The following is a 65,179-nucleotide window of genomic DNA, read 5'->3' on the forward strand; positions in this document are numbered from 1 at the left end:
TAGCGGATACTAAACTTTCCCCAGCGATCTGTCATGTCTATGACGTCACAGTTTTACAACCACCTCGGCTTGCTCAAAAGGCGCGTTATGAACGGACCTTCCAAAGCAGGCAGCAAACACAGGTCAACGGACCTTGCGTTGATAGTATGTCAAGACGAATCCAAGCACTGATAAAGGCCAAAGGCAGCTCAACCAAATATTAAAATTGACTTCCAATCATATGTATTGTATAGCTAATATTCAAGAAACACAGAAAGACATTGTATTTGTAATTATTAATGTATCAAGTAATTGTTGTTTCTTGTTAAGGTTCACATGCAATCAATGTAATATTTCATGTAATAAAATAAACAACAAAAAAATTTAGACGAGATAACAACATATCCTTAAAATTTTGCCTAAAACTTGGAGGGGCTGTAGTATCATGGACATTAATAAGGACTCGAGGTAACACTATATAGATTTTTCTTTTAACATGGAATCTCAAAGTTACAAAATAAGTAAGGTCGTAACATGCTCTAAAGTTTCTTCACATGGAATTTGGAACAGTTATGATGATTTATTTCAATAATTCTGTGTTTATAATAAACAGGGTGGCTACTCTAGGACCATGATAAAAAAAGTATAATTCCCGGTTTTCAAGGTGAACTTTCCAAAAATTCAAGCAGACGTTTTCTCCATATCAACCTTACGTATTACCGCCTCTCAACATCCACATACAAATATCTAATCTATATAATATAAAGGGTCTATGTGATCCCAACATCCAAAAATTATAATTCAATTAAACTGTATATGTAATATAATTAAAATATTTAATTTAAGGTGCTGAATTTCTATTTACAATCAGAGGCGCAACCATGAATTTTTGTCTGAGCGGGCGGGGAGAAAGTGACAGGATAAACGTACTAATACTACTACTACTAATAAGTGTTAATAATATTATTATTATTATTGATTTGTTTTATTTTCTTCGCTTCTTGTGGCACGTTTGGCTAATTTGCAAAGATGGGGAAGAGTGATATAATGAAATTGATGAATGGACAGTCACAAACATCCATGCCCAAGCCAAAATTTGAACCTGCCGGGACCAACATTGTTGTTATTATTATTGTTAGTAGTAGTAGTAGTAGTATCAAAGATGTTGTTATCCTCGTAAATTATGCAAAAAGTTGGTGCTAAGCATTTGTGTTCGAACAAACTATTTCAATTATTTTTTCTCCACACGACACAGTAGTTCGGATCCCACTTCAAACTGTAGGTCCAGTCCCGATTAGCCTTTCTGTGTATAAAGTGGACTTAAAACCACAAATGAATCAATCAATTTTAAAACATTTTTCATTTAGATAGTTCGGTGCCCAGGGCCGACTCCCGCAGCATTCTAACTATGGTTATAAACTTGATAAGACTAAGAAAAGCAGGAAATGCAAGCAAGAAAATTTTACGAAAATAATTTTTATTTATGGCCACGGTGGCTCAGTCGGTAATGCATCTGACTACCATGCTAAAGGTCCCGGGTTCGATCCCCAGCAGGTTCAAATCCAGGAACTTTTCTAACATTGGAAGCGGCCCCGGCGCCCACCTAGCGTCGAATGACATGGGTACCTGGGGGAAACCCTGGGGGTAAAGGCAGTCAGGGGCGTGGTGCTGATCACATCACCCCCACTCACGACCGGATCAAGAAAGTGTGGGGCGTTACCCCCACACCCCCTATATGCCTTCATGGCATGGTGCTAAGCACAGGGGAACAGTTTACCTTTTTAATCTTTATTTGGATAAAATGTGAATAGGATTTGGATTAGAGAAAGTTGTAATTCCTCACGTCTACGAAGAAAAATTCAAGTAGAATTCACGCATAATTCCCGGAGCCAATAATTCACGCACAATTCCCAGAATTCAAGGAATTCCCGATGAGTAGCCACCCTGATAAAGCAAATATTCATTCATCTTCGAGATCATGTTAACACTTACCTATATAGTTTCTGCTAGTAGTGTCTGCTTGGCTCAGCTAGTTTCAAGAGAAGCCGAAAAGCTCCGAAAAGCAGAGCTTTTATTAGTGGTTTGGGGACCGTGCCTTCACCAGCCAGCATCTACCCTTCGCCATATGATACTTGAGAAGCGTTGGTTTCCCGCACAGTGGCTGCAAGCAGAGAGTTTGGTGCTTGCCAACGGGCTGCTGAGTGAGTTTGCAGCCGTAAAATTTCACTTAAATCAAGTGCGATAGAAACTAAATAAGACACTAACATTAAGTACATTAAATACTATTTTAATAGTGCAAGCAGTGCTTGCATTGCTTGTACTATATCTTCGCCACTGGCCTGTTCTCAGAGATCCTCAAGCATGGATGAACTTTCAATGGGTGCAATGTGCTTCCATTCAAAAACTCAACTGTGCATGTATTCAATGCCACACAGAAAGAAAAAGGATGCATTAGTTTTTGAGATGGGTGATGTGTGGTCAGTGCATCAAGTCCCATTGTTGCTGTTTTCTAGCTTTCAAGACTGGAGTCTGCAATCGCGCAGCTCTTGAAGTGTCCTCAAGATGCTGGGTCAACACCGATATTCTTGAGGCTCCTACTGGGAATCAAACTTGTGCGTCAAATGGGAGTGTGCTAACCATTTTGCTATGCAGGAACCTTTATACCAAATTTAGTAATGGAAAAGTTTAAATCTTCAATAACAAAAGAACTGGAAAAGTGAGTAATAATCCTAGAGACGTGTTTTAATAACATGCTGCTTATCTATAAACAAGCAATAAAATCAAGGCAGCTTTAAAATTGTAGAACAGTACCACACCCAAAATAAAACTTACTGTGGAGAAGAAGGAAATAATTAAAGTAAGCCCCGCGACAGGTAAAGTTTCCAGCAGGTTTTATGTATTAATCCACGCAAGAGCGGCACTCAGCATCTCCTGTGCAAGTCTTGCCTCAACCACCGAGCTGTTCAAATCATAGACAGTGAGAAAATCGGCAGTATTGCAGAGGAACTAAATTCTGCGTGCACGTTTGGCTCTATATATATATATATATATGAGAAAAGTTGCTGCAAACTTAACCTCTCGCGGGGCTTAAATATGTGATTTTCAAATATTAATATCAGGTGCTGCTGTAATATTGAAATTGTTCATGTAATCGAAACCCGAACAGTTTCACACACCCATTTCATTTGAGAATGGGATGCAAGGCCAACAGCAGAATTTTAATGCTCTTCTGCAACCACATAACCATCCTATTTTTCCATATTGGTCTGGATTAAAATGATCGACAAATTGTTTTGTTTGAGTTTTTACACCCAGTAAATCAGGCTTTGATCTGCCACCAGAAATAATATTTTTCTTCTCTTCAAAACTTCTTGAGGTCAAGCTCTGGACGAAGAGAGTTTCCAGCAGGCACCTACATTCTCCTCCGGTCCCTTCCCTCGCACCACTAGCTGCTCGCTCACTTAAGGCCACCGGAATGAGTTCCTCCCTTCGGGTCAAATGAACTGCGGTATTTTGGTCAACTGTTAAGTATGGTGTCTAAACATATCTGTTTGATAAAAATTCCAGAGGTAACACAAATGAAACTCATTGGAATAATTCACAACACAAAATTAATTTTAAATTAGAGAAAATATTACAATGTAAATATTTTTTAGGCACATTTGGCTTGAAAGAAACCATGGGCCGGAATGAATAGCGTATATGCCCTTTGCCAAAAATCACTAAGCTCACCGAGGGGCCCTTTTCATGAAATGTCTCGAAATTTGCCGAATGTTAGCAACATACTGAAGCCGTCTGCTGACTAGTAGGACCTGCAGACAACTCTCCTGGCTTTTACAACAGCACAATGTATTCACCCAGAGACAAGCGACTGTATAATATAGTTTGTGATAAAAATGTAAAAATAAATTGACCACATAAACATAGTTCTTAAGTTAGTGTGTGTTTTATTTTATAAGGGAACGACTCATTCCCTTCATTCCACGGAATAATGGCCCATGGTTGAGGGGTTACACGCATTGGATTTCTCTGGCACGATGATCAGCTCCAGTCGCTACATGGGCCACATACAAGTGGCACAATGCTCAAATGAAAACACAGTATTGTGCTTGAACATGTGGAAATCAACAGAGAGAGAGCAATCAAAAAGAATTAAATGATCCAGAGCATATCTGGGACATCAGGAAAGAATGAACACAGACAGACTGGATTTTCTCAACATTAGAAAAGCATGGAATGTCTGACTTACAATTTTACAAAAAAAAAAAGTAAGGAAATGTAAGAGTTAAATACACGTATTACAGGATCCTTTAATTTTTTTTTTCAAAATCTAACTGAAAACTTGCTGCTTCACAGAATAATTGTATTATACAGCACAAGTACTTCTGAATAAAACTTATCTACAGTTCTTATACTTAATGGTTAACACAGTACCACATTAACGAAACAATAAAATACAGGTCATCTTCAAATATTTGCCAATTAAATATATTTTCTTCTTTTACAATTGCAGTTTTGTTGTATACATGCATGTTCATATTTAACAAATAATTCCTCGTTGAAAACCTTTCAAACCTATACTTGCAGTTTTTCTTCTGCTCTAGTTCATGTTTGTTAAGGTATGGTTGGACATTTGTCTTGTGTTAGGAAAAGAAGCAATATCTTCAAAAATATACTTCATTATCAATAACTACACCAGTTTCAAAATTAGAAATATTTTATTATAAAACTCTTTACAAGTGTCTTTGTTACTGAATCATGCACCTGTGGTAGGCAACACCATCCTCTCCAGCTTCTATCATCCTTTTTTTTTTACTTCCCATGACTAGATCCTCGTTTGTAGGATAAAAATTCAGTTTTTATCTGATTGTTGATTGCCACTAGTATGTCTTTTATTCTGCTTTATTAATTATTTTTTTTCAAAAATGCTCTTAACACATTTAGGAGAGTTTAAATGGCTGCCTGAATATTTATAATAGAAAACAGGTTTAAGGATGAAGTAAGTACTATTTCGAGTTGAACTAGCTGTATGGAGTAGCCCATGGTAGAAAGATGATAGTAGTGTGAAAATTGTCTCAGATTTGCACACTTAAAATGAAGGGAAAGATGTTGAAAAAATCATTATACAGAGTGGTCACAAAGTGGGAGCACTTCCAAATTTTTCAACACACCAATGGTTATGGTTGAATTCTTGATATGGACACATACCTGATACTTTAATAGTCCGGAACATCGGTACTGAGACAGTAATTTTCACAGCACAACCAAAAATATGTCATTACCTAAATAAGACCTTTCCTGGGCAAAGGTTCTCAAGAAGCCACTTCCCTTACCCCAACTTCCATGAAGTCCCGATCACTTTTCTGGGGGTTTATCAATGACGGAGTCTAAAATAATCAGTATCACACAACACAAGAGTTATGAGCGAGCAGCTGTGAAACATGCCTTCACGTTATGTGACCTCATATTAATCTCCGCAAAATATCTGCCAGATCATGGTGCAGAAAACGGCTGTACTACAAAAATGATGGTCTCCATACCAATGTTCTGGACTCTTGAACCATCAGGTATGTGTCCACATCAAGCATTCAACCAAAACCATCGTAGTATTGAAAATAAAGGGGAACAAGCCCACTACTTGACCACTCTGTAGACAAAACTTTGAAACAATGAAGGAAAAAAATTGGGCGAGTGGTTCTGTGATGTAGGCAGCACCTGAAGTGGAAAACATTGGCTAGGGGGACGCTCCTAAGGTTTTAACATTGTGACAATGACGCAGCTGGGAGGATGCTTTGTAAGAACTGGGGGATACCATCCCCCCTCACTTCGAATACTGGATGCAAGTTTAACTAAATGGAATTCCCATGCAGTAGACACATTCTTTAAGCATATTCTGTTTATTTCCTAAACACGACCAGCCATGAACAAAAATAACCACTGATTCAAGGCATCAACAACGTATTATATTTAATTACTTGCTGGAACTCACATATTTGAGCATAACTGCATGTATTACTTTCTTGTTCTCTGAACTCGCTTTGCACATGGAGGAAATAAAGTCACAAAGGAGTATGAAACATGTAAAAACCTCTTTGGTACACCTCTTCATCCAGTCTAACGGCTCGACATTTCACTCTCTCAAACACATCTTCCCACGAAGTCACACCAGCACTTGAAATATCTATACTGGCACTCTATAAACTGAACTTTATCATAACTTGAAGGGAATATTGGGCCACAGCACAGGTTTATTCGCATCACAGTTCCTGTCGAAACCCAGTTGCATTGCAGTCTCCATTCCTAGAATCATGGGAGCTGCCTTCCCATACAGCAACTTCATTTCTTGAGTTCTCTGTAGTCCGACTTGCTCCCGTGGGGGTAACGTCGGGTCCATATAATCTGCAGGCAAAATATGCATGTCCAGAGGTTAATTTATGTGTTTATCAAATTCATGCAAATTCTTAATTCTTCTTGTCATGCATGACCAAGAAATGAAAAACCAACTGGAGAAATTTCAGACAGAAGCCACAAAATTTGATTAAAGATGTTCTGTTCATGCACTTAAGATTAAATTATGAAGGAGACTTGAATTTTTATTAGATTTTGGCTTTCAGACAACTTAATTTGCATCTGATTCTGATAAATTACAACAGACTTTTCAACCGATCCCTTCAGATAGAATTTTTCTTCGATCTAGACCAGCAGTTTGCAAAGCTACAATAGACCTTTCACCTGCATCATTGATGTAATTTTTGAAAAATCACCTTACTTCTAGTAAGTGCTATGATATTACAAAATCTGAAAAAAATACATCTGTTCAGAATTCCTTCTAGGATGTTTACTTCACGTAACTTATCTTTCTTAAACTTGACTTTAAGACAAATGAATTAATTCTCTTCTGATCTTGATTTCTACTGCTTAATATTCACTTGATCTTGATTTCAGATGGCAAAATTTCTAACTTCTCTTGATTTTCAAGTAATGGGTCATTCCACGTGAAACCAACCAATGAAGAGGCACTTTTCAACCTCAACACATTTTAATTCATTTGATTTCCATCATCATCTTGTTAACATTAAATTGCAACATTTTGGCAATCAGGGCACCTATGATAGTGATTCAGATGCCGTTGGAAAGGCCCTGAAGAACTCTTTCACACAAGATATTACATGCTCACGTGCGAGAAAAAATTTAGAAGGTAGCTTAAGCGGCAGCAATTTTCTCAAAAAAAACCCGGCCATTTAATTGTTTAAAAAAATGTATCACTTTTCAAAAAAAGTATATGACATATGTACACTATTACTCCCCAGGGCACATCTCAGCTGCTGGATAGGGGAATGGTGTGCAGATATGCAGACATTGGGGGGGGGGGGTGATGATAAGACCAGAGCTCCCCCGAACAGAGTCAGCTAGGTCATCAGAGCATGGGAGTGTGGTTCGCTGCAGGACTACACTCATTAAATACCACAATGCTTGATAATATTACAATAAAATATTCTCTAATATCACATATATGCGAGTATCTAAAATAGAAGAAATGTTGGGGGAACATCAGTGTGCATTTCATTCAAATAGATCTAGATCTACGCACAAATTATGGAAAAGTTCTAAGCATAATATAGATCTGCACCTTCTATTTATAGACTACCACTGGGCATTTGATAGCTTGCACAGAGCAGGGATTACTACGGTATTAAAGAAAGTAAGATTCTCAGATAAATTGATAAGACTGTCAGACTGATTAAAGTAACTTGAGAAAATACAACATCTGGAGTCATAGTACAGGGTGAGGGTGAAGTCTCGCCAACTATTAAAATAGAAACGGAGGTGAGATAAGGGGGTCGGACTCTCTGCCCACTTTAATTGTTATTGTTGTGTTACATGATATTATCAATGCAAAAATGGGGAAATATATTCACAGACCCTAGCAGATAGAAAACAAATCTACAGAAACCAGACTATTAATTATTAACAAAACTAAAACGAGATACATGAGAATGTCCAGATTGCCAACCAGACGAAAACTCATGTTTTTAATGTAGGCACATATTGTTTTGAAGGCGTTTCCACTTTCACCCACCTTGGAGCCCTGCTACATAAAACTCTAGGAGACAGTTAACCACAGAATCCAGGCTGGAGACAGACAATAATGTCCACAAATAGAAGACAAATGTTTTTCCAGGAACAAAAAGTTAAGATTGTACAGGACACTTATTAGACTGCTTATGATGCAGGATCCTGGAAACTTACATCAAAAGCAAAAGCAAGGTAATATGTTTTGAATGAAAGATTTTATGAAATATTTCTGACCGCATAAAGAATGAAGGTGGATCTTATGGAATTATGTATCGTATTTACGCGTGTATAAAGCGCACCCTGGTTTTTGATAGGGAAAAGTGACAAACAATTAATTATGTTTTTGATAGGGAAAAGTGACAAACAATTAATTATATCTCATATATAATGCACAGTACAATGCAGGTTTAAAAAATGGCTATCTTAGTTGAAGGTCGTAAAGCTGTTGCTATGCCGATCAACAATGAATGACATCATTCCTATTCAATGTGTCACCTGTTGCTACATGGACCAAGCGGAGAACATTACATTACAAAGTGAAAAATTGTGGCACATGACCTTTAAACTTTTATAAGTGGTTTTGCTCATTTCCTCTTTAAAACTTCAAAATATGTATTTTTTCTATGACTAACGAAACATTTATAGGACTCTCAAACTAGCAGTTAGAAGCACAAGATTTCTTCCATTAAGGCATTTACACACTCTGTATATGTCATATTATTTGGCCAGTAACACATTTTAATTATTTTCTTTTCCCTTATCTTTTTATTTTTATACAAAGTACCATAAAAATCAGAACGTTCCTTCATTCTGTAATGAGCTTATTTCAACCGAATTGCAAATACATGTCGCCATCTTGAATGCAATACTGTTACCATATTCAGAAACTGCAGAATTCACGGTTTACAATGATATATAACATGATAGGGTTCCATAAACATTAAAAAATTTATTCCATGCATAATATGCAACACACTTTTTCGGGGCAAAAACTTTGGAAAAAAAAAGTGCACATTATACAAGAGTAAATATGGTATAATACAGAGTTAGAAGAGTTGATCCAAAATGAACACATGGTGAGATACATGAAATCATGTTTAAGATGGGCAGGACATCTGTTGAGAATGGAGGAGGACAGGTTTCCATGCTTGGTATTAAACAGGCGCGTCGTGTGATAATGTTCGCATGAGCACGTGAACACTCATGTATATGTTTTAAATTACGTACATATTAAATGCACACACACACATACATATATTTAATTGAAAAAATACTTTTTTGATGTTCGAATATACACACACAATTTACTCGGAGTTGACGTCTTTCACGTCTGATAACTTTTTTAGATAGTTGGTAACACTGACTCCTGTGTTGCACGGTTGCGATGAACACAATTGCTGTGTTGTGTGTTGTGAACTGGCAGCTAACGGGCTGTTGGCCACTATACCGCAAAAATGTTCACTGGGCTCTGCGAACATATGGTGCTGGGAGCCCCGATTCAAGCGGCAATACTTCTTGCATTCGGCACCAGAGTGCAGCATATACAAGGCATGTCTAGGGGTACTCGATACGTTCTGCACTACATAGCTGCAAACTTTAGTGAGAAGTCGCTAAACCTGGCAGATTATAAATTCCAGTGGGTGCTAAAGTTCACGGAATAGTGACGAGCGACTTTTCTTTAGAAACTAGTCTGCAGGAGTTACATATCTTTCAAGGTTTATATGATTTGCACATATTCTCTACGTTATTGGAATATGCTTATTGTGAAGAACAAAATTAAGGCAGACTTGTGGGAAGAACTCGCGGACTTCTTTACGTTCAAGACCCATCCCCCGAGTTTTACAGCCAGGGCATTGAACAGCTCGAGGCACGTTGTCAAAAGGTGCTGGATGTCGATGGGGATTACTTTCACGACTAATGGTACGTGACATTTGCTGTATACCTTTTATGTTTCTGATGATCAAAAACGGCAAGAACTTTTTTGGTTACCTTGTATATTACATCACCACTAACAAATCGCATACAATATTTTTTTTTTAGTAACAAGCGTTCAATCAATATGACTTGCAGAAAGAAACTGGATTGCGAGGAAAAAAATTAAGAACCAATTCTTTGCAGACTGACATACTAATTTAATAGGGCACTGCACAGTTTACTCTTTTCTAACCTTTTCTCTCCTGTGACTACTAACCCCTCCCCTCCCTAGCTATGACTCTGGTAGGACATTGCTATGTGGTCACGTTACCACCCCAAGTAAAGAGTTTGATTCACATAATTACCTGGATCTTCTTCTTTTGCCAACTGCTGTTCGGCTTCTCTCTGCTTCCCTGTAATGTAAAAACATTATTTCAGCTCAATCTATGCATGGCACAGTTCATACAGTATGCCCATAGTTTCAGTAAAAGCACAATAGTTTTTGAGCATTTTCTTACATAGTTATAAGTGGCCAGGAGTAATACACGGATAATTGCTACCTGGAAGCAGTTATACTTCCTCAACTGAGGTAACTGCAAAAACAACGTTGCTACAAAGTAGTTACACAACTAACAAACTCTCTAGCCTTCTTAAACCTGAAGGTTCATGGCTGCAGCAACACAGGCCTTCCATCTACCCCATCCTGAGCAAGATCTGTATACTCTTTTCCATCCTTACCGCTTTCCTTTAGGTCCATCTCAACGTTGTCCCTCCATCTTCGTCTTGGCCTTCCTACAGATCTCTTACCATCAGGTTTCCCAACAAGAATCCTGTGAACTCCTCTTTCCTCTCCCATTCGTGCCACATGGCCTGCCCACCTAAGTCTTCTTCATTTAATCATTCTAATAATATCTGGACATGAATACAAATTATGCACTTCTAAATTATGTAACCTTCTCCACTCACCTGTCTCCTCATCCCTTTTAGGTCCAAATATTTTCCTAAAGATCTTATTTTCAAACAATATCAATTTATGTTCCTCTTTCAATGTAAGGGACCATGTTTCGCATCCATATAATAGTACAGGCAATATTACTGTTTTGTATATTTTAACTTTTAGTTTCTTAGATATTAAACGAGAAGACAAAGTTTATGAAGAGAGAAGTAACATGCATTTCCTGCTGTTACACAAGCAGATAAAATTACAAAGTAAACACCTTTTTTCTTTATGCACAGTAAGATGTAAAGTAATTTGTGTGATTCTGAGTAGATGGTTTGTTAGTGTCAAAATTTGGCTGGATTGTCACATGTTGGATTAATGAAATAAACCTTGCACACTGAATCTACACCTACACATTCACCTGGGGTGGTGGCACTGCATCCGCAGGTGGCACTCAACCTGACACAGTGCAATCTTGAATTTTTTGTAGCAATTTGTAGCTGAGTATATCTACAACCAGTGCACGAATTTTAACAGTTTTTGTTTTGAAGTGAAGCTGAAAGAGCAGATTTGTATAAAACTATTATATTAATAAAATATAAAGATTTATTCGATAATTGGGCTGTTTATCGGAAAAATGTGTTCAATAACTTTTTAAAGACATGCAAAATAATCTAAGACAGTTATTTTTAGTGGTTTATATTGATTTTATCTGCAATGTTTCGTTCTGGTTTTCCAGAACTTTCTCAAGCTGCACTAAGATATACATACAAAAACACAACCTCACATGGCTAGGTTACAGGATGGAGGGGAGTGGGAGAAAGACAGTGACGTGCACTGAGGAGTAGCTAGTCTAGCAGAGATAGATCAATCAATCTCACATCTCGAATTATATTCAAATCACAATATTTATTGTCTTGTTAAAGCCACCACAGCTCATACACAACACTTTCTTCTCCACGCGCTTCTCGTCCATCAGTGTTCTCCGCGGGCAAAGCTGGCTGGATACCCTAGCTCGCTCTTCTTCCGCCAGACCAGTTTCCAGGTAGAAACGGCCGGCCCAAGGAAAAGGAAGATTTCTCTCTACCTCCCTTGTCCCCTCGCCCCCCGCTGCAATGGTTGAAAGCCCAGGCTTTCAGGTCCCCCAGTCTATCTCCTATAGGGCAGATAGGGGATTGGTTTCTCATATTTTTTCTTGTAAATCCTCTAAAGAACACAGGGTAAAATTTTCTGCAGTACTTATGTTCTCTGTATTTACACAACCTTTTACACGTTGTACAATATGTGTGTGTATGGGAACGTGTTATGTGCAGACAATAATGTTATGCTTTCTTTCTTTTTTTCTTTTTCAAATATGGAATATATAATGATTAAATTACAAATATGTGCTCAGGCTCTATCTGACTCTCGTTTTAGTAGTGTTTTATTTAAATATACTACTCTTGGTCTCTAACAGTCATAAATACGGATGTATTTATTTGGGCAAGAGAACACGTGTTCATATTGTTGTTGGTTTGGTTTATTTTACTTCGTTTTTCTGCAACATTTGGTTATCGCGAAAATGAGGATTGAGTGATGATATGATGAAATTGGTGAAGGGACCTCATATGAACAATCCAGGCCAGGATTCGAACCCGTGATGAGTGCGCATTCTTGTCCTATGTGTTGCAGTGAATAATGAAATAATTTGGAATGAAAAATGTATCTCAGTACTCAAAAAGTCAAATGAATATCATTGAAGAAACTACAAAAAACTGTGTTGTGTTTTGTTACCTGTCACCAAATCAACCAAGCGTGGGGGAGTGGTTATCACAGCGCGCTACGACACCAGGAGTTCCGGGTTCGAACCCGGGCATGGGCGTTCCCTGTGCTCGTCCCTTCATCAATTTCATCGTATCGTCTTCGCAATTAACCAAATGTGACATAAAAGCGACGCTAAGTAACAAAAATGAAATCAAATCATTGATTGATTGCTCAATTTAGTTTCTTTTACTTCCCTTTTCCACCACCTTTGGTACGACAAAATTGATGAAGTAACACACACAAAGAACACAAATGGCCAATCCGAGATTCGAACCCAGGATCTCTGGCTTAGAGTCAAATCAAATAGTTTTTTATTTTCGAATGTGGGTGGGGGTTACGTGTACTTTTTTCTAGTAATCATTCATAATTTTGCAATCTTTTCCTGTTATTGACATTCTTCTTTTTTGTAGGAATACTGGCCCTAAAGGGAGGAGGGGTGTGACCCACACCAACCCCCCCCCCCCTGCTTGAGCACGCCACTGACTGCTACCCCAAGTGTCGACGTCACCGCACGTCACTGGAGAAAGAGCCAGATGTAAAGAACACCTGCAAGCAAAAACCAGTTTACCTAGGATGAAATAAGGACACACATTCTTTCCTTAGAAGTGTAGAGTGACTAGCCATGGGAGGTTGTGTTTTTGTATGTAGCTTGAGTGTAGCTTGAGAAAGTTCTGGGAAACCAGAATGAAATGTCGCAGATAAAATCAATAAAACCACTAAAAATAACTGTCTTAGATTATTTTGCATGTACAAGAAGTGGTTATGTGAACCTTCAAGAATAACTTTTTAAAGAGTATAAAAACATGATACTTAGAAATGAACAGAGTATACATGTGTATAATTAATGATATGTGCAGTACATATGATACAATCAACGTGTTGTATTATTATACTATTAATAATAACTTAATAATAATCAGTGGTGAACGATGAGGCTCGGTGAAGTACACAGACTCCTCTCAGATACAGGGATAGTGTTAGGTAAAGACAATATTCACAGCACAGAAGAATAAAACCACATTGCTGCAGTAGATAAACTAAAAGGTTTTATTCTTTATTTATGCCAATTATAATGCGAATATACTTGAGACGAAGGCGAGGATTTCGCTTTGTTGTTGAATTGACTCAACTAAAAAGGCATAAACGCAATGCGTGGCTATCGGCATGCCTATGATCACATAGACCTAGCTTGCGCCCCGAACTACCACACCAAGAGATATGCAATAATAACTGAGCCAATATTTGCTCTTTAGCCTTTTATTTCCAAATTAATCCTTAGGCTAGCTTTATTATTTAACGTAGAATGGTTGCAGTATTGTAGCATCAATGCATGGGTATCGGCGTACCTATGATCACATACGCCTAGCTTGCACCCCGAACTACCATACCAGGAATTATGCACAACAGCGAGGAGTTCTTTTTAAGTTTAAAAGCTTCGTCGATCCGTGGCGAAAGTGTGTTATTTCTTACGCAATATCCTCACTTTTATACTATTTTCGAGAACACAGATTCAAGTACAGATGAATCACTCACTATCTACAAAAGGATACTATCAACAAAACTGACATCTACACATGTTTAAAAATACAAATTCACATAGTGCACTCTCGCAAACATGAAGATACATTAAACTACTCATAATAGAGCATAAAATACAATAAACATTAAACAAAAAATATACATTACAAACAAGGTGCAATAATACATATCATAACACAACATTTATGTGTCCTTTCATAAAAGTATAATATATCAGTGACATATTTTAAAGTTGTGACGTCACATAAAAATATGGATCATATCACATATATCATGTATCATAGTATACTAAAGTAAGTATACTTTATGTATTGAATTGATGCATAAGTTCGTAGCATTTTTTTCACTGTGGCAAAAGACTTTTACTTCATAATCATTTGAGATGAACAAAAGACAAAAATTTATCAGTATTGTATTTTCCTTCAATGTCTGTTACTGTCTACCAGCGCTGGGACAATTTTTCGATTCCACGTGTGAGAAAATCAACTGATTTGGGGTTAAATGCATCGTCAAGACAAGTTTGAAGAGCATTTACATTACCAAATGAGTTTCCTTGAAGACTGGTGGATTGAGAGCTCAAAAGGTGGAAATCTGAGGATGCAAGATCAGGGAAGTAAGAAGGATGTGGAATAACCTCCCAAACAAAGCTCTTTGATAGCAGCTTTTGTCATGTTAGCAAAGTGTGGGCATGTATTATTGTGTTGGAGCAGCACTTGATGCAGCATTCCTGGCGTACTTGCCAGTTTGTATTGTTTTTCTTTAAAGCTTGCCATATCCTGAACCTTACCCATGGAATGCAAATGTCGCACGATGGTTGAATGGTCACATTTGCTAATTCTCAACTCAACTGACATGGATCATCGTTGATTAAAGTGTTTAAACGGCTTTAATTAAAGCCCGATGGTCTTCCTGAACGTGGAGAATCACTCAAGTCAAAATTGCTTCCTCTCTCTTTGAAATGACAAAACCATTTTCTCTCCCTGCTTCAAGATTTACTGTTGGCATTCTCCCCGTACAAAGTACAAATGTTTTCAGCTGCATTTCCTCCTCTGTTAAACCCAGACAGAAGAATATGTTGGAAGTGTTCGCTTTCTTCCACTTGACACTTATCGTTCTTTAGTTCACAAATAACAATGTCTTCCTTCAAACCTTCAAAATTCAATGCATATTCACAAGCATAACAATGCCACTCCAATTGATGAATGTATAAACGATAAACAAACTAACACCGCAGTGTTACCATACCAAACACAAAAGCTATGAACTTATGCATCAACCCAATACATAACAGTGGAATTCAGTAAAAGACCAGATTTAAAGCTTGATACTTTGTGTCAACTTGACACAAACACTTCATCAAAGCACAAAGAGGAACTACACAATATGTCTGTTAGTCATTTTAAAATATGGCAGCAAATAATATGCTGTGAGATAAATAATCCAACATAGTAGGACTGCTATCTGTTGCACGAATGAAGCAAGCACAGAATTTTAAATATATTACTTCTACTTGTTGTTGATAATTATTGTAGATTATAGGGTACATTTTCCTCTAATCCCTTTTGTTCAGTTAAAATGTGTTATGTAATCTATTTTGTCACTGGTGTGCTTAGGGGGGGGGGGGTTGGTGGGGGTCATCAACCCCCTTAGGACCAGTATTCCTTCAAAAAAAAGTTAAAGACAAGAAAATATGACAAAATGGGGGCAGATTCCTCATTACCCCCCTCCCCTGAAAATCCTGGGCATGCTATTGCATTTTGTGCACGTATTTCCCAATGTATATTTTGTACAAAGTGACTTGAGTTATAACTATTTATGCAATCTACTGGACTGAAACTCATGTACACATCACTTGTGTTTTGGTTATGATTTATTTTTCAATATCAATATATCTTGTTAATCTTGAAAAAGTATAGATGGAATATGTCCAGTAATAGAAAATCGCCACAGATTGTCAAATCACAACACAGCAGCGAGAAGGAAGCTCCAGGGAACTCAGTTATTGATAGATGCTTCTTAGTGTGGAGTTGGGGTCTATGTAACCATACATTTGTCCATAACCACTTTCCAAATTTATGTGCAATAGTCAGGTCAGTGGATAACTAACTAACTAACTCTCTAGCCTTCTTAAACCCGAAGGTTCATGGCTGCAGCAACACAGGCCTTCCATCTGCCCCTATCTTGAGCAAGATCTATATACTCTTTTCCATCCCTACCGATTTCCCTTAGGTCCATTTCCACGTTGTCCCTCCATCTTCGTCTTGGCCTTCCTACTGGTCTCTTACCATCAGGTTTCCCAACAAGAATCCTGTAAACTCCTCTTTCCTCTCCCATTCGTGCCACATGGCCTGCCCACCTAAGTCTTCTTGATTTAATTATTCTAATAATATCTGGACATGAATACAAATTATGTAGTTCTAAATTATGTAACCTTCTCCACTCACCTGTCTCCTCATCCCTTTTAGGTCCAAATATTTTCCTAAGGATCTTATTTTCAAATACTCTCAATTTATGTTCCTCTTTCAATGTAAGGGACCAAGTTTCACACCCATATAATACTACAGGCAAAATTACTGTTTTGTATATTTTAACTTTTAGTTTCTTAGATATTAAACGAGAAGACAAAAATTTATGAAGAGAGAAGTAACATGCATTTCCTGAATTAAGCCTACTTTTTATTTCCTCTTTAATATAATTTTCATTTGTTAATATTACCCCTAAGTATTTGAATTTGGAAACTGTTTCAAAAGAGTTGTTATCAATAATTAGATTTTGATTATTACCTAACACTTGGTTTCGGCCTGTAAGCATATATTTAGTTTTCTCTTTGTTAACTTGCAAACCTATCTCTTTAGCAGTTTTGAAAAATATTTTAGCATTATTCTTAATTGTATTCACATCATCCCCCAGTAAGTCTACATCATCTGCATATGCTAACAACTGAGTCACACCATTTAATTTTAGTCCTTCTTTAGTTTCGTTTACATTCCTAACAGCATATTCTAAGGCGAAATTAAAGAGCAATGGAGATAATGCATCTCCTTGTTTTAACCCATCATGAATTGTAAATTTGTCAGACATATTAATACCCACACGAATTTTACTTTCTGTTTCACTGGAGCATATTTTTATCATACTAACAAGCTTCTTAGGTATTCCAAACTCTACTAATATATTATATAATTTATCTCTTTTGACCGAATCATATGCTTTTTTGACATCAATGAATAGCTGATGGACATTTTGATTATATTCCCACTTTTTTTTCAAGTGTCTGTCTGATGTGAAAAATTTGATCTGTAGTTGATCTGTTGCGTTTAAATCCACATTGATAATCACCTATAATTTCATTAGCATATGGGGTTAGTCTTGTTAAAAGAATGTTAGATAATATTTTATATGTTGTTGAGAGTAGAGAAATTCCACGGTAATTATTGCAGTTCATTTTATCACCTTTTTTAAACACAGGAACAATTATGGATTCTTTCCACTGTTGAGGGATTTCTTCTTTATTCCATATTAAACAAATTAATTTATGAATTTGACATATTAATGAATTTCCACCATATTTAATTAACTCAGCTGGTATTAAATCAATGCCAGGTGCTTTGTTATTCTTTAGCCTTTTAATAGCATCTTTAAATCAGTCAAATTAGGTTCTGGAACTAAAGGTTCTGCTGTGTGGACTTCATTCACTTCTGATTTATCTCCTACATGGACATTTAAAAGGTCATTAAAGTAGTTCTTCCATCTATTTAGAATATCGCTTGGGTCAGCTAGAAAATCACCGTCTTTATCTTTTATCAAGTTTACTTTAGGTTGCCACCCCTTTCTAAACTCATTTACACCTTTATATAAATCTCTGATATTCTTATTTTTACTGTTTGTTTCAATTTCGTTAATTTTGCTTTTCAAGTAATCTCTTTTTTTACTTCTAAACGTGCGGTTAACTTCTCGCTTTATTCTATTATAATTGTTTAGATTTGTATCATCAGAGTTATTTAACCACCTAAGTCTAGCCTGATTTCTTATTTCTATTAGATTATGACACTTTCAAAATTTATGTGCAATAATCAGGTCACTTACAATTGAACTGCAGACATATTCAATTGCTAGGGGCATGCATATTTCGTTTTTGACGAAAAAACGAAATATGAAAAAACACATTGTAGTGTTAATTTTTCATGTTTTTGAAAGGTGTGAGATGCATTTTGTGACCATGTTTTGTCATGAAATAATGCGAAATGAACTGCAAAAAGCGAAATTAACTCTTAAACACGAAATTTAGGGTTTATTCACCGATGCGACACCTTCTGAGGTCTGAATTATCCTGAGTGTTATGCAATTCCCAGAAAATTGATTAATTCTGCTGTTAATATTGGAGAAGCAAAAATGGACTCTGTTACACAGAAATAAACTTAATACTCTGATAACTACATAAATGTGCTATTAGAAGTGAAATGTTAATTCACTAGAATAAGTGTAGTTTTTAAGTCAAATTTAGGATTATATTCACAATTTTAAAACCAAAATGTCTTTTTATATACCACTTTTCATCCAATTTTTCACCGCTATAACACCGATATTTTATTTTATTTACCGCTTTTGAACCTGAAATTGACTCCATTTTTGTACCGAAATTTTGCTTTTTTATTTACCAAAAATATGTGCCTCTATCAATTCCTGTTACATACCAGTACTTCTTCGTATGGAGTTGGGACCAAGCTTGGATGTTACGTGCGAATCGTAGCAATACTCTAAAGGCAAATCTGAAAGAGATCGCTTGCTGTTAGATGCTCAGAGGTTTTGTGTTGAAATAAGGGTTTGTATCTACAAGGGTCCTTCAAGGTTAACCAAGACTTTCGTGCGTAAAATATTAATGAATCAATGTAGCGCTGATTACTTCGGCAGGACAGACGATTCCTTGCAAGTAACCATGATCCTTTGCGGTGCATTTGGCGCATGCACAGTAGTGTAAACAAAGATGGCAGCAAGTAGTGTATCTGTTGCTGTGGAACAGAGGTGTATAATGAAATTTCTCGTGAAGGAGAAGGTGAAACCTGCTAAAATTTGGCGTAGACTGCAAGTACAGTATGGTGAACAAACACTGTCACCGGCAAGAGTGTATGAATGGTGTCAACAGTTCAGTGAAGGGTGGGAGTCTGCCGGTAAGATTTTGGGAACTGTCTTTTGGGACATGAAAGGTGTTATCCATGTGGATGTTTTGGAGAAGGGTGCCACAATTAATGCCCAGTAATACTCAACACTGTTTCACGGTGCTGTACGTGGGGCCATTCGGAAGAAAAGAACTGGAATGTTGTTGAAACATGTAATTCTTCTCCATGACAATGCCAGGCCACACACAGCCCATTTGACTCAAACAACACTGGCCAACTTGCACTGGGAGGTTTTACCACACAGTCCAGATTTAGCCCCCAGTGATTTCCACTTGTTTGGGGCTCCTAAAGAGAATTTGGGCGAGATGCACTTCCAGACAAATGAGGAACTCAAGAACGCCGTCCTGCAGTGGTTACGACACCAACCTACTTCTTTATACGCCAAAGGCATCAAGGAACTTCCACAACGATGGCAATGTTGTCTGGATATTCAGAGGGAATACCTTGAAAACTGACATAGTTTGGTGCTTCTATGTATGTATATTTCCTGTCTAGAAATAAAAGTCTTGCTCAACCTTGAACGACCATTGTAATTGCATCTAAGGGTATTAATTTGCCACTGGCTACACAAAGAAAGCTTATTATTTCAAATTATGTGGAGAGAAAGGAACCTGAGCCGACCTCCATAGTGAAGTGGTTAGCATGCTACGATGCAAGGGGTCCCAGGCTTGATCCCAGCCTGGCCATGAGTGTTCTTTGCGAGTGTCCCTTCATCAATTTCATCATGTCATCACTCATCCTCATCTTAAAGATTAGCCAAAAATGGTAGAAAAGCAATGTAAAATAAACAAAATCAATCAGAAAGGTATCTGTGCTTACACAACAAGGTCCTTTGACTTCTCATGTGTTTTTAGCTTATCTAATCCTTGTATAGAGGTAACCCAGGGTCCTGAGTCTGGTTATATTTTAATGTATAGCTATCTGGTGGCCACACAAGGTCATATTATACTAAACCTTAGCTACATGCACTTCTTATCTGTGGGAAGAAGTTACTGCATACAATCACTGAAGGCTATGCAGTAAACTTCGTTCCGCTGTGAAAATCCATCGCATGTACAAGCTGCCCTTTTGAAAGGGCTTTGTGTATTTATTGTACTGTAATAAACATCCGTAACACTACTGAGCTTTTATTTCTCTGTGTGCAAAAATGAAATCAAACTATCGAAAAACAAAAATCAATTACTCCATGTTTCTTCTTCTTCTTCATAAGGCACTACAACTTCATACACTGAAAGTTTTGGCATTCTCAACCATTTCTCTCCATTTTTTTCTGTCCTGGATACACTTCCACCATTTGTTGAACTTCATATCTTTCAGATCCTTAATAACATCATCTATCCATCTGTTTTTTGATCTGACTCTTGCTCTTGTTCCTACTGGGTTCCATCTGTATATCCCTTTAACAAACCTTTCCTCTGGCATTCTATGAACATGTCCAAGCCATCTTATTCTTTGAGATTTGATAAAGATTATTATGGTGTTATTTTGAATCATTCTGTTTATTTCATTATTATTTCGGATTCTCCAAGTATCATCATCTTCTTTAATTGGGCCATAGATTTTTCTTATTACTGTTCTTTCAAATACTGATATTTTTTGTTTGAAGGCGTCTTTGCGTGTCCACGTTTCACATTCATATGTAACTATAGGTCTTATTATGGTATAATAAAGCCTCAGTTTGGCACTCTTTGATATTTGTTTACTTTTGAATAGCTCCAAATTTGCATAAAAAGCTTTGTTTCCAGATACAATCTCTCCTAGGTATTTTAAGGATCTTGTCTGCTCTATATGATCATCATCTATGGTCATGATGTCAATATATAATCAGAAATATGTTGTAACAAATACTTATTACAAGCACCAAAAGAACTACAGTACTATGTTTCAACATAGTCCCCCCTAGTTCTATGCACCTACGCCAGCACTTCATAAGGGCACTGATTCCAGAGGGAAAAAAATATTTTCGACGCGTGCATAACCACTCATGCACCGCTGACTGGACTTCGTTGTCATTCTGGAACCTCGATCCACTTAGTGCATCTTTCAGTGGGTCAAAAGTGTGGAAATCGGAAGGTGCGAGATTGGCCGAATATGGAGGTTGGGGTAAGCACTCAAACTTTAGGTCCTCAATGGTAGACAATGGGACACTGGCAGTGTGTGGTCTCGCATTGTCATGGAGCAGAAACACACCAGTGGACGGACACCAGACCACATAGTCCCTGCAGAATGGCTGGTTTACATTTTTCGCACAAAAGGTAGGAGTAGGTGGTACTGTTTACATTATGACCTCTGGGCATGTAATGTTCAAGAATTGGCCCCTGGTGGTCCCAAAACAAAGTTAACATGACATTTCCGGTACTCTGTTGAGCACGTACTTTCATCGGTCTGGGAGATGAAGGACGTCGCCATTCCACTGTTGTCCTCTTACACCATGAAGAAATACCTCACCATCAGCTTCGTAATGGCACTAAAGCTCACTGCACACATCAACACGTCTCTCCTTTATTTGCAGTGTCATACGTTTCAGAACTCACCTCGCACACACATTCCCGAACCTCAGTATGTCATGATTGATATCGTGGGCTGATCTTACACTTATTTTCATCTGGGAAGCAATTTCACTGACAGTAATACGCCAGTTCTCCCGTATCAAGTCCTCCAATTAAGCAATGTTGCTTTCCGTAACTCATGACACTTCGCTGCTCTAGCGTGGAGCACTCCTGTAAGGGTGCCGCCATCTTGTGTAACTGTTTCCCAGCGTCCCGTGTGCAAGGTAGACATGCCAGGCCCAGTTATGAATAGCTTACAGATGCCTTCACAAAATAACGAACATATAACAATCACGGTCGTATTTTAGATTTTTTATACTACTTTTCCGGGTATTTATTGAATGGACCTTGTACATTCGAATCAGTACTGCTTGCCTAAGCCAGCATACAAACTATTCCTTGTATTTCACAGAGAATTTCATTGAATTAATCATGCATTTTTCTCTATATGGTGATTTTTTACTTTCTTTATCATAGAATACATAAGTTTTATTTTGTTAAAATGAGTTCCTGGGTTGTAATTCAAGCTTGAAATAAGTTTTTCCAATATCCAAGGTCATAGGTATAATAGTTTGGTATGTTAGATAGTCATTCTATGTTTTCAATAGGATCTAATTTAATTATTACTGTAATAAATATTTGTTATCTTAGGAAGCAAGGAACTTAAGGTAACACCAAGCAAATATTACCCCAGTCTCCCTAGGGAGGGGCGAGCCTCAACAACTGGGCAGGTCACAGGAAAGTGAAAGGTCATCAGATATCATGGTTAGCTGTGAATAAGGCAGTGCCAAATAAGCAGTCCTGGACCAATGTGGCAGTGTCAGTCGGGTCTGGAGAGGGTGGTTAAAACTCCAGGAAAGCCCAATGACGACACTGTGACATATCGAGAAAGTGCCGCCATTAAAAAGCACTGCCACTACTGCCTTGCAGAAAGGGTTGGTTGATTGATTTGGTGTTTAATTGAGTTGGTGTTTCTTAAGTCTACTTTATGCACAGTATGGCTAATCGGGACTGGGCCTACAGTTTAAAGTGGGTTCCGAACCACTATGTGCTTCCACCAGGTATCAAACCCAGGACCCCTTGATTACAAGGTGACGCTACCGCTGTGCCATCTGGGAGGACCCTTGCAGAAAGGGAAGGGAAGTAAACCCCTATATGAATCCTGGTCCTCCAGGTTAGGGGTTGGGTATAGGGTTAGCTTCTCTACTCCATAAAAAGAAAAAGGTTGTGGATACTTTGATTGTCTCAGACGAAATCAGATAACTTGGAGATGCCCTGGTGAGAAAAAAAGCTAATGAGACAGCAAATGGATATTGTTTTAGCAACTTAGACTTGAAAGTTGAAAGACCAAGAAAGTTGAAAGAAATAAGGGAAGACATGGATAAGTACGGAGTGAAAATAGCAGCACTGCAAGAAACACGATGGAAGGGAAAAGGAATGATAATGTCTGAGAATCATATCCTGATGCACAGTGGAGAAAATGCATGCAATAATGGTGCTGGATTCCTACTCCAAAAGTCTACGAAGTCAAATGTAATTAACTTCACACCAATGAATGACAGCATGTGCTCCATGAGACTTAGAGAAAATTCTTCAATATCACAGTGTTTTGTGTGTACGCACTCTATGCATGCTCTGAATTACCCACCAAAAGCCAAACTCATCTTGATTTTTGAGTTTTGTTATTGGTAACAATATAATTAACTCTGTTGGTAGAAACAGTAAATTTTAACAAATTAACATGCTTATCTTTGGCAAATCCTTTTATTTCGCCTGATCACAATGGAGTGACAAAACTAGATCACCTACTAAACATGATAAATAATGCCACGTATAGCAAAAAGATTCCTTTTCAAACTGTACTTTTCGACACATGGCATGCTACGGAGGTGGCAGATGAAGAGGAGAAAGATGCTTTTTATGCAAAACTGAAAGAGGAAATAACCAAGTCCAAAGGCATGATGTCAAAATAATTCTCGGGAATCTAAATGCAAAAATAGGAAGAGAAGGTGTGTATATCGGCATAATAGGGAAAGAAAGCTCACATGAAATTAGCAATTATAATGGAATAAGGCTGATAGACTTTGTGAGTAACAAGGAGATGGTAATTAAAAGTAGCTGGTTCCCAAGGAAAAATATAAAAAAAGAGACCTATGTGTCACCAGATGGTGTTACAGAGAACCAAAATGATCATGTAATAGTAGACGACATACATCACACAACATGGAGTACAGAAAGAAAATAGATTTGGCAACAACTAAAAAGGAAAGATTTGGCAACAACTAAAAAGGAAAGATGAAACACAATGTCGAGGGCCTAAGCATTAAGAAAGGAATTTTAGAAGAAATTTACAGAGATATGGGTATGGGAGAAAGGAGGTGTTGAAAACAGTCATCTACGACGTGGCAGAAGAAAAAGCACGGGACCTAGGATTGGAAGTGAATACAAGTAAAAGCAAATAACACATGAAGATGGGAGATGCAGTGGGAGCCAGAAGAGAAGTGTATCATTTGAATATCTAGGCTCGAGAATAACAGCAGACAATATGACATCAGTAGAAATACAGGAAAGAATAACAAGACGGGAACCGATGCTATTATGCCTTGCAAAATAGGTTTAAATCCAGGAATATCAGCAGGAACACAAAAATAAAAATATATACAACAATACTGAGACCTATGTCATGTATGACTCAGAAGATTGAACTACAGAGCGACCACAAGGAAAATACCCTTCGGCGAAAAGTCTCCGTGAAACTTCCCTTTCTCCCATTCAACTCAGGTCCATAAGGAAGCATGCTCCACTCTACACTATCCAGCTGGATAGTGTAGTGAAAATTAAGCAGGGGAGAATAAGATGGGTTGGTCATATTCAGAGAAAGGCGAAAACTCAGACATCATCAAGGAAATATACATGGGAAAACTAGATGGGAGAAGAAGAGGCAGACCCAGGACAAGATGGTTGGATGATGACGATGTGGAAAAAGATGTTACAGGTGGGAGTCAAATGGTGGGGAAGGAAAGCTGAGGACCGAAATGAATGGAGGAAGGTGATCAAGGAGGCCAAGGACCTACATGAACTGTAGCGCCGACCAGTAAGTAACATTACAGTAATAAGGCCAAACTTCCATTGAAGTTACCAGGAAACCACCCTGAGGAAGGGAACTTCGTTTGAAATGCACCAGGTTGTTAGTTGAATAATTATTGAAAATATAAAATATCAGACAGATGATAAATTTCATGAAGACAACATAAACCTGACATAAAAACACAAAAAAAATATAATATTGTCTGTGGTGATACTTTGCACAAATCTCCACGGAATTTCTTTTAGATATCCACACAGTATCCCTTAGATTTCTAAAATCTGTGCAATTTTTGGATGTCTAGTGCAGTGTGTGCTGCGGCACCCTTTGGTGTTGTGGCTGCTTACAGGGGCACCATGAAATGTTCCAATATTTTCACTGAAATAAGATTGCTAATCCAAATATGTGCTTATTTTGAACTTTTTACACATAAAATGTTTTTGAATTTGAAATATGTGTTTATTTTTTTACTTAAGGCAAGCAACTTAACCACACTAACTGGGCACTGCAAGTGTTAGATAGGCCTATATTCTGACTTGGGCACTGCGGAAATATCATCTTGATGCACTAAGAGTGCCGTGAAACAAAAAAGTTTGGGAACTCCTGGTCTAGTGTATGTTTATATTATATTAAAAAAAAAGACACTAATGTTTTGACTAAAATGTTCAGAAATTTAATATCATCCCCCCATACAGTGTACAAAAGTCCAAGGAATATCCAATCTTCGATATCCAGAACTTCGGCACGGATATCCAAGGGTGGACACTATGTGCTGTATGGGGTCTTGGTTTCAAATTTCAGATATCAACCATCCTTAGCTAAAAATCCAACAAGAAATGGTCGCAATGATACTCACTCAATTCTATCTTATGCCTCAGGGACTGCTCAAAGAAATCCAACATATCGTCTGTGATGAGGAACTCGAAATTTGGGTCATCTTCATCATCCGTTATTTCCACAGAGTTATCCATCTGCTTGGCTTCTTGGGCTAACTTCCTCTTCTTTGCGTTCCTCTTCCTCTTCCGTTTTCTGGATTTCCTTGAACGTCTCTTCTTCACAACAACGCCGGCAGATCTGTGAGAATACTGCTGCCATGGAGGTGCTCCTGGTGGCTGCAAGCATACAGAACCTTCAATCAAGAGCATTCCTTTATGTATCTTTCTACTTTATTTTTGTATTGTTTCAAGTCCAACCCCAATATTTAAACAATGATGACAATTTTTCTTAGTCATGCACATTGATTGTTGCACTTATACTTCACGCAATGAAATCAGATAAATTACTTAAAAATATACTTCAAGCAATGAAATCAGATCAATTACATTAAAAAATTAACCATGGTGGTCTAGTTGGTACGTGTCTGCAGTAGCACCAACTTATATGAGCCTATGGGGCCAAAGCAGCCAATAATGTGTCATGTTATTACTATTATAGTTATATTTGTTATCGTTAGAGGCATGCATATTTCGTTTTTGACGAAAACACGAAATGTGAAATAACACATTGTAATGTTAATTTTTCATGTTTCTGAAAGGTGCAAGGTGCATTTTCCTACCCTGTTTTGTCACGAAATAATGCGAAATAGACTCTTAAACACGACAGATCTTCCACAACGGATGCTGTAAGAGATTGGATTGCCGGGCAAGCTAGTGCCTTGGTGTCCAGTTTACAGGTAAAAAGGTAGTTTGTACTGGATGTTATTTTGAAGTAATTATGGTGTGACGGGCAGCCTAGTGCCTTGTCACCATGGAGGTTGAGAAATGTACACATCGGGCAACCTCATGCCTGTTAAGACGTTTCTTGGAGTAACGCGAGTCTACCGTGTGACAAGCGTACTTACCGATGTAATTCAGGAAATGTAAAGCATCCAGTTACAAACAATAGAGATTCCAACATCAAAATTAGAGTTTTGGCCCGATAATTAAAGAAATGAACATTCGGATACGACTTGTATATACTTCAAATTTTACGATAATTAAACTTTAGAAAATATCCAAAATTTCAGTTTTTAATTTCACAAATGCTGGACAAGGTAATTTATCCCAACAGCAATAAGGTTTCGCAAAGGTTATCCATTGTCTCTTGTAGTTAATTACATAATTATGTTGACTTGTAGAAACCCACGTGCATTGTCATACAAAGACAGATACCCCTAGACAAATCAGAGCCGAGTACGAAGTCCACCAAACCTCGAGTGTGGCGGTAAAGTAGGGGGAACCAGACTAATAACAGGTTGGTTGGAGGATAGTGATGATCATGTCAGCTCCAAAATGGCCAAGATCATGAATGTATTATCTAATGATTTGGATTACTTTACTTCATTTTCCTGCCACTTTTGGCTAATCATGATGAGTGACGATGTAATGAAAACTGACGAGAGGACAGTCACAAAGAACCCCACACCCAGGCTGGGATTCGAACTCGGGACCCCTGGTATCGTAGCATAATGTGATAACTGCTCCACCATGGAGGTGAGCAAGATCATGAATGTCTCCACACACCCCTGTGCACCCTCGTGGTGCAGTGCAATGAGCATGGGAACTTTATCTTTTTAACTTGCATAAACACTTCCAACATTACATTTGATGTTCAAAACGGGGCCTTGGCATTTATGTATTTGGTTCCTAATGCATCAAACCCTAGTCGCCAAAGTTGAAAACTTAGTTGCCGAGGCACGGCGTGCACGAAACATTTAAGAAGTTGTTTAAATAAAAGAAGAATGGTATTAAATACGTTAACTAACAGAATTATCATCAAGCACACATTTTTTTTCTGCAGGCAAGAGTAGTAGTAAAGAGTAGCATTTCCATTACCTTGAATAGGTAACCCGAGAAAAGGGTGTTACACGCAATGGAAGGGAAGATCAGGGAAGACTTTGGGGCAAAGAGTGCTTTGGCTATGGGGTTGTTATTCATGTGCTTATTAAGGAGCCAAGTTGCCACTCAGATCTGGCTAAGAAAAGAGCTAAATCATGCCTAAAATGGGGCAAATATTTCTCTGAAGGAACTAGATTTATGAAGGTTTTATAGAATTTGTGCTAGAGTCATAGCATGGTCACAAAAAGGGATCCTGAGTTCCATTATCACTTACAGGTGTCCACTCATATGGAGAAAGAGCTAACTATAATACGAGGTTTTGTATTCACACTGAATGCGAGTGGTTACCGAATGGCTCCTTTGCTTTTCTTCCATCCTGGAAGTGATCATAGATTGACATGCTATGAAGATAGGTGTCCTAGGTTCGAATCCTGGTTATGGTTGTTGCTATTTCAATGTTTCTTGCTTCTTTTAATTCATCAATTCTCCGTACATCCTCAGAATCATCATTAACTTAAAAGGTTAGGAAAGAGATGTAAAATATAAATTGTTTACTTGCGCAAGCACATGCGTCAGAAATTCATTTATCTGCAGAAGCCAAGGCTGAATTTCATGACACCTGACAGCAGTTAAGTAATACACGAGTTGGTGCAATTCATGATTTAGGCAAACCGTTGGGAACAGTAGTACAGCTGGACTTCCTTTCCACTTGAGCATTCTGCCATGAGATTGGAAAACATGGGTGTTGTCGACAAACGGACGGTCACTAGCAATGTCAAATTCTGTTATTTGCTTGATTTTCGCACTAACCACCTTATTAGTTGGGAGTTTTTTTCAGTGGTGTGTGCAGATAAATCACTGAGTTGTAAAAAGAAAACGAACGAAAATAAAGATCAAAGCCATTTGGGAAGTGGAGATAACATCTTATAGCCCTCCTAGTTACATTCATGGTCAGTTAACACTTTTGAAAAACTCATGCCATGCCACTGCTTAGGTGTGACAAATTATATCTCAGTTAAGGGGAAAAGTGACAATTACGCACCGGCTGTGCATTTATTTCATTATCGTCAAAATGGGCACTACTACCAAAAGAACAAGAGAAAAAGAATTTCTCTCCTTGTTGCACATGGAAGTGTTTTTTTTAAGGCAATTATTAAGCTAGACACAATGTTTGAAAAATATGATCAAGAAGTATTTACAGAATCCTATGTATTCCTTCTGAAAAATCAACTTCAACTTCAAGTTACGGCTAATCAAATGAGAGTTTCGACTGTTCCTACAACTAAGACATAGTTCAACGTGTCTTTTTCCATCCATGTATTATTCTACATCATTGGATGTTTGATATATATCGAGAGAATGAATAAAATAAGGATTCCATAAGTGTAATGCATTTCTTCTTGCCTCCTACGACAGTGTTGTCAAACCTGATGTGCATAAAAGAGCTAAATTCACATTAAATAAAGCTAAAGTTGACTTTCAAGGAGCTACATTAACGAAGGCTGCATAAAGTGCCTCCTAGGGTAATTTTAGGTGACAGAGGGGTGGGGGCACTGCTATTACCTTTAACTTTAAATTGATGACAATTTATTCTAAGTTTTCACTGTCTAGATCTGGCGGCATCACTCATCTGAATAAACCACCGACGGTCGTATGAAATCGAAAATAAAGGATTCCCGGATAACAATATTATCAACTTCACCTCAGCTACATAAAAGTAGGTGGGGAGGTACTAGGGGTGGGGTGACGTAACCAATATAACAATATCACATCACAAAATATATACTCATGGCAAAAGTTGGTCTTCGTGGGCCGAAGCCAGTGATGGCATTATAGTGGGGCACGGGGGTGGGTTCCACAGTTCACAGCCAAACGAGTGCACGAAATGAGCCAGATCTGGCTCCAAAAGAGCAAAGCTGGCAACAGTGCTCAGCAGCTGGCTGCAGAGAGAAGGACCTAGGGGTAATTGTCTCTCCACCCTTAACAAAGAGAAAATATATCTGCACGAAAGACAAACATATATTTCACTTTGGTTGCGATAAAAAATTACGAAAAATTTAATTACTGGTATTTGCAGTTTATTAACCCTTTCCAGACAAGGGACAGACACCCGTCATTCACTATAAAATTCTACTGTGAATGAACGATGAGACTAGAATTGCATTTCGCCTCTTATGCAAGTCTGTCTTTCAAATTACAACCACTATATATATATCACATTTTATTCATTGCTGAATTTTACTTGAACTCTCGTCGAATTTTGTTTATACTGTTAAGAACAGCACAGTAATTTATATGCTCATTGTGGAATTTTTTTATGAGGATTTCACTTCACTTCACATTTGGTGATTATTTAAATCCAAAGAAGTTTTTGGTTATTTTTCATTAACTATTTCTATATTTTGTATCGACAATATTTTCAGTAACATTTATTACAAGGTTTTATTTTTTACTTTAAAAAAACTGTTACAGAAAAAAATTCATAATGTGAGTAAATTTATATAAAATGTAACATATCATATATGTGTGGAAAGAGGGTGTGTTGTAGATTTCAGAAAAAAAAATAGTTACACTTAGCAACATATTTTACATAATTTTTTCAAACAGCAAAAAAAATCACCATCTCCTGGAAAAAAATTGGTATTTTGAGACTTGTCCAGTAAGGGTAAACAACTCCTGGAAGTTAGTCAACCATTGTCTCACAAAGTAAAGGAAATTCACAAAAACCACTTGGTAAAAACACATTGTTTCCCTAGTGAAATCACACATGCTCGTTATGACCAAGTTACCATTACCACCCCGGTCTTGCTTCAAACTTCCCCAAGATTTTTTGCTCTCTGGAAAATGACACAGCTGTCTCTGGGCATTCTTTCCCATGAATCCAGGCATGAGCTTAATCAACGAAACTAAGTCAAGATAAAGAAACCAGTGTGATCCCGCAATAAACTCCAATCTCCCTCCGATGGCCTACAGGAACATGCCATTATTGCTATGTTCCCTGGGCCGAGGTCGTAGCTTCCGCAAGCCAGTCTGCCTCATTGACAGTTTAGTGACAAGAGTAAAAAGTGCGGGATGTTGAACTCCCACCTCGCTCGAGAATATATATTTGTGCCAGTGAAGTTAAGACAGCCAGGAAAAGCCTAAACTTAACGAATTATCAGAAGTGAGGTGCTCGCACCAAAGTTACGAGCGGCTTAAATTAATTAGAACCAGATACTTTTTCCACTCTCCAAATCAGCCCGCGAACAAGGAGTTGTGTTTTCTTGCTACGCTATCACCCCTCCTCGGTTAGTACGTGAGGCCACGTGTGGGTGGAGTTATAGCCCATGAACCAATAGGAAGGAAGGACAATACCCCTGGAACAGGAAGATGCAAGAAACTCTGTGGGTGGAAGACTGTGGGCACAGTCCCTGTTCAACGCTTCAACCCTCCGGTAAAGAAAAAGTTTTGCTCAGACAGTTCTCGTGCAACATTCATACCCTCTAGTCGGGAAAAGTTTGTTTTCTCGCAAGAGAAAAACCGTGTATCTCCAGTTCTCAGAAGCTAGGATGTAGTACTCCGAAAGTGCTTTGTATATGGCTGGAAAGACCAGTCCTTCTTGCTTATATGACGCTCTGCGCATTGCAATTGTCATTTGTTTGCTACCAGTGATAAGTTCACGCAAGCTGATGCTCGTTTGTGAATGAGGGTGACAGTGTAAAGATGCAGAGCTGTTGTAAGTATGTGGTCATGTATTAATATTTTTCTTCTACCATTACACAGTGTCCTGATGTTTTTTATTGCAACAATCTAATTACAGCTGGCTTGGGTCTAGATATCGATAATTGTGGGATGTAATTGCCCTTGGTTGTTGGCTGAGCACTGGACAGTTGTCAGCGAAAAATTGCATCCCCTAGGTTGGGGTATTTTGGTATGTTTATTTTCAGGTTTTCTTTTATGTAAACAAACATCCATGCCTGGTGTAAACTAGATTTGAAACCTAATTTTGTTTTTATCGTAACTTTGGACATGCAGCTATTTTGTACTTGTTCCCTGAAAGAATACAAAACCATGTCTTCTATCGCAAGGAACCTGTGGATGAAGTTACTCCCATTTTCATGAACTTCTCTTGCCGTCTTCCATCCCGGAGATTTCCAGTTGCAAGCTGCGTAGAAATGTCTCCAGCTTGTTCATTTTTCTTCTGCGTAAACACATTTTCTTGTTTATGTTGTTATTAACATCACTGTTTAGTTTCCTGCAGTTGCGTGCCGAAGGGGGAGGTTGATAGGGGTTATAACCCCCTCCTTTTGCCCAGTATTCCTAAAAAAAAGAATGTCAAAGGTAGGAAAATGTGACAAAATGAGAGCAGACTACCAAGAAAAGTATACATAAACCCTCCCTTTCAAAAATGCTGGGCACGCCACTGGTTTCCTGGCCATCAGCTGTTGTACATACAGCATAGATTCTCAAAGATTGCATTGAGATATGCAATCATTCTGTCTCTCTTCATGCTCTCAAAAACTTTCTTCTTGTCATCTCTTGGCATGCATTTTAGCTACAACTTCTCCTTCATTCTCTTCTTCCTTGTTTTCAGCAGAACTTGCCATGGGAGGATCTGAACACAAGGGCATTCTCATGTCTCCTGAAGAAACTTCTAACTTTTCACCTCATTCCCAAAGATATGTTTCTGAGCTCTGTGATCTTTGGAAATCAGGGTGTATGTTGCAGGAATCTGGGAGATTGTACTTTGATGGCTGGCACTGCACACTGAAGAACGTTGTACAATATTATCTGGGCAACCTGGATTTCCTTCCGTCAACTTCTCAGCTGTGGGATGCTCTGAATGTGGAGTACACAACCAGAAGGTATTTATTCACACAGCAGGGTGTCTAGACACACAAAAACACTTCATGTTGACAGTCCATATCTTGGACGATTTCTCTAAAGGAATTTACATGCATCGCCTCTTGGCAGGTGACTGAGTAATGGTACTCCTTCACTGACAGGAGGAGACAAGATAATTCTGTTTTGTAGATATGTGGATGATTGTTTTGGGACATGGAAGGGAACAAAGAGTCAGCTGAGTAGGATAGTTAAAGAAATAGAAGATGAAGAATAGGAAACTAAATTATTCTAAAAATAATTAAAACTTTGCCAAGTAATGTTTTGGTGGCACTCATTTTTTGTGAGGAATGTGTCATTTCACAATAGCCTGCTTCAGAACAAACAACTCATCAGTGAAATTCATTCTGCAGAGATATATTCCACCAACAATTCAGACAATTCACCAAATATTATTTACTTTTGAGTGCTTGTAAATTCATTTAAATAAGGTTTGTTCAGAACTATTTCAACATAATGTGCTAAGTTACACTAGTGTGTGTATAAATGTTAAGCTAGGTTTGGAAAATAAGGGTTACAATTCATTTTTTTCCCTGAAACTTCTTGAAGTCCTACCATGTGGGAAAATTCAAATTTCACTTATTTGGCAAACATGAAGGAAGAATGTTGAATTGGTGGACTTATAACCACCATTGCTACTTTCTATTTGTACAGTCACAGACACTGCCAGCTTGTAATGAATACATTGACTTTCAATGGAATCGTTACAAGCCAGTAGTGTCCGTGACTGTACTTACACATCAGAGACTGGTTCTGCCTCCATTCTCGGGGCTGTGTATTTGTGTCTAACTATTCATCTGTCCATAATACTCGAAGACAGTATGTGTTTGGGAAGGGTGTCCATATCCATGATTATAGTGTAATGTGTAATATAAGGGTCATTCCATGCCAAATCAACAAAAAAAAAAGTGTCATTTCTGACCCGACCATCTCTAATTTTTCTGAAACTCTACTATTTGGTAGTCGTCATGAAGATACGAAATCCTGAGAAATTGTAGCTTCCAGTGTGGCATAGTTATGGAGTTTTGGGGGCTTGAAAATACAAAAAATTGTCGATTTTTAGTCTGCGCCCGAGCCTTTCATGGATAATTGCTCTTACCCTAATTGACTTACAGAGCTGGTTGTAGTCTTGTTTGAAAGGACATGAAATAAGCTTTCCAATGGCGTATCACATCACTATATTTAGAATAAAATCTTTTCAAGGTCATCCACTTTGACTTTGGACCTTGAACTATTGAAGATGCATATCTGGGATTTCCTTGGAACTGAAATATATTGTTAACACAAGGTTACACTATAACATAACCGAATTTGAAGTTGGGACGATTATGGGATAATTAAAGAGAAACAATTTAATTAGAGTCGGTGTATTTTTTCAGCTGGTCATTTCTAGTGAGAGTTTGCAACACTGCACTATTGCATTGCAGACTTGCTAATGTGCAATACTTCTGCAACTAGAAAGTGAAGAACGTGTGCAGGAGTCTTGTTTGAAACAAGTGTGGTAGAATGTTGAATATATAGTGTGTTTAGTGTGACAGTTTTAATTTGAGAGGACTTTTTTTTTTAATATTTTGAAATTAATAACTATCACCTGGAAATTAACACCAAAGCAGGAACAAACAGTGGATATCCACAGACAGATCAACACTTGAAACATCAATGAAGCCTGCAGAATTCATAGAAATTCTAGTCGAAAAAATGCGCACCTGATCGGAAATTCTTTCATGCCAACAAGCTTAATTTCTCAAGCATTTAAAACAAACAGTTCTTGATAGGCACTACATTGTACTTTGTGATTCTGTAGAAAATTACTCCTGTGTTGCAAGATGCCTCACAAGGTTTTCACTGGAATAATGGTCAAGCAACAAAAATATATCCATTCACTATTTATTATTTTTATTACTATTATGGAAATCCCAATTCTTTGACAGTTATAACTGAAAATTTGGTTACCGTATCAGATAGCATGATACAGGATTAGTTCACTTACTCCAGAAAGTACTTATTACATTTTTGAAGGATAAATTTGGTTCTGACAACTGGGCAAAGATATTTTACTTTTGTGACGAAGCAGCAGCACACTACAAAAATTGCAAAAATTTCATCAATGTTGCCTACCATGAAGATGATTTTTCTATGTTGTGTGATCGATTTCCATTCCAGGAATCCAAAAGGTTCATGCAGTACTTCCTTTTACAAAAGATGTCATGCATATGAAACGTTATTCTACATGTGATGAATTTATAGAACATCGTTTCATTATATGTTCAAATGCCTTAGAATTTACAGATATTACTGGATATTTTACTTGTGAATATAATAACAACTGGTGGCTAGTGTGTTCAGAAATTGTCTGAAGACACCGGTGACTTACAAATTAACTTTCTTCAACCTCATGGACCCTCAGGATCATTTTTATGTCCCCATTTGGTTCAACTGGACATTTGTTGGGTCCCAACATGCAATGTTCTAACAAAAGTGGACCCTTCCACTGCTACAAGAAGAACGTACACTTTAACAACGGACGAAAGCCAGCTTGCCATGCAAGGACTGATTGAATGAATACTGAAGAACAACCTGTGAACTATGTGCATGTAAGTTATTTCTCAGGAAACAAACATTCTTGTCCATTTTTCACTACTGTAGAAAACAAACTACCACTAGAAATGACCGGCTGAAAAAATACACCGATACTAATTAAATTGTTTCTCTTTAATTATCCCATAATCGTCCCAACTTCAAATTCAGTTATGTTATAGTGTAACCTTGTGTTAACAATATATTTCAGTTCCAAGGAAATCCCAGATATGCATCTTCAAAAGTTCAAAGTCCAAAGTCAAAGTGGATGACCTTGAAAAGATTTTATCCTAAATATAGTGATGTGATAAGCCATTGGAAAGCTTATTTCATGTCCTTTCAAACAAGACTACAACCAGCTCTGTAAGTCAATTAGGGTAAGAGCAGTTATCCATAAAAGTCTTGGGCGCAGACTAAAAATCAACAATTTTTTGTATTTTCAAGCCCCCAAAACTCCATAACTACGCCACACAGGAATTTCTCAGGATTTCATATCTTCTTGAAGACTACCAAATAGTAGAGTTTCAGAAAATTCTGAGATGGTCGGGTTGTGGACTTTGTTGATTTGGCATGGAATGACCCATAAACAGGGTGCTTGGGAGAATTATCTATCGGTAGCCTAGGCTTCAGCTTATCTAGTGGTGTAGGTAACACCTGTTCTTGGAATTAAACTGCCAGGGAGGATTAGGTGGTCCAGGTTCCACATGTCAGAGAAGTTTTGACACTTGAAGTAATTAACTTGAAAATTCACCTTTCGTTCTACTTCAGTGAGGCTTACGTGCACCTGTCAGTCCCTGAATGGTTGTGGGATGAAATGAAAAAACAAAAAAAAAAAGGCCTTATCCAGACTAGGGATGGCCAAATCTGGATAACATTTTATCTGGATATTGGATAATTTTCTATCTGAATTTTAAATATCCAGATATTCTGATATCCGAATGTATGCATTATCTGGACAGTTTTATTGTTCATTAGGGCTGAGCCGATAGCGATGCCGATACTCTTACCGATTCCCACCAATACCAATACTTGAAAGTTGTAATAATTAAAATTTGTTCAAAATATTGACCAATAAGTGCGTGTAAATATTCTTCTCTGATTACGTGTATCAATTTACAAAGAAATTTGCTTTAGACTATTCTACAATTAAACCAGAATATTCAAATAGATGTTTTGAAATCACAAACTACACTTTTTCATGCAAAATTGTTGCAAAATAAGAATAAAGTTCGAATTTTGCATAATTTCCAGGATAATTGGACTCTGCGAAAGTGTCGTGCAGCATCTTCGCAGGCCCCGTGAAGGACCAATATTCAGGAAAAGTATCTGTTAGTATCGGTAGATGAATTTCAACCGATACTTTCCGATACCGATACATCGCCATCAGCTCCGGCCTATTGTTTATCCATTTTATGGACTGTCCACATATTCTTATATTTGTCATTTTCGTATTTCACTGTGTGGATTTTCTACAAATTCTTCATCAAATCTGTTCTATCAGGATATCAAGATTTTGTGACCACCCCTAATCCTGACCATTGGAGGAGGAGACTTGGCCACCAATAAATAATCCTCCCGGACACACTTGACCTCCCAAATACATCCTTGACTACGGGCAGATGAATACAGAAACCTGAGGACAGACAGAACCAGTCTCTGAAATATAGGTGCCCAAAGTAAAAAAAAACAAAAAAAAACAGTGGTTAAAAGTACAACAATTAAACATGAATCAATTACCACTGTTGAGCTACAAAGAACAAGGAAGAAATCACTTACAGGCACGATCGGACTTGAAACCATGTCTTTAACCATTTTGTGCAACATCATATTCTCCTGCTGCAGGGCGATCGTGTAGGATTTCCAATATGCGAACTGCTGTGTCCGTTGCCAATCGAAAGTCCTGTAGTAGTTTCGCCAGAACCACTCGAAGCCCGAAGTGTCAAACCGGATCATTCTGCTTGATTCAGGCTCAGGCGTTCTGTGCTCAGTATCCTCCTTCTTCCTTTCATGATCGATGTACTCCTGTTTGCCTGAAGTGCCTGCCTGCTCCTCACTGGAACTGGAGGCTGTGTCTATGTTGCTGTCCTCGTCAGAATCCATTGGTCTCTGTCTGAAATGATTACAATGTTTATCCTAACACTATGTAATGATTATTTTTTCATGTTATTATATCTTAAAGGAAACTATAATCATGGGTAGACAAAACACTAAAAAATAATTCAGGCGTCAGCACCTTTTTCTCAGGAGACATTTTTTTTTTTCAAATGTGGGCCAAGAAAGCCATGAATCAAACTAAACTAAGCCATGAAATGTGATCTTAAAACATTTCGTTTATTAATTAATACAAAATTGGATTAAAAGTAATTTATTCTAGTGTCAGAGTGCCCTTACTGAAGAAGGCTCAACTGCTAACAGCTTGATTAACTATGCAATACTTTCTAATATATGGCCGACTCCACGATATCGATGCAGATTTTATAATTTGGCTACCAACAGTGCAAACATTTATGCCAATAATGATACACATGATACAGAAAATGCACAAATATTTTTAAAAACACATACTATACTTACTATTTTTTTTAAAAAAAAGGTAATGGAATTTCCATAAGACAACTCAAAATATTTTTAAAAAATGTTTTCTAACTGAATTTAAAAATTCAGGCACTAGGTGAAAATTTTCAGGTGCCATGGAAACCAGGTGCCCTGTATATTTCTACCCCTGACTATAATAGTAAAAAATTGCTTTTATTCAGTATTTGTGCTACTGTTGATGATGAGCAGCGTAGTGGTAAAAATATAATACAAGCAATGCAAACGCTGACTGCACAATTAAAATATTATTTAATGTACCAAATATAACTGTTCTAAATTCCATGTAGACAAACTACTACAAAAGCAATTACTTTAAGTTTCACAATTTGTAAAACTGATGAAGGGACACTCAGATAAAGAACACCAATGTCCAGGCCGAGATTCGAACCTGGGACCCCCAGCATCATGTTGTTGTTGAGTTTGTTTTTAAGTCCACTTCATGCACAAAGGGGGGGGGGTTACAGGGTTTAAACCCCCCTCCTTGAGCTTGTGAAATGTTATGAAAAATGCTGTGGAAAAAAAATTAAATGGCCAATTTACCACAGTCAAAGATCTGGGACAATACTATTACTATTACTACTACTACTACTACTAATAATAATAATAAAAATAATAATAATTTGAATTATTATTTCCATGCAGCACGGAGAAAAGCACAGCATTCCAAACACATGCGTCTTTCAGAGAGAAAGCCTTGAAAATTAACAAGTATTCTTAAAAATAAAATATGAGGGCAACTACGAGGGAGTATCAAATGAAAACCTTAAAAGTTTATTATAAATTTCAAATGTTGTGGTATTGCTATGAAAGTTGGCAATATTGTTTCTAACAGTATTCTCTTTCTTCAGTAGGTGGCAGAAGAGTCTAGTCAAACAAGCGCCAGTTTCAGGAGCAGTTTCAAGATGGCCGCCCCACTGTCCACATGCACAGCATTAGAACAGCGTTCGGTGATCCGGTTTTTGAGTAGTGAAGGTGTGAAACCAATTGAAATTCACCGCAGGATGGCAGCAAAGTATGGTGATTCGTGTTTGTCCCTGCAGCAAGTATACGAGTGGTGTAGGAAGTTTAAAAGTGGCGTAACATCCGTGGAGGATGCTCCTCGACCGGGACAGGCTCACCGCGTAGTGACCGACGACAACATTGCGCTAGTGGAACAGCTTGTAAAGGACAACAGGCATATTACCCTGAAAGAAATCGCAACAATATTGAATATGAGCTTTGGTTCAGCACAACAAATTATGCATAATGTTCTGAATTTCAATAAGGTATCGGCAAGATGGGTCCCACGTCAGTTGACCGCTGAATTGAAAGATCGTCGCGTCGACGCCTGTGAAGAACTTTTGCGTCGTTTCAACGCCGAGGGTGATGCATTTCTGGACAGGATTGTTACAGGCGATGAGACCTGGGTTCACTATCATCAACCAGAAACCAAGAAAGCGAGCAAGGAATGGCGGCATAGCTCTTCACCAAAACCAAAAAAATTCCGCACTCAACCATCAGCAGGAAAGGTCATGCTCACTCTCTTCTGGGATTCTAAGGGAATAATTTTGGAACAGTGCATGGACAAAGGAGTGACAGTAACCAGTGCCTCGTATTCAAACATGCTGAAAAATGAACTTCGCCCTGCAATCAGGCGTAAACGGCGAGGACTTTTGTCCTCAGGAGTACTCCTACAGCATGACAACGCCCGACCGCATACTGCCTGTTTGACCGTTGAGACTATCGATGACATCAAATTTGAGTGTCATCCATCCACCCTATTCACCAGACCTTGCCCCCAGTGACTTTCATTTGTTTGGACCACTCAAAGAGGCGATGGGAGGCAAGCATTTCCAAAGCAATGAAGAGGTGAAAAATGCGGTGCACGAGTGGCTACAATCTTGATCAAAAGAATTCTTCCACCGTGGTATCCATGCACTTCCGAAACGGTGGAATACTTGCATTGAACGTCAAGGGGACTACGTTGAAAAATAACTGGTACGATTTCCTTTTCATTGTTACATTCTAGCATTTATTGCACTTTTAAGGTTTTCATTTGATCCTCCCTCGTATGATTTAAAAGAGAGAAAACTTGTTTTGTATCTCAGTTGCAACAATGTTCAATACACTGGTGTACGCAGGATTTTTTTTTCGGGATGGGCTGGAATAGTAAATGTGGATATCACATGCCTTCGTTTTGGAAGGCAGGATGCATAATAAAATATTTCGTATTTTTGGAGCTTTTCAGTCTATTAAAATTGTATTCAAAGACAAAAATGGTAATCGGGACTCACTTTAAAAGAGGTTTCGCATTTACACATTTTGATTTTTTAAAGTTCTTAACGGATTTTTATTTGAAAATTCTGATTTTCTCAAAATTTCAGTAGGGGCTGTAACCCCATCAGCCTACCCTCTACATATGCCAGTGTTCAATGAACATGTATTTTTTGTGTGAACAATGAGAATTAACTAAAGAAAGTTCTTGGTTCGTTGTAAGCGGCTAATGCATAGACAAAGGCTAGGCGGACAAGAACAGTCACCAGTCCGCCCTCCCATTGTTTACCGCAGCATGTTTGAATGTCTCTCTTTTAAAATGTCTCACCTTGTTGACTAGACAATTATTCAAACGACAATAAGCTTATCTATTGTAAAATGTTTTGTTGGCAAGAACAGAGTGACAATCCAGATGTGAATTATCGGGGACATTTATGCGGGGAAGAAGCCGGAAAAATTACAACCAATTCCGAGAATCGAACCTGGATCTCCCGTGTGGTTGTCAGACACTCTACCGACCAGACCACCGCAGCTCCTTGGATGAGTTCCATACTTTGATTATTTTAATTTATTTTAATATATTTTCTTGTTTTTTATGGATTTTCTTCACACTTAAAATGTCTCACCTCGTTGACCAGATAATTATTTCTTAACAAAAAAAAAAAGCTCCCAGAATATGATAAAAATCGAATGACTAGAAAGTGATATTGTTTTATTGCTTTCGTAAATACTATATTTATGTAGATCTCTAGTACTTAATAGTAGTAGTGGTATTAGTAGTAGTATTAGTTGTAATTCAGATAATTAATTAAAAGTATTATTAATTAATTGTGATTATTATTATTTAATTAAAGTATAATAAAACAATGGTAATGTGAATTTGGAGATAGTTTTAGAAATAACCCCCCCCTTGATAAAATCCTACGTACGCTACTGTACCCATAGCACACTGTGCTAACCACTCTGCCACTTAAAAATGATAAGAATAAATACTCCAAAAATTAATACTATATTAAACTGAGAATAATTGTCTTAATGTTGTTCAACATTTGAGTTGTGTAGAACAACTCATAGGAGGATGTAATGCCAAATGGGGTAAGTAGACTGCTAGAAATAGAAGTTTATAATGAATACTCTGCATTTGTAAGAACAGAAGTTTTGGTGCCATCGTTTGATGCTTTCGAAGATTTATTGAAGGACAGAAAATATTTATTCTCAGTAGAGTTGGAAGTTGGGGGTAAAAGCGGAGTTTTTTCCGTGGCTTTGTTGGTTGGGTATTTTTTGGCTTTCTCCCAAAAGCCTTTAAAATCGATGAAAATACATTACTTGACTTCATTTTTCTTGTTCCACAGCTTCCATTTACCTCTCTACTGTAAAAAGACACTCATAACTAAATTTAAAATACAACTTTCAACCTGGAATTCATAGCTACACATTAGCAGTAGTTGCAAAAATGCAGGCTTTCTTTAATTCAAGTGTTACCTTCATATTTCAGTAGGCGTATTAAATATAGCTACATGGTATGTATATACACCCACATTACTCAGAGTAGTTTTGTATATATTTTGTAAATAGAATCTAATGATATACTAACATAATTTTCAATGTTTGAATTTGGCATAGAAACATGCACATAAAGTAAAAAGATAAGAAGAAAATATTGCTTCATCTTTCAACACTTTTATCAAATGTACCCTCAGTGATAGTTTTTTTCTTCAACTATATCTAAAATAAAAAATCTAGTATCAAACCCCTTTACATTTAGAAATTTTAAAGCGAAAAATGCAGGCTTGACCAGGACACGAACCCGGGTCTCTGGCATAACGTGCCATTGTTCTAACCACTGAGCTGCATTTTTCGCTGAAAAATTTCTACATAGTACATCTCCTGTGTGTGCCTAATATATATATATATATATCCAGCCATTTTCCAACAACATTACTTGCAATTATAAGTATTAAATGAAGTATATATGCATGTAGTTCTGCATACATACGTTCTGCATCCATACAAGGGCAAATCGAAAAGCCTTTGTGCCTAATTTTTTTTTTAGCTTGTTATAAGTGTTATTACAAAAGCGAGATATACGAGCAATTATGACAGTTGTATCATTTGAATAATTTTGTACTCGAGTGTATAGAGGTAGGAACGTCGCTGTGACGTGGTGAACGACCTCAGAGCTCTTATGCCTCGCGGCTCGAGCGAGGTGGGAAAGGGGAGGTGCTAGCAGTTGAAACGGCAGATCGCTTGACGTCGGACTGGGTATCGAACAGTGGCTTGACGTTTGTATGGGGTGTAATACCTGCAATTACATGTTTGTGTTGAATAAATAGTAAGTCAAGGAAACTGATTCTTATTACTTCCCGTTGTCATAAGTATGGCGCACGAACAGGAGGACTCGATCGTCTACGTCGTTAGAATCTGGTAGTAGCTGTTAGATGGAAGAATTCAACTTTTTCGTCTGTGATGTTGGAACGTAAGTACTGAACTTTTTCTATGTGGAAAAGAAGAGTGACGAATAACTATATCGTGCTGTGATTCTAGCACCGAAATTATAAAATAGTTGTACTGAATACGGCGACTAAAATTCTTAGCTAGCAGTAACTGAAATTGAAAATGGCTACAAAGAAGGAATTGAGGTTTCTCTTTAAACAATTTGAAGCTAGACTCGCGGAACAAGTTAGAAGTGTGAAGGCCGATATCAGTAGTGTTGAAGCTAATGTCAAAGCTGATATTAACAGTGTTGAAAGTAACGTCAAAGCGGATATTAATAGTGTTGAGGTCAGTGTAAGTAATGTAGGCACCAGTATAGGTCTTTTAAGGCAAGACTTCGAATTATTGGAAGCACGAGTCGAAAAGAAAGTGTCTGATAATTTGGTCAAAACAAAGGAATGCACCCATGAACTAAAGGAACAAGTGGTCAACTTGAGCACGAAATTGGAAGAGAAGATAAACGAGGTTTCTGTTCCGTGTGTAAATCAACATAAAAAATTGAGAGAGGTTTTCGATTCTCATGTAAAACAGGTAGAAAATGAATGCATAGAAATTAAGAAAACACTAGAAATGAATCAAAAGAAGTCTGAAAGTTTAGTCAACCTTGTACATTGAAATGAAAGTAGTATGAAGGAGTTGTTTAATAACATTAGTGGACATCAAGTTGCTATTGATTAGTTGAATAGTAAATTTAATGAAATTAGTGTTAAGTCTGGACAAACTATTCAAGATCTAAACTTGAGCATTCAAACCGTTCAACAGAAAATATCTAGTAATAACATTACTGTTAAGGGTTGCTTACAACAACTTACAGAGATTACTAACAAATATGAGGTTCTAGATGATAAGTTGGAGAATATTCGGTATCAAGTTAGAGATTTAACGAATGATTTTTCCATGTTAAGAGTAAGTGTGAACCGGTAAAATCTTCTTTAGGATTAGGGCTTAGTTAGTCCTGATGTTTCTAGATTGTTTGAACTGCAAAGGGAAGGGAAGAAAGCTTCTTTAACCATTGAAAAAATTGAATATATCACGTTTAGAAAGACCATTACGTAAAGGAGAATCTGATTCAGATGTAAAATCTTCTAGCTCTGTAAGTTCAGTTAAGGGGGCTTAAACGTAAATCTGCAAGTAGCTATAAGAGAGGTACAGTTGCGAAAAGCATGTCAAGAGATAAATTTCATGATAGTAGTTCGGAAAGTGGAACTGATCACAAAAGTAGTAGTTACAGAAGGAAGTTTGTACCCAGTACACTTAAGTACTCTGATCTAGATAGGTTACCTAAATTTACTGCAACTAGGATGGATTATTTGGCATCACAATTTCTTCAAGAGGTTGAGGATCGCTTGGATATGTTAAATGTTCCCAAAAAAGATTACATGAAGTATGTACCAATGCTTTTGAAAGGTGTTGCTAAAAATTGGTTCTCTCAGGAGAAACCACACATTATAGATTATAGTTCGTTTAAGGTTCTTTTCCTTAATGCCTTTGAAAGTGCATCGTGGAAGTCAACATGTCTTGCAAATGTCTTGTGCAAGAGATACAGCAAGGAAAGTAGACAAACTCTCTGTTAAATTATTTCTGGTCACAGATTAATTTACTCAATTCCATTCAGCCAGACATGCCAGAACAGCAAAAAACTATTTTAGTAGCCCAACAGTTACCAAATAGAGTTAGAGAAGCAATCTTATATCAACCTAATATTTGTCTTGGTACTGCTGCTGAATTGGTTGCACATCATGAACCTTTGTATGCAAGTGCTGAAGGTGAAAGTAGGAGAGATGGAAGGCCTGTTGGTATTAGACAAGTACAAGTTGTTAATTAAACTAAAAGAAATAATCAATCTAGAGTAAGCAATATGCAAAATTATAATACAAGCCATGAGACTAATGTAAGGAATTCTTGTAATTTCAGGAGATATACCACTGATAATAATAGTCGTAATGATAGTAGATCTGGTCAAAGGTCTTGGAGAGTAAACCGTTTTCCATATTCTGGTAATAACTATAGAAATAGTAACTTTCGAGGTAGATACAATTATAGTAACCAAAATCGTATAAATGCAGATAATAGTAGACCTAGGTATAGAAATACTAGTACAAACACAGTGTCACACGATTATGTTCAAAACAATCCTCAACAAAGTAAGCCTAGATCTAGTACTAGGGAAGAAATAGAAAATGGTAATGGTGGGTCTTCACTTAGGGTGAATGCACCCTGGTTTGTGCCTGAACAACCTTTAAACTAAATAGTGAGTCTATTGTTATTGTGACACAGAATAGCATAGACGAAGATGAGAATATTGTGTCAGTAGTCAATTTTAATACTGAAGATTTAAGAAACAAACTTTTTAATGAAAATCCTAACAAAGCAAACTGTGAATCATGCCTTAAAAATGTATGTAGGGTAGATATTAATTTTTATGAAGACTTGTTAGAAGATGAAGCGAAATATAGTTCTAATAACTTAATGTTACCTGTAAACCTCAGGAACAAAGTCAAGAATACAACTTCTATCTTTGCAAATATTAATGGGATAGAGAGTAAATGCTTAGTAGATAGTGGTAGCGACATTTGTTTGATGTTAGAGAACAAATGGAAAAGTATTACTAGCGAAGTCACCAGACCTAAATTAGAGCCAATAGAAGATATTACTTTGGTTGACTATTCTGGAAAAAGAAAACAGAAAGTACTTGGAAAATTTTGTGTGGATATAGAAATTGAAGATATTATGTTTTTTGTTCAGTTTGTTGTCGTCAAAGACTTGACAGTAGAAATTATTTTAGGTTTAGATTTTTTGTATAATGTAGAGGCTCTTGTAAACTTCAAGGAAAATTCTTTATTGTTACACACCAAACAAGGTGAAAGGTTAGTTAAATTATTACCTATATCTTGTCCAACTTTTGATGTGAGTGAAGAGGCAGAGAGTAGTTGTCTTAATGTAACACAACAGTCAAAAGAGGAAATAACTGTTGCTAGTGTAGAAGATCTTAAATTAAAAGCTATGCGAGCTGAAATACTCGATGAAGCTGAAAAGAAGCAACTGTTTGATTTGTTACTTAAATTTAGGATGTTGTTTGATGAAAAACCTGGTTTATGTACTAAATATGAACATCATATTGAATTAGATACAACAGAACCTTTAGTTTCTAAGCCATATCGAATACCTTATCATTACAGACAAAATGTTAGAGATCATATTCAAAAATTACTTGAGTGGGACATTATAGAACTTTCTGATTAACCTTATTTAAATCCACTAGTAATAGTTCCTAAGTCTGATGGAAGTGTAAGGGTATGTACTGACTTCAGGAATATTAATCAACACCAAAAAGTCAAATTAGACCAATTAATATTGAAGAGGCATTACAAGGATTTGTTGGTAGACCATATATAACAGTTGGGCTGAAAAGTTCGTAGGCTAACCTAGTAAAAAATATTTTTTTGACAAAATTCGATTTTATTATTCAATATAGTTGCCTTCGAGGGCGATACAACGATTATAGCGGTCATACAATTTTTCGATGCCATTTTTATAGTACGATTTCTCTTTAGCCTCAAAATAGGCCTCAGTTTCGGCGATTACCTCTTCATCAGTGCTAAATTTCTTTCCAGCGAGCATTCTTTTAAGGTCTGCAAACAGGAAAAAGTCACTGGGGGCCAGATCTGGAGAATATGGTGGATGGGGAAGCAATTCGTAGTCTAATTCATATAATTTTGCCATCGTTTTCATTGATTTGTGACACGGTGCATTGTCTTGATGAAACAGCACTTTTTTCTTCTTCAAATGGAGCCGTTTTTTCGTGATTTCATCCTTTAAATGCTCCAACAACGCTATGTAATAATCGCTGTTGATGGTTTGGCCCTTTTTGAGGTAATCGATGAATATAATACCATGCGCATCCCAGAATACTGATGCCATAACCTTGCCAGCCGACTGTTGCGTCTTTCCACGCTTTGGATTCGGTTCATCACGTGCAGTCCACTCGGCTGACTGTCGATTGGACTCTGGAGTGTAGTTATGGAGCCATGTTTCATCCATTGTAATATATCGACGGAAAAATTCGTGTTTATTACGGTTGAATATCGCTAAACATTGCTCCGAATCATCAAAACGTTGTTGCTTTTGATCGATTGTGAGCACGCGCAGCACCCATTTTGCACGCAGCTTTCGCATGTTCAAATATTCATGCACAATATGTCCAACACGTTCCTTTGATATTTTTAAAGTCTCAGCTATCTCAATCAACTTCACTTTACGATCATTTAAAATTATTTTGTGGACTTTTTTGATGTTTTCATCGGTAACAGCCTCTTTGGGGCGTCCACTGCGTGCATCGTCTTCGATGCTCATTTCGCCTCGTTTAAATTTAGCAAACCACTTCTCAACGGTTGATTTTCCTGGTGCAGAGTCCGAATAATGTTTATCAAGCCAAGCCTTGGCTTCAACAGTATTTTTTTTTTTTTTTGCCAAAAAGCAATGCTTTATTAACACACGAAATTCTTTTTTATCCATTTTTTCACAATAACAAAAGCTGCTTCACTCACAATGCTATATCTCACGAACTAATTATCCGGCAGCTGTGAAATTTATACACGTATCTTTTCAAGGTTAGTACTAAGTAAAAATCACATGGATTTAATTCTAGTAACGCCATCTATGAGTCAGCCTACGAACTTTTCAGCCCAACTGTTATATATCACTGGTCGATAAGTCCTCTGGATTTCACCAGATTTTGTTGTCAGTCATCTAAAAAGTATACTGCATTTTTGTTTGAAGGTAAACAATACCAATACAAACGTTTAGTATTTGGTACACGTAATGGAGTACAAGCATTTACGATGGCAATGGCCAAGGTATTAGGGGACATTCTGTCAGAGAATGTTATCATTTATGTTGATGATTTATGCATTAGAAGTGAATCTTTAGAAAGTCACATAGAACATTTAAGAAGTGTATTTTCTAAATTAAGAGAGTCTGGTATGACTGTACGTCTCAAGAAGACATTCCTCTGTAAAGAAAAGTTATTGTACTTGGGTCACATTATTGACTAAACAGGTATAAGAGTAAATCCAGAGAGAGTAGAGGCTATTCTCAATCTTCCTACTCCGAAGGATGGAAAGACACTTCAAAAAATAATAGGTTGTTTCTCTTGGATGAGAAGATTCATTCCAAACTTTGCTACCATATGTGCACCTTTATATGAATTGTTAAGGAAAGGTAAGAAATGGATATGGACTAAGAAGGAACAAGAGAGTTTTGATTTGCTCAAGCAAGAGATTTCTAATGATGCTAAACTATTCCATCCTGATCTTAATCAAAGGTTTTATGTCCAAGGAGATGCTTCTTTACTTGGCATCGGAGGATATTTGTATCAAATAATTGATGATGAGAAAAGAATAAGTTATTTAAGTCGTACACTGAAAGGTTATGAGAAACAATACACCATAACCGAGCTAGAATGTTTAAGTCTTTTATTTTGTATTGAGAAATGTAATCAATATCTTTTGGGTAAAGAATTTACTTTAGTTTGTGATCATAAGTGTCTCACTTGGCTGAACCATTCGAAGAATTGGAACCCTCGCTTATTGCGTTGGTCCCTTCAACTTCAAAAATACCAGTTCATTGTAGAATACTGCAAAGGATCTGACAATGGTCTAGCGGACTTATTGTTTAGACAATTTTCAGAATCAGAGCCGATTTTGATGCACATAAACAATAATGTAAGGTTTTAAAAATGAAGTATTAGATATACCTGTAGAGTTGTTAGTCCAAGAACAGTACAATGATAACCTATTTCAACCTACGTATTATTGATTATTTGAACAATTGTGAAAGTGTAAGTTTAAGTTTACCTCAAAGGTCTAGAAATTGGAAAAAGTTTTATAAAGTATGCAATGGAATTTTGATGATAGATTTTCACTTTGAGAACATCTGGAAAATATGTATACCTCAATCTTTAGTTTCTGTAATACTGAGGAATTATCATGACAATATGGGTCACTTTGGTTGTGAAAAAGTACTCAGAAGAGTTAGGAAACTGTACTTTTGGCCTGGTATGAGAAAAGGTATTCTGAGTTATATCAAAGATTGTGAACTATGTACGAGAACGAAGCCGAGTAGACATCTGTCCAAGGGCATATTCCAACAACATTGTAACCAGGGTGAAACTATTTTGTTTTTAGATATACAAGGACCATTAATTAAAGGCTCGCAAGGAGAAAGGTTTCTTCTAACCTTACAAGATGCTAACACTAAATATCTGTTCGCTTATCCAATGAGGTCAGGTACAGCCAACAGTATTGTAAAAGCCTTGCTAGAAGGATATGTCAGGCATTTTGGCATTCCACACAGGTTAGTCAGTGATAACGCCACAGTGTTTCATTCTAACAAATATGTGGATACTTTAACAAGCTTAGGTATAAAATTGGCGTATACCCCAATATATCACCCTAGTTCTAATTTGGTTGAGAGAATTCATTCTGAACTCAACCGGCTCATGTGTGTGCTATGTAAAAACAACCACAAAGATTGGCCGAAATATATAGATATAGTTGTAAGCTTATTAAATGATAGTGTACACACACAGCTAGGATTTGCTCCCTCCGAGTTACAACTAAATAGAGATCTTAACTCATGTATTTTGAATCATTTTAATTTACCACCTAATGAAATTTCTCTGTGGAAAGATAAGCTATACATGGCTTTTGTAAAGGGTTTCCAAGCAAGGAAGAAAAGAAATGACAGGTACAACTTGCAACAAGAAAATAGACCTGAAGTTTAAATAAAAGACCTGGTATTTGTAAAAACCAATTATCTTAGCAGCCTCCTAGAAAATCGCACTACAAAGTACTGTGAGGTCTATGAAGGTCCGTATATGGTAATTGACAAACAAGCAACTAATGTATACATTGTAATAGATTTGAAAACTGGCAATATCAGTGGTAACCATCACAGTGATAATCTAAAAATCTGGAATTGTGCCATTGAAAAAAGAAGTTGTTATTTAAGCCAATTGGAAAACTAAATCCAAAATTGTACAAACATTTGTTTTGGGTAGATCAAAGAAAGATTTAGATTTTGTTTAAAATTATTTATATTTATTTGCTATTTTTATATTTTCTTTAACATAGATGTTGTTGTATTGATTATACCCAGTGTATTTCACCATGATGTATACCAGTTTAACTGTAACTACACAAAGTATGAGTGTAGATATGATAACAATGTGTAAATTATAAATGGGTATTTTATTTTGTAAAAATTTCCTTCAAGAGAGAGGAGTTATGACAGTTGTATCATTTGAATAATTTTGTACTCGAGTGTATAGAGGTAGGAACATCGCTGTGACGTGGTGAACGACCTCAGAGCTCCTCATGCCTCCCGGCTCGAGCGAGGTGGGAAGGGGGAGGTGCTAGCAGTTGAAACAGCAGATCGCTTGACGTCGGACTGGGTATCGAGCAGTGGCTTGACGTTTGTACGGGGTGTAATACCTGCAATTACGTGTTTGTGTTGAATAAATAGTAAGTCAAGGAAACTGATTCTTATTACTTCCCGTTGTCATACAATGCAGTAGGTTTTTCTTGGAACGGCCCTATTGTAACTTCCAATTTCTTCCATGGCATGGCACTGTTATCAGTTGGCAAAGATGGCCTGAGTACTCAGGAAGTCCACACCATATGAGCAGCGAAGTGTTATTAGTTTTTTATGGTGCAAAGGACAAACAGCCACATATATGCACAGGGAAATGGAGACAGTGTATGGGACAAGTGTTTATCAGTGCTACTGTTGCACACACTCCCATCTGTGAGCAGCCATTAGGAAAAAGCGTCAGGGTATTCGTGAAGTGAGCAATGTGGTCTTCCTCCATGACAACGTGAAACCACACGTGGCGAAAAAAACAATCACCAAACTTCAGTCATGGGGGTGGGAGATTATGGAGCATGCCCTGTAGAGCCCAGACCTAGCCCCCAGTGATTACCATCTTTTTGGTCCATTGAAGAAGTTCCTGGCAGGACAGAGGTACACGAACGACACCGAAGTGCAGAACATTGTTTGTCGTTGGTTCCGTGATCAGCTGGCCACCTTCTATGCAACGGGCATTGCGAAACTTGTGGTACAGTGAGGCAAGTGCCTCAACAGGTGTGGTGCTTATGTGCAAAAAAGCAAAAAGTATGTAGAAGATTGTGTACATCTTGTTTTTCTTTTATGGTTTGTAATCTGGCAATAAATAGTTAGGCGCAAAGACATTTCGATTTGCCCTCGTATTATGATTAGTAAAGTTTTTAGTTGTCCTGAAAAACATAGTTTAATAGGCCTATTAACATTAGATTAAATTTTTGTGGCATCAATGACACAAACATGTAAAAGTTTGTTCTAAGTTAATTTTAAGCTCAGATAGTCTAATCAGAATTGGGCCTAGTTTTAAAATAGAATCCGAATCTTTATGTAATGTCTCCACTGAGGATCAAACCTAGTATACATTGAACAAGACAACAGTGTTAACACTATGCCATTGGGTAGGCAACTGCTACTACAGGATATCCAAAAAGTCATGCAACCGAGATTTTGACAGAACGTAACTTTTGTACAAAAAGCGGTAGAGACATGAATCTTACATTAGGTATTAATTTTGTCCACGTGGATATTTTTTAAACATTAAACTAGAAAATCACATAACGTTTTGCACATGCACGTTTAGTATGGGGGAAAAGTTACCTATCCTTTTGAACAAAGAATTTCAAAATCTTCTTTTCATCTGGATACTGATTGAATAACATAGCCAGATGTTGGGCACACCTGGTACTGCCCTCTGATACGACCAATGTTGCCAGTAGACCTCGTGATTAAGAACAAACACTTTTTATTAGGGCTGAACCGATACAGATACTCTTACCGATACTTGAAAATTTCAATAATTAAAATTTGTTTAGTATCAGCCGATAACGATACCTACTTTTTATGAATATGTCAAAATGAACCCCATAAAACGTCTGTAATGGCTAAACATTTATCCTTCTCTTGTCAATTCGGTAAATATTCACATATCTTCGATGCATGTCCACAATTTTTGCAAGTGACTCCACAGCCATTTCTTTATCCATGTTTGTTTTTCACTTTGTACAAAAACTTTTTTACACCTTAGTAACTTTTCCCCCATACTGAATGTTCATGTACAGCACGATTTTCTAGTTTAATGTTGAAAAAATATCAACATGAACAAAGTTAATACCCAGTGGAAGATTCATGACTCTATCACTTTTCGTATAAAAGTTATGTACGTTCAGTCTCAGTTGCATGACTTTTTGGACACCCTGTAGAAGAAATGGCAAATATGTGTCTTTTGGCTGCTACACCATGTAAAATTATTTAGCCGATTCTAAAATATGACATTACAAACCTCCAAACTCTTAACTCACACCGGAAGTGAAATTGGTTAGCCGCAATTGGTAAAAAGCCAAAATTTAAGTTTTTACTTTCTTCTTCCTTTTTAAAAAAGCTGGCTTTTTATCGAGAAAAAAAAACAACATCCATTCAAAAAAGCCATTTTTTTTGCAACTCTAGTTCTCAGTAATGACACAGAATAAATCCTTCTTGGTACCAGGCGTTGATATAACTTATTGTAAAGCTTCACCACAGTAAGGAAATGTTAGAAATATGTTCCAAATTGTTATATTGCTTGAACTACAAAGTATCTAAGTTATGTTGATTTTTATGCATTTGTTGGGATATTTTACAACTTATTACTATGATTCACATAGCAGAATAAAGCATGGGTAATGGCAAAGTAAAATTATATTATTATTGTCTTTAAAGAGAGCTAATGAACCTAACTACTAGGAATGTATGATATCGGAAATTTGATAGCACGATATATCAAGAAAATATTGTTACAGACGATATGATACAATATTTTTTCCATATCATGATAACAGCAATATATTGTCTCCCTGATATATATTGCCGACACAATATAAATCGCCAAAATATTGTGACAATATATAATCTAGTTGATAAAGCCTGGACGATATTTTTTCAATATTGCAATATATTGTCTGGATGATATATCGCACAACACTACTAACTACCTAACCTCCTCACCATGGTGCAGAAAAGAGTAAATCAAAAAATTCTGCACAAACACTGAAATAAATAGACAAGAATCGAAAATTGATCAGACCACCCATACTTCAGATATGTGCACAGATTTATAAAGCTGGTTGCTTTCAACTTTATCCACTGTGAAGGAGAAAACCGTATACAGAAAAAGTAGTGAATTAACATATTTTAATAATTGTTGTTGTTGTTGACAATGAAGGAAGAGAACTTGTCATGTAAAACAAGCTAAAAAGCTTGCAGTACCTTGAGTGCAAAAATAGGAAGGTTTGATTAAGAAAATCAGAAAAAAAAGTAAAGGTTTTGATTGATTAATTTAGGTAAGAGTAAGTGTCTAGTTTACGTCCTTTTCATAAGGAATATGTGTCATATATCGTTGGAAAGGTTATTGTATAAGGAATTCAAGAAACTAAATCCCAAGGCGAGGAAAAATTTCCTGGAGGAGAAAATCGAGAAAAACCAATGTTGTCCCGATATGCGTGATTGAACGTAGTGAGGACATTTTTCGATGATGAAGCACATATTTAGGGGTGAAATGAGTGCTAATGGAACCTAACCTAACCTCGTAGGCATACCTCGTTCCCGTTAATGGTTAGTGACATAAAGTGTAAAAAGAAAAACTTACTTACCCTATGGATGCCAGAGCGCCGCTGTCTGCTAGCACGGTTTTGTAAACGGGCAAGAAGGAGTGTGCAAGAAGGACGTAAACGAGACTCTAGCCTTAATTTACTGTATACTTTGCTTTTCTGCCACTTTTGGCTAATCGGATGAGTGATGATATGGTGAAATTGATGAAGGGACATTCACAAAGAACACCCACGCCATACTGGAATTTGAACCTGGGACCCTTGGCATCATAGTGTGCTGTGCTAATCACTCCACCCATCAACGAGGTTGGCAAAAGTGGTGACGAAGAATTGGGTATCTGGTAAACATAAGAGTTGCACACAAGCAACTTTGGTATGTGTGAAATTAGAATTGTTGCTAATTTGTATGGACACGAACATGAGGTGCCAAAAATGTTAAGGGGCAGTGAGAAGAAGTCAAATAAGGCAGAAAGTGCTGAAGATCAGAAATCGTGATTAGAAAGTTTTTACGTAAGTAATTTTAAACCTGACCTGTAGCAGTCCATACTAGAATACCTTCCAGCATATTCCCAACCCCATGGTGAGAAAAAAAAAAAGAGAGACTTACTCTACATGTAAAATTTATGCTTGCAAGGTCAAATAAAACAATTCATAACTTTGCTTCTAATTATGGTATAACTTTCATCTTGGGCTTGTTTTGAAGCTAAGGGAGCATAGTTTTCACAAAAATTGTATTAATCAACATGTGTGTAAACTGTACATAGCTAATGTTATTTGAAACGAAGGATGCACTGATCCATTCATCCACAATAAATGGCTAATTCTAAAGGACTGCTACGCGATATGGGTGTTACTGATTTTGTATTTCTTTCCAGGTTCGAAAAACGCATGAACCATGCACGGATAGCCCCACGAACCATGCACGGCAAGGTTAAGTTAGGTTCTGTTAGGTTAAGTGGGCCAAGTTACTTTTGTTTTATTGCGATTTCATCATGCTACAAATGCATTTTTTACAATGTTCAATTTCGATTTATGTCCGTTAACACATACTGCAGAGTTTTAGCAATCACTTAATATTTTGTTCAACATATGCTATCGTGGTTAGGTTAGGTTCGGTTCCCTTAGTATTAAAATAAAGTCCCTAAATGCATTCTACTAAGGTTCCGATTTACTTCTACATTCATTCTCACGCTTCTACGATATTTACTGTCAGTTGTTGATGGAGAATATCTTGTCCATGAGAAGTGCGTAAGGTAATTTTCAAGTTTTTTTTTCAACATAAATAACTTTTTTCGAGTCCAAACAGTGCTCATTACTTTAAGGTAGGTTCAAATTTCGTGTGACAATGATTTCCAAAATTCTACGATAATTAGTCTTTGTGCTAGGAGAAATCATAAAACAATCGAAATCGTTACCGGTTAAGCAAATATAGTTAAAATTGTTTTTTAAAATTAGAATTTTTTTTTCGGGTTCGAAAACCCCCATGAACCATTCACGGATAGCCCCACGAACCATTCATAAATAGCCCCACGAACCATGCATGGCAAGGTTAGGTTAGGTTCTGTTAGCTTAGGCAAACATAGTTCAAATTCTTTTTTAAAATTGGAAAAATTTAAGATAATTTACTTTTTGGGACATTCCAATTCCTTCACAATTCCATGGTGAATTACAAATTCTACTTGATCTTCATCGCCGTGCAATTTCACCACACATCCTGTGCACGTCATGTTGTCGCAAGTTCATAATGGAACATAAACGAACGTTTATTTACGTTCTACAACTGTTACACAGTTACAAAACTGGATATTTGGAAACACTGACCGGTTGTTATGTCATTAAACACATGCAAAAATTTGGTTCACGTAGTAGACGGACATGAAGGGAAGAGCTTTCGTGCATCGGAGTGTAATTAATGTCGAAAATTACATGATTTACCGGCAAAGAAATTTAAGCGAGGGGAAAACACATTCCCAAGACCTTCCTAAAGTATAAATAAACTCATTTCGGTAAGTACTTTCTCCTGTAAAATTGAAGAAATACGTTTTGCGGAAACGAAAATTTTACCAAGTACTGAAAAGCAGTGACCTAAAAATTGTCCGATAAGGCCCGAACACCTCTCACTCGTTTATTTAATTAATTTTAGCATTGATACTTACCTATTCTGCATTGCAGGAGATTCTTTAAGGTGAAGTTATGCCTTTTTCCATAAAATACTGTCAACCTTTCATATTACGAGTCATTATTTGTCTTCCTTGTTAAGCTTGGGTAACAGACAATATGACATGCACTCGTCATGGATCATCACGCGTCCTGCTTGTGTTTTGTCAATTTGAAGTGGGTATGCAGTGTTTCAACCTACTTAACCGAAAAATACCTACTTTCGTGTTCATTATGTCATCATAAACCATTGACTGATAGCCCCAAATACCATTCACGATAGCCCCACGAATCATTCACAGATAGCCCCCAAAACCATTCACGATAGCTCCACGGACCATTTCCGGCAAGGTTAGGTTAGGTTAGGTTGTGTTAGGTTAGGTAAGATGCTCGCGCCATCTGCACATACATAATGGAAACAATGGCCTAATGTTACTGAAGATGCAAGTTCCTTACGTAACAACTATTTATTTATTTAACCGCAGCATTCTATGGTGAAGTTTTTAGTTTCCGCGAAAGAAAATGGTAACATTATAGTATAAGGGAAACGGATTTCTTCAAATTGACAGGAGAAAATACTTACGGAAATCGGTAAATGTTTACTATCCTTCGGACACCTCTAACTTCTGAGTTTCGTCAATTTTTGACATTTGTACTTACCTATCTGCTTCGCGGATCATTTTTTAATGTGTATTCACGTTTTTTTGATCAATTTTTTTTTTAAAAAAAGTGTTTTTGTAACTGAAGAACGTACGTTTCCGCAAATGGTTCGTGGGGCTATGCGAGAATGGTGTGTGGGGCTACGCATATTTTTTCGAAACCAATTTTTAACTATTGTAACCTATTGTGACCCTACCTAACCTAACCTTACCGGAAATGGTTCGTAGGGCTATGTATCAATGGTTCGTGGGGCTATGCGTCAATGGTTGAATTTCCGCTATGAAACATTCCCACATCACACAAAACACCTTCCAGATGTTAGACAATACTACAGGAACTTATTACGGTAAGTAGTTTCTTCTGTAAAAATGAAGAAATCTGTCCAAAGGATAGTAAACTAGTACCCGGAAATCATTTTCTGTAGCGTTGTGGAAGTTCGTGAATGTAGTTTTGATCCATTTTAATGCGAAAACATGTTGTTTTCTGCAACAATCTCTGTCCGACACGCTGTTTCTGCTGCTGCCATTTGCTTTCTGCACGAGAGTACAATGTTCCTTGTGTTAAGATGACACAACCCCATAGTCAGTGTTTCAGCCTCACCGTGTTTTCACTAGAACATGACTTGTCGAGTATTTTTAATTTTTTTTTATTTTTTTTTTAACTATGCTTGCCTAACCTAACTTAACCTAACCTTACGGAAAATGATTTTTGGGGCTAACGTGAATGGTTTGTGGGGCTAACGTCAATGGTTTGTGAGGCTACTGTCAATGGTTTGCGATGTATTAGCATAATTTTAAATCCGGGCACGAAAGTAGGTATTTTCCGGTGAACGAGGTTGCAACACTGCATAAATCGACAAAACACTCGCACAACGTGCCCTGAAGCAGTACGCTTTCGGATAACACTTTACTATACTGGAGACGGATTTCTTGAAATTTACGGAGCGATTTTACAATACCAGGAATTTCTCCATTTTGTTTGAAATTTGGCATACTCACTAAATTAAGGATCCTAATCACGAATCTGAAGTTAAAATTTGGCGCTCACATGTTAAACTTGCAAAATAAGAGGGTCAGTCATTGCAACCGACAATGCACAATTGCTCATTATTTATTGCAAGATTTTCCGTTTCGAATACTTAAAGAACGAAATATATATATTCCTGATATTACTACAACCCTTAATTTTTTAAACTATGTTTCCTAATCTAACCTAACCACGTGCCAATGGTTTGTGGGGCTAGTGCCAATGGTCCATGGGGCTAACCATAATTCAGGAATTTCTATACGTGAGCGCCAAATTTTAAGTGCAGATTCGTGATTAGGAGACCTAAATTAGTAAGTATCCGAAATTTCAAACAAATAGGAGAAATTCCCTGTATTGTTAAATTATACCAGTAAAGTAGTACCCGCTTTCGCCCGCCATAATGTGTTACAGAATCGAAATAACAAGTAACAGTAAGTACTCGGAAATGTAAAAATAGACATTATCATAGTTAGAAATGCATTATTTCACCTCCGGAAATGTTCCGCATTCCAAAATAGTATGCTAGCAATGTAAAAAAGTGCGAAATATATGATTTATAGGTGTTTCCCTTATACTATAATAGTACTGAAATCCGTTCGGCCGATATTAGATAGATAGACCAAAATTGCAAAAAATGACGGAAAATGTAAAAGAAAAATAAATTAAAAATATGTCCCAACATATTGTCTTCATTTCAACAAGATACTTTCATACATTTCAGTAATCTTTCAACCTTTTCATAAAAAAATGCAATGTTTTGCCCTAGTTATAAAGGTACTGTCTATCAGATAATATTATTTACAGAATAATGGTAATACACTGCTACTCATTTTACATCAGAATAAAGCGCTTCTTTTAGTTACCTTTAAAAACCCAAAATTGCACACAACTACTACCGTAAATTGCGTACTTTATATTAAATTAATTGCGTTTTTCCTAGTCGATGGAATTTTGTTGATGGCACTACATAAATATCCTCTACATTTCAAATCCATCAACTTTTCATATCGGCGAAATGAAATCTTCTTCTTCTTCTTCTTCTTCTTCATGCCCCGCACCGCTTAGATGATAGCAGTCTTGGGCAACGGTCTGAGAACATTGAGGGTTAGGAGTTCGCGCACTAAGATGTACATCACTATATTATTTGACACTTCACTTCACTTCACAGTCACTATAGTACAGTAATGATGAGGGCGGGAATCAAAAGCGAAGTTCGCACTGTCGGGCAAAGCCATAGAGAATCCACATAGTTGAGGGGGAAGGAGATGAAAGTAGTGTGGGCAAGGAGAAAGGAGAGGCAACCTGTTGTCGATGTAGTCTGTGGAAAAGTGCCTGGCGTTGTGTGTTCCATAGCGGGCATTGGAAAAATAAGTGGGTGGGGGTTTGTTTATGTTCTCCGCAGGTACAATTGGGAGAGGGAGTTTGATGAATGCGTGCCAGATGTTCGTTTGTGGTCACATGTCCCGTTCTTAGGCGAAGGATACAGGTGATCACTTCACGGGGTATTTTTAGATGATGAAACCAAGGTCGAATAGGGAGTTTATCATAAAACCATTTGTAAGTAGTGGTTTTTGCTACTGCGTCTTGAACCCGATTTTCCCACTGAGATTGGATTTTTTTTTTGACCCGTGGGAGAAGATCAGTATAGGCGAGTCGTATTGTAGAGGGGGAAGGAACGTCCACAGCTGTTTTGGCATAATGATCCACAAGGTCTTGGTGAGGATTAAGATTGCTATGCGCTTTGACATAGGTAAACTGGACGCGTTGGGCTTTGTTTTGGAGGTGAAAGTACTCTTGTAAGATTAAGATGGGAAAGAGTTGCAACCGATAAGCATCCTTACCGCAACGAGCGATCGCGAATAATACGCTAAGGGCATCTGTAAGAATTAAAGTTTGCGTGTAGTGTGCTTCGCGAGCGTGAATCAAGGCCTGATAAATGGCATAGCATTCTGCCGAATAGATAGATGCTTCTGACGAGAGGGAAAATTGTCGTACAACATTGTATTGGGGGACATAAAAGGCACATCCAACTCGGTCAGCATTTTTGGACCCGTCTGTGTAGATAAAAATATGGTCGGGCCAGAGTTCTTTGTAATATTCATGTCTTCCGAAATCAGTAAAGTTAATATGCGGAATAGGGGCGATGAGTATTGGGAGAGTGTATATCAAAGGGGATGTAAATGTAAAGCTGAGATGGTAGGCGTCGCTATCGATATTATAACAAGATAAAAAGAAAAGCCGAAGGCGAGAGCTATCGAGATTGAGAGTTGCATTCAGTTGGCGTTGAATAGCGAATACGGTATTAAAGGGGTGAGGGTGTCGTTCCCATGTTTTCAAGATGTATTTCGTTGTAGAATATTGATATCGGAATGAGAGAGGCAGTTCAGTACTCTCTCCATAAACGCTCACATTAGGGCTAGATGCCATTAGTCCGAGGCAGATTCGGAGTGCCTGTCGCTGTAAGATATCCATTTTTTGGAGCCAGCGATCAGACATCCCTCCCAGTACGGGCGCCGAATAGTCGAAAAGTGAGCGGAAGCAATTCTTATAAAATAATAACATAATGGAGGGGTGACCCCCCCATTTGGTGGTGGCGAGCCCTTTCAAAATGTTGATCAATTTTTTCCCTCTTGTGTGCAAATAGGTGAGATGTGGTTGCCAAGTTAATTTACGGTCGAAGTGGATGCCTAAGTATTTACAGGTTTGGACCACCGGAATTTGATGTAAATGAGTTAACGTATTGGGATAGCGGGTAAGCGTATACGGATTGAAAATAATGATCTGTGATTTCTCCGGGGAAAATGATAAGCCGCGGAGCGCTAATTGATCACGTAATTGAATGATGAATTTGCGTAGGTCTAATATGCCTCGAGTGGCATCTGGTGTGCTATTGTAAAAACAAAAATCGTCGGCATATTGCAGTATATGGTGATTAGAATTTAGTGTTTGATGCAAGTATTGTGTGTATATATTAAACAGAATTGGGCTGAGCGGGGAGCCTTGGGGGACACCACTCCGAATTATTCGTGGTCCCGTAACGTTATGGGAGAACCAAAAAACCAATATTCGTTCGTGATATAATTGCCATATTAATTGGGCTACCCCCGGATGAATGTGAATATTGTTAAGTATTTGGTATAATATGGGAATGTGGACCGAATCGTAGGCGTGAGCAATGTCTATGAATAAGCTAAAGCAATACTGTCTCAAGATTTGGCTATTCTGAATTGCCACTGTGAGAGTACAGATAGCATCTTGGCTGCCGAGTCCGGTTCGAAAACCCATTTGAGAGGGGGGGAAAAAGTTTCGTTTCTCTAAATTCCAAGTTATTCGGTGTTGTAATGTTTTTTCGAATAATTTAGCCATTACAGGTATAAGGACAATGGGACGGTAAGACGTCGCATGGGTAGCTGGTTTCGTCGGTTTTAATATTGGAATGACAATATGTTGGGTCCAGCCTCGCGGGATTTTACCCCTACGGTAAACAGAGTTGAAAATTGCCGTGAGGATATTAAGTCCTTGTTCTGGGAGGTGTTTAAGGGTGTCGTAGGTGATGCCATCATATCCTGGGGCAGTAGAGGGGGTATTCTCTAGGATATGTTGGAGTTCCGAAATGGTAACAGTGGGGAAATCTGCTGTAAAGGAAAAGTTTGTCGGGGTTAGGGATGGGGGAGGTAAGGTAACCGTAGGGGGTGTGAGGAGGTCCATGAATTCCACTTCCCATGCATTATTGAGCGGTCGGGGGCGGGGAATATGGGGGTGTCGTAAGGAGTTGAATTTACGCCAAATGGCTCCTATGGGGAGAGTCACATCGAGTGACTGGCAGAAGAGTTTCCACGCCTGTCGTTTTGCTTTGGTATACGTATTTTTGGCGAGCGTCTGTAGTTTATGGAGCTCCAGCCATATTTCGGGCGTGGGGTGTTTGGCATAAAATTTTTTTAGTGTGTTTTTTTTTTTTTTGATGGCGGCACACTGTTTGTTCCACCAATGAATCTGAGGGAATCGGTCAATGGAAAATAATTTTTGGCGCGTACCGCTCCGATCAAGCGCTAACGTAAGCATTTGGAGAAATTTGGTGTACGTCATTGTCCGGTGAGAGGGTATGTCGTCCGTGTAATATAATTTAAGGAAATATGACCGGAAGGTATTCCAATTAATAGATTCTCGTGTCCATCGACGGACAGGGATGTCAGTCACGCCTGTATTCGGAAAGATATTTGGTAAACAAATAAATATCGGCGTGTGATCACTCCCTCGTAAGTCTAAATCGTTTGTCCAGTTGATATGAGGAAAGAGGTTAGGGGACACTATTGTTAAATCGATGACGGTCGGGCTGGAACCATTGTGTGGGTAGTGGGTGGGGGTACCGTCATTCATTAGAATAAAGTCGTTCTCAAATATCCAATTTTCAATGTTGTAACCTAATCTATCGGTCTGTACATTGCCCCACATTCGGTTATGGCTATTGAAATCTCCGGTTATGAGATAGGGTCCTGGGAGTAGGGCGAGGAGGTCTGTGAGGGTGGATAAAGGGATATTCTGCGAAGAATGATGGGGAGGAATATAGAGGGAGAGGAGTGTGAATAGGTGTTGATGGAACTGGATGCGTACAGCAACAAGTTCGACATTGAACTGATGTATTAACGGAAGGGAGGAGGGGAGAGTGAGGGGGGAATGTGGAATATTTTCATGGACGTAAATGGCAACACCTCGTTGTGTTGCGGGGAAAGGGGGACCGTAGGAGATGAAATGTGGGAGTCTGTAATTCTCATAGCGAGTTCCTTTCACCTCTTGTAGGCTGAGGAGATGTGGTTTATAATCCGCCACAAGTTTCTGTATTTCACATTTTCTGGCCGAAAAGCTGCGGACGTTCCATTGAATAATAACTGGAAATGACATGGAGGGGGAGGAAGGGAGGGAAAATAAAAAAGGGAGGGAGACTCATGGAGGCGGTCTAGGCCGGAGTTGACGGGCTTCCGTTGTAATATCTTCATTTTGTCAATAGGGTAAGAAAACGAGGAAAAATTGAAGAAAAACCGAAGAATAAAGAGAAACAAAAATGGATGGGTAATCAGTCTTCTATTATTGATAACAGTTGAGTCGTGAGGGCTTGTATTTGCTGAATGAGAATCTTTTGTTCGCGTATGTTTGATATGTGGAGCACTGATGCCCATAAGTTTGTTATGAGGTCCAGGAGTGATTTGTAGATTGTTTGTTGTTCGGAATATAGAACTTGCTGTGGTTCCGATGACGGTGGTGGTACCTTGTCCGGGGGGGCCCTCCGGGCCGGATGAGCGTTACGCCCAATGGGGGGAGAGGGGGTAAATTCATCTTCTGATGTCGAGGAGCTGGAAATCGTTCTTGTTTTGTCAACGTTAGGGCTGGGTGCCTGAACTTGTAAATCTGGGTGTTGTTCCTGGTGGGAGGAATGGGGCACAGGAGTATTGGACTTGCCAGTCCAGCGGCGGGGGTGGATTTTGTTTGTGGAGCGGGCTGTTTTCACTGCCTGCGGTGTGGCGGTCTGACGATCGCTTGGGGTGGGAGGTGCAGATGCAAAGTGCGTCTGTAAAGTATGAAAAGGGTTGTCCCAAGCGCCGAGTTGGCGTGTTCCATTCGTGGGGGTCGAGGTGGGTGTGGGAGACAATTTGGGGAAGTCGCGCCTGTTGAGCAGGGGGTTTAAAATATCTTCCCGGGTTAGGGGTGGTTGGAAGGTACCGGAAAGTTTGGCCTTCGCCTCGTAATAGGAGATATTTTCCTCCGCCATGCGAGTTTGAATGTTTTGTTCTCGTTGCCAGAAAGTACATTTGCGGTCACGTGCCCCATGGGGGCCCTTGCAGTTGCTACAGTGAGGGGGGTTGGTGCATCCATCCCCGTGTCTTTCTTGCCCACAGTTAGCACATTGTGGTTTAGACCGGCATTGACCCTGGGAATGATTATAACGATAACAGCCAGAACATTGTAACACCGAGCGTACTCGCGGTTTGACTGTAAAGATTTCCTTATTTATTAGCACTTTTTCAGGTAGGTGTTTACCATGGAAGGTAAGGCATATCAACTTGGTGTCCACGAGGTGGGAAGTGCCATCCTCTCGCCAGATTTTTTTCTTTAGTCGTTTAGCGCATGTTACCCGAAATGGTGAGTCAATGCCGTCTAGGATATCTTGTTCTGTCACGTCAAGTTCCAGGCCATACACTAGCCCTTCCCGTTGGATCAGACTGTGTGGTATTTTGGCTCGGACTCCAATTGAGTCCAGAAAGGTCCCGTTCCGAACAAACGCGTTTGCTGTATCTGCTGTTTTAAAGGTGGCCCGGACCCTGTTTTTGCCACATTGTTCCACTAAACTCACGGGTATGTTGGCCTTCCGGAATTTGTTGCCCAAACTGCCACTAGAAAGTTTACCAATGTTTTGATTTTGTCCTTCTAAGAGGACCACAAATGGGCCGGTGGTGTCGGTCGAATACCAAAGAGTTGGAGGTCTTGGTTCCGGTTGAATGGGGCGAAATAGTTTCTCTTGTTTGCTTTCGGTTTTACTCACCTCGTCCAGTGTCCTTTTACCTGAGCGTATCGTTGAGTCGGTCATGGGGATGTCATCTTCATGTTGGTTTAATGGAAATTCCTGTGTGGCCAGATCGACTAAGCCTTCCGCCGCCGTCCTCTCTCTCAGGTCCAACATTGCGGCATCCTGCATGCTAGCCGGCTGCCCGCCGGAAGCCACGATGTTCTAATGGGTCGCTGGCTAGGGTATACACCAAGGGGAAAAATACACTATATCGTTGCACTGCACTCTACACGTAATTAACTTGAGAATAAAGGCGTCGAAATTGAACCAATCACTCGCGATGTGTTGCTCTGTCGGATATGTACCGCTTTTTACGACTGAACCTATCACTTCGAGCGCTCGTACGCGAATTCCGAAATGAAATCTGAACTTGTTGTTTTGGCATATTTGATTGCTCTATTTTACATTGTCTTACAATATGACCTACGCTACAATGCAAACATAACTTTCAGTATCGCATAATTTCTTATTATTTACGTTACATATTATTCGATGTAAGTGAGTTTATGTGCGATTAGAGTCAGTTTAGGCAGTTAGATTCAATCTTATTTTGGAGCAATATTATATTTTCCGACCTACGAATTTGCTGTGCGGTCCTGTACAATTACGAAAACCTCATTCGCACAGCGTTGCCAGACACTTGGGCACGAAATACACATATGAAATAAAATAAGAACACCAAATATCATTGGATTGATTGGTTGGTGTTTTAGTTCACTTTATGCACAGATAGGCTAATCTGGACTGGACCTCCAGTTTAACGTGGAAATCCGAACCACTATGTGCCTCCAGGGGGTATCGAACCCGGGAGTACTTGATTACAATGCGACGACGCTTTCACCACGAAAAAACACATTGGAATTTAACATGGTGACAATGAGGCAGCTGAGCTGAGGAATACCATCCTATACCTTCCATTCAAGCATAGGCGGAGTTCTGGAGGGGCCAAGGAGGCCAGGCCCCCAACTTAAAAAAGATTATAAAATAACACATGATTAAGTTCAGTTACTACATTTTTGTTATGAATAGGGTTACCATATCGCTGTAAGGGAAGTGTAGGACATAATGTCCCAAAATGTAGGACTTTGAGTCAAAATGTAGGACGCAAAACACTTGCAACAAATAGGATAATACACATTTCTAGAACGAGTTAGAAAGTAATTTATAATTGGCACTTTTCAGCTTTTAAAAATATGATTTCTTAATGAATTCTTACTCGTACATGCAAAATTCCCAAACTTTTAATCAAAACTAAACAATACACTTATAAAAATTCCAGGTTTAGTCAAAATATATTTCTGAGACTGATGCACAGTCAAACTCTTTGAAAATATATTGAACCAATACCAAACAGACTTTACAAAAAAAATATTTCTCTCATGACTCCGTTCTGATGA

At 37.9% G+C, this 65,179-nt stretch overlaps 1 protein-coding gene across 3 annotated transcripts; it reads right to left on the minus strand.

Annotated features, from left to right (window-relative positions):
- Positions 1 to 4,372: 4,372 nt before the first annotated feature.
- Positions 4,373 to 59,137, minus strand: LOC145989763 (gem-associated protein 8-like). 3 transcript variants are annotated; one of them, XM_083125069.1, is made up of 5 exons: positions 58,087 to 59,137; positions 37,113 to 37,469; positions 25,919 to 26,174; positions 10,335 to 10,382; positions 4,373 to 6,378 (listed from the first exon to the last, which is right to left on the minus strand). In XM_083125069.1, the coding sequence occupies exons 2-5, from the start codon at positions 37,434 to 37,436 to the stop codon at positions 6,191 to 6,193; spliced, it is 816 nt and encodes a 271-aa protein (XP_082981195.1). In that variant the 5' UTR covers positions 37,437 to 37,469; positions 58,087 to 59,137; the 3' UTR covers positions 4,373 to 6,190. The 3 variants fall into 3 exon arrangements, with proteins under 3 accessions (XP_082981195.1, XP_082981194.1, XP_082981193.1); XM_083125068.1 differs by having other exon boundaries at positions 37,113 to 37,442; positions 58,087 to 59,136; XM_083125067.1 differs by having other exon boundaries at positions 4,374 to 6,378; positions 37,113 to 37,446; positions 58,087 to 59,135.
- Positions 59,138 to 65,179: the final 6,042 nt, after the last annotated feature.

This window comes from Lepisma saccharinum, chromosome 7 (assembly GCF_977018435.1).
Source record: "Lepisma saccharinum chromosome 7, izLepSacc3.1, whole genome shotgun sequence".
NCBI classification, from domain to species: domain Eukaryota; kingdom Metazoa; phylum Arthropoda; class Insecta; order Zygentoma; family Lepismatidae; genus Lepisma; species Lepisma saccharinum.

Coding starts and splice junctions, on each gene's coding strand:
- LOC145989763 (XM_083125069.1), bottom strand. CDS start 37,436: ATGGATTCTGACGAGGACAGCAACATAGACACAGCCTCCAGTTCCAGT. Junction 26,175..37,112: donor TTTCAAGTCCGATCGTGCCT/GTAAGTGATTTC, acceptor GTATGCTTGCAG/CCACCAGGAGCACCTCCATG. Junction 10,383..25,918: donor GAGGCATAAGATAGAATTGA/GTGAGTATCATT, acceptor TTTACATTACAG/GGAAGCAGAGAGAAGCCGAA.